The sequence below is a fragment of the Cinclus cinclus genome, chromosome 1 (genome assembly GCF_963662255.1).
Source record: "Cinclus cinclus chromosome 1, bCinCin1.1, whole genome shotgun sequence".
NCBI lineage: Eukaryota > Metazoa > Chordata > Aves > Passeriformes > Cinclidae > Cinclus > Cinclus cinclus.
Window position 1 is genome coordinate 46,192,615 of NC_085046.1, and position 72,089 is coordinate 46,264,703.

The following is a 72,089-nucleotide window of genomic DNA, read 5'->3' on the forward strand; positions in this document are numbered from 1 at the left end:
ATAGGGAATGAAATCCTGCCCCCATTACAGTCAATAAATTTTCATTTGACTTCAGTTGGGCAGGACTTTTATTCCTGGAATCATTCCCATGCTTCCCAGGGTCCACAGGAAGGTGAGAGGGATATGGAGCAGAAACATTGTGAGGTGGCAAGACCTCTTCACTGGACATGTGTGGCTTCTGTGAACTTAATCCCATTAGCCTCAAATCTGTGCAACAGGTTTCGTAGGTAGGACTGTGAGGGCAAAGAAGTGGAAGTGAGGAATGGACATACCTATTCATCTCATTCTTGTGGAAATCTGGCACAAGCTGCCTTCATCCCCTTGCTTGGCACCTGCCTGTGATTCTGCATTAGTGGGGAACCCAATGGATTTCTGCTGCAAAGGAATTAAGCAATCAGAGAGCAGTACAAGGAGGGATGAGCCCACTGAGAGAGAGTTGGTCTGACTGGAAAAATCAAGCTGTGGATTTTGACAGATAAATCTGCATCATCTGTAACACAAAATTCATCAGAGAGAATTTCGATGAGGAGTTGGTTTTTATATTGAGACAGCCTACTGCTATGTTATTTCAGATATGAATCACACTTCATTTGTAGTGGAAAGCACTTTTCTTTCATTTAATATTTTTTTGTAAATGAAGTTGTCAAAATCCAGTTTCATTCTCCAGAAAGGGTCTGGAGAATTTTCTCTGAAACAGTATCAGGGGCATTTCTGCATGCCAGATATTGGTGTTCTCAGAGCAGGGACAGGGACAGGACTGAAAAGATTATACAGTTTATTTATCTGAATTTGTTTCATGAAGGAAGGTCACGTATGAGCAGTCTTTATGTCTCATGTTGACCATGCCTAAATCAGCCCACCTGTTTCAAACTCGTTTCTGGAGTCACGTAAAAGTTGCCTACTTTGACCTTTTCCTGATGCAAGTATCAGCAGTAAAACTACTGGTTTGAATTCTGAGCCTAACCATATCCCCTGCAACTCCAGTTAAGTTAATGAAGCTGCAGAAGGAACAAGATAAAATAAACAGAATTTCCCCACAGGCTTTAGTGTATATCATCCTAGGATCTTCATGCAACTCTAACAGAAGTCAAACAACTGAAAACTTTCTTCCAAACCTCCTTTGTAATTATTGTTTCTGTAGAGTCATATGTACTTGAAGAATTACATTCTTGTAGGGTCAGTATCACCTAATTTCCTGAAAATTGGGGGGTTTATATCAAAACCAGTTGTAAGTAGGCACAACCTTGCAACATGCAGTTTTCCTGTGAATCTGATAGCCTACAGCGAAATCTAATAATAGGGTACACTAAGACAAATTCAGTGTCTGATTCTGAGCCATTTAAATACTGCAGCATATTTTACTGCAGGGCCTGTTATATTAACTTATGGAACTTCCTGTAGCAGGTCTGAATTGTAAATAAAGTTTCACTTTTATTTACATACAGAGCACAGAAGTTGCAAGTTGGCCCCAGTCATTTTTCATCAGCAGGTCCAACAGTGATTAATGGGAAATTAGGGTGATATTGCAGATAACTTGGTTGAAAAGGTGATTGAAATGGCCAGCTTGAGAAGATTTTGAATTCAGCTACTAGAAAATACATATGATGATCTTTTTTTTTGTGGGATGCATGTGCCTTGCCTTTCACTTTGCAGAGATGCAGTATACTGCACTCTGCTTTTTACCATATGACCCTGACACAGAATGGTCAAAAGTAGAGGACAGTAGTGGGAAAGAAGTCTGGTTTGTGTTCCAGCTATACAGAGATCTGTAATATATGATATTATATATGCTAGTTATTTTTTGTCAGTAGATGTGTTATCACCTATAGCTTGGATGCAACTCGACAGAGAAACTCTGTGTCTACTTATTACTTACAGTGGAATCCCAGCTCTTGCCACACAGAAAACCAACATCACATTGGTACTGTTTCCACTAGTGCAAAGAATTCATGCTAGCTCTCTGCAGACAAGATCATTATTTTCTTAGGCCTCTATAGCTCCTCCATTGCATCAGACACAACATACTAGAAAAAGAGGACAGTACTTTGAATGAGAGCCCCCAAATACTAACTGAAAAAAAGTCAGATAGGAATTTTAAAAAAATTTAGTGTGAAGTTCTGTACTGATATTTTCCTAAGGAAATTCCACCATTCTAGTGGGACATGAAAAAAATAGTAGTACAACCCTCATTTTCCTGGCCAAGGAACTTGTATAATAACAGCCATGACTAAACCCAACAAAATCAGAATAAGTGGAAAGATACTCCAATGCCACTCATACCAGTCCATTAATTATAGTTTGATCCAGAGATTCTATAGACTGCCCTAACCTGAAAATTGGGTTAATTTGGCACAGCTGGAAACAGGTCTTCAGTGGCATGCACAGTAGCAAAGCATTGCTTTAAAATTTGGAATCTTGGGTTTCTAAGTTTAAGTAACAGATTTTTCCAAAACAAAATTTCTTTTCCTTATGCCTTAACCAACAGTTAAATTGCTCCTCCTCAGATAGAGGACAAACTTTGTTTTACACCGAAGGACAGAATACATTATTACTATTACAGTCCTGTAACACAGTTCTTTTTTTTGGAACCGTTAAGTGAAGATGAAAGAGAGAAAGAAAGAGAGAAAGAGAGAAAGAGAGAAAGAGAGAAAGAGAGAAAGAAAGAAAGAAAGAAAGAAAGAAAGAAAGAAAGAAAGAAAGAAAGAGAGAAAGAGAGAAAGAGAGAAAGAGAGAAAGAGAGAAAGAGAGAAAGAGAGAAAGAGAGAGAGAAAGAGGAAGGAAGGAAGGAAGGAAGGAAGGAAGGAAGGAAGGAAGGAAGGAAGGAAGGAAGGAAGGAAGGAAGGAAGGAAGGAAGGAAGGAAGGAAGGAAGGAAGGAAGGAAGGAAGGAAGGAAGGAAGGAAGGAAGGAAGGAAAGAAGGAAGGAAGGAAAAGAAAGACTTGTTAGTAATGTTCTCTTTGTGATTATAGTAGCAACTAAAAAATAATGGTTTTGGTGGTTGTATGCCAGTCTTAAAAAGGATTGTGGTCTTCTCCACTTTGTCCTGCTTTCAGGAAATGTATACTGAGATAGCCTAAAACATGCTCAAAGGTATACAATTTTCTATACAATACATTTTTCTGTTTAGATGCTCATCAGTCACAAGAAGAGATGAAGATGAGTAAGTATTGCCTTTTTTAGAATTCATCTAGTATATGACAAAAGATCTATATATAATTAGTTTTTACACTGCTGTTTAAAGATAATTTCTTTCCACTAGGTGTAATGCACCTTTGGAACAAGCTGCACGAGACCAAAGATCCTAGGGACTTCAGGATCCATTCTGGCTGTATTACACATAGATCTGTGAGCAGTTCCAAGCCACATGCTCTCTTCTTGTGATCCCTCAGAAGAGGAATCTATATCCACAATGCATTTTCTTAGCTGGTTTGTTATCACTTCAGCACTCCTGCCACAGGCCTTTCAGGAAGGTCCCTTGTATTTTTAATAGCAAACTTGCACAATTAAAATCTTGTGTTCCTCTTGTCTTCTGTTTCTCATACAAATGGTGTCATCACTGCAGAAGAGTGACGCAGTCCTTGGATAGCTGCATAAGGACCCTGCTGGAAATAATGGTGGTATCTTGGCATGTGGAAGGATGGGAAAGTGGGGCCACTACCTTGCATGGAGCTGGCTATAGCAGAGGATGTAAGAGGCATTCCCAGGCGGCTGTATGGAGGCAGAGATCCTTGGATTGGATGAGGAATGGGTGTAGCTATGGATGCAGTGCTGGTACCCAGGGCACTCAAAGACTGTGGATGCTGAAATCCTGGGAAACTGGTTGAAGAGGAAACCCAGGAACTGAGGGACAGGTTATCAGATGTTGTAAAAGCTGACCCTGCAAGCAAAGAGAAAGAATACGTAACATTAGCACTGTGACACACAAAGCTGGTAAAATAGCAAAAATGGCGAAAATTAGTCTTTTACAGCAAGCCCAGTTTCAATGACCTATTGTAATTGGAAATACTTTCCAAATACTTCTGTCTTTAAAATATTATTTGCTGCTGTCCTTTATTGCTACATCTTAGACAAATTTCCATTTTCAGAAGCTGGTTGCTGTGGTTTCAGCAGTGAAATCAGCTTTGCACACTGAACATTTTAGATATGAAGCATCTTGTAATGCTGCCACTAAAAACTGAAATATCTACTCTGACATGAAAGCTCACTATATTACATCCCTGTTTTGAAGACATACTTGTAGATTTTTACATCAGATCCTTAGTAGAACTGTTGTATCAGTTTTATTCTAAAATTTCAGTGTGACAAAAATGCAGAAAAATGTAATTTGCACTATAAGTTTTACTTTTTTAATCTCAGTGAAACTTGTCAATACAACATCTTTCCAGTCAAGCTGATTCTTTCCATAATATAGAACAAAAAATCATAAAAACATAAATGTCAAAGTATTTGTGTTTCTAACTGTGTGAAGTACTCTAATAAACAATACCAGTGCTAATTCATAGTCAGATGTGCAGAACTTACTCTGAAGGTAATTATCTACTTTTGATCAAATGGAAGTGTTCTGTTTGTCATTTTGTTTTGGGTTTGCTTAATCTGAAAAGTTTCAGAAACTATTTCCAATAATCTTCCAATTCTAAAATGTTTTCTTCCTGAAGATTGAGGAATCATTTAAAAAATGAAAAATGGTTTCTTAAAATTAGAACTAATTACTTATTTCATGTTGATAGTAAAATTTTAGGGAAACAATAATTTGCTTGGATAATTACACATGGTCATTTTCAAATAGTCTGATGACTGCGTTGCCCTTCATCTGTACTTCCGATATGCATCTGGTCATCATGACATGACAGATTTCTAGAAACGGGGAATACAACAAAATGCTATAAATTAACTCCTTGTATTCCTCTTTAAACAATAATTAACTCTTGTCTCTTATGTATGTTCTTATTTTACCAACTTTCTTACTTTAGAAAATAAATTTGTTGGCAAAAGTATTTGACAAAATACATTTTCAATTCAGTATTGCAAAACATTCTGAGACAACAAATTTTGTAACAGGTACTAATTTCATAAATCTGATTCAAGAAGGGAGGTTCATCCAAACTGTAGAATGAAAACATATGAAGACTTCTATCCATCAAGGAAAACTTACTGAAATAAAGTAAAGTAACCAATCATAGTCACGTACTCAAACCAAATCTATAAGCAAAACCCAACAGAAATAAAATGTGCATATTGTTGCAGATTTTTTTAATCATAAATCTCTTATGGGATATATTCTCAAATCATGAATTATTTTTCCTCTGCTTAATTAAACAAGTAAAACAGTCTTGTAACAGGAAAAAGAAATTGTGCCACTTTAGCAGTGGAAATAAACTTGAACCAAATCTTGGTCCTACCACTGAACCAAATCCTAACTGCTAGTAAATTAGGATCCAGAGCCAAACTCTAAGGATGACACATTACTCACAGACCACAGCAAAACCCTTGACAAATCAGAGATACGGTATCTGAGCATTACTGCACTACAGGTAAAGCAGGGTGCAAATCTGGATTTGCCTGGAGGTTTGCATTTGGCTCTTTTCCAGGTAGCTACTATGAATGCTGTGTGTGGATGTAGACACAGAGAAATTATGCATTAAAGAGTTTCCACTGAATTTATGTATTTCCTATTTGTTAATTCCTTTGGAATTAGACATCTGGTACTGTAGTTTAGCTGCTTCCATCTTTCAATGGCTGAAACTGGCTGAGCAGAGAATGCTCTGGTAAAGTGCTGAAGTAATTACCAAGTCTATCACTGCTATTTATTTCTTTGTTTCTCTCTCATAAATGACTGTGAAATGATTGTGGAGTTTGAACACTTCTCCTATGAGGAAAGGCTTAGAGAATTGGGCTTGTGGAGTCTTAAGAAGAGCAGACTTTTGGGACACCTAATTGCAGCTTGTCAGTGCTTAAAGCAGACCTATGAGAAAGGTGGGAACAAATTTTTTTAGCATGATCTGTCACTAGAGAAGTATGGGCTTGAAACTAAAAGTGGATAGATTTAGACTAGATGTAAAAAAGAAATTTTTTACCATGAGGGTGGTGAAACACAGGCACAGGTTGCCCAGAGAGGAGCTGGATGTCCCATCTGAGGAAATATGCAAGCTCAAGTTGGATGCGGCTCTAAGCATCCTGACCTAGTTGAAGATGTCCTTTCTCATTGAAGGGGGTATGTACTACGTGACCTTTAAAGGTCCCTTCCAACACTAACTATTCAATATTTTCACGAGGAACTTCCTTAAGCATCCTTTCCTGCTCTGGCTGTTGTGGTCTCTAATTGCAGTTTAGTGCTTCCAAAAGTCTCACATACCACTTTTGCCACCACCAAGGGAATTAGTAGTTCTGAGGCAATCAAGGTTTCAAAGAGCTTATGACATGCACTACCCAGCAATGCATATGTATTTGGCTCTCAACTCTTATTTTCATGGGGGAACATCCATCAGTTTTGCATGCAAGGTAATTTTTAAAATTCATCAGCAGAAATTAAAGTGTCTATGGAATTTCAATAAGAACATCGTTTCTCTCCTTGTACCTTGGAAGACTTTTCCTCATTTAAGGACACTAGACCTAAAGAGAGAGCAAAGGCAGTACCAGTTACTCACGTGTAAGAACAGTATGATTTACCTTCTGTGCTCGTCTCTGGCTGCCCAGAGCACTCACATCCCATGTAGCATACGGCTCCCAGATTAGTAAAAAGTTCTTTGCCATGATTCACAATTTTCCTCACTTACTCATTTGCCATATTGTGAGCAAATGCAGAACTGCACCCTTTTATTACACATAAAATCAATTGTAATACAGTAGTATATCCCCCACGACACCTTCCTAAGGACTTTCTTCTGAAGAGATTTAATGGCCAGCTCTCATACTGAGGTTCACCTGGTTCATTTTGTCACTCCCAATGGAGGACATCATACTAGGGAGAAATTTTATTCTTGAAGAGAAGGTGCTTTGCTCTGAGCAGTTCCAGCAATGGAAAATTTAATACTGTCTTCAACAATAGCTGGCCTAGGATCTAAGTTGACATGAAGCAAGGTAATTCTCCAGAACTTTGTGAAAGGATGGCATCATACCAGGTAAAGACTTGCTTCAGAAACTCAATAATCTAAGGACCTACTCTTAGAATAGACATGTAAAAACAAGACCACCTAATCACATTTTGCTGAAGAGCAACTCATGATTAAAAATAATTGTGTTTGCCCTGCACAAGTCCAAAGAGCTCATGAACAGAAATAATGCTCTTATCTTAGCAGCACTATATGAAGTTAGAGGACAAGACAAGGACACGCTCAGTTGGAAGACAGCTAGAACTGCTTTACTCAAGTGGCTGTGGCATATCAGGCAGGTCATGAAGTCAACATGCAAAGTATAATGCTACACAAGTTTATGCTAGTCAGCAATCCTACAGGAAGGGTTTGAGATCTATTTCCAGTGGTAAACTATGACAGATGGAATTTCTCCAGTAACTATCCCCACAAAGAACAAGTCTGTCTTGCTGCTACTTTGGCTACTGCTAACGCAGACAAATTGTTTGATAAAGCATTTAGGGCTAATTGCTTCAGCACCTTTAAGAGACTAACAGATAACAATTAAACATCAATTTTTCAGGGATCTACCAAATTTTACTCCTGAGGAGGTAAAGCAGGTTAACCACAGGCTGGTTGAAGATGGTTGAAACTAAATCCTCAGTTCACAGAAGGCTGGAGGGGCAGGAAGTGGCACATCTACATGGTACTTTACAAGTGCTGTGGAGCCCAGCTAATAAGTCCTGCCAAGAGATGGGGAGTGCTAGCTTGTTCTCAGCACCATAGTAGTTAAAGTTTTCTGGTTTGCAGACATCTTGAAGAGAGAGCAGAACTAATACTCTTCTGATGGCAAAGATTATATGGCCATCTCTAGAACTGCCTCCTGAATTGAAGCACCCATACCAGTGCCATGGCATATCAGATGTTCCAAAGACCCAAAAAGTAACAAGTATTCTTCTTCATTATATGACTTCATGACATAGAGACATACCGAGAAATGCTTTAGAGTACTACAGTACTGCCTGTGGTCCTGCTTTTCTCAAGGATAACTGAGCCACCACAGTTTACATCATGAGCATGTTTTCCTACCTCTGCTTTGTGTTGCTTGGCTGTCATCTCCAAGATCATCTTCTCCTCCATAGGTCCGAATGGGGGATCGGGCATAAGAATGCTTTTGGATAAGGCTCTCCACACTTTCTCTGTAAAAGGAAACAACCTAGTGTATCAATACCATCCTAAACAGCATCCTAATTTGTTAAGGTAAATATAGTGCCTTTTCCTGTCCAGATCACACAGGCTGTCCAAAGCTACTTAACAAAAGACTTACATCATAGTATGACATTGGAAATGCCAGATTTGGCCTGCATTTTTAAAATATTGTGAATCTCCATTTACCAGCTTCCTCAGCAGAGTGAACTTTCTACTGTGTTTCCTGGATGTGGTCTCAGACAGTGAAGATCAGACCAGCACTCTTCAGAAATTTGAAAATGCAAACTCTGCAGTTAGTTGTGCTGAGTGATGAGTCTGGGTTCAAAGAGACACCTGTAGTCCAGCTCCTTTCAAACAAGATTTTGCATCACACATGACCACCTCATTTGCTGCTCTCCCCCTTTTCTGAAAGTGGGGGCAAAGATGACCACAGTGTGTGTGTGTCCAGAGACAATTCAGTTCTGAGTGTGCTCTTTCAGCATCAGAGTCGAGGGCAGTTCATAGCAGGAAGTCCGCAGATACTACTGATCTCGTGCCATGTCTATTCTGGGAAGTTAGATGTGTCTGCGAGGCCCCTGCCTCACTGGTAGCACAAAGCATTGAACTCACCCAAACCATTTTTAAATAGAAGGAAAGCATATCTGCATGATAAGCCATAGTAGTTCATAAGGAAGATTCAACCTTTCGCATTCCAAGCGCATTTCCATATAAGTAGGTGGCATTATACCAAATATGAAAATTACCTAGGCATATTTCCAAAATGGCTTTGGCCTTCTGTTCCTGTTTAAAAAATCTAAGTAGCAACAGTTGTTTAAATTTTCTAGTCAATTAAGATTTTGTCTGAATTTACCGTTTGTCCATTCATACTTGGTAATACCCTTCGCTTTGAGAGTGCACCTGTTCCCGAAATTCCAAGGAAAAATATTTTTCAAGCAACATGATAAATCACAATGGCACATGTTTTTCTTTCCTACAGAATGTCCATTATGGTCATTTTGTCCTTGGTCTATCACTGGCATCATTACTTATGCTAGTCTCTCAGAAAAAAATAAATAAAAAGAGGATCTTATCAAAGTGATTTACTTGTGTCAGGATTGGAAGTGGACTGAAAGCAATGGCAGTTCCTACATAGAGGATGATATAATTGGATTACTGCCTTTTAAGTGATTGAAAACAGTAGGCATATTAGGGCTATCTTGAAGAAGATTTTCCAAAGAAAAAGACAGATGGCATTGTTTACATTATGCGCTGAATGCCTCTTGAAACATAAGACTTTCTTCAGAATGTGAAATGCAAAGAATTTTACTTGACCAAAAGGACTATTTCATATGAGTTCAGTATAACAGAATAACAAATTAAACCAGTGTTGACTGACTGATTTAAATATTGGTATATAAACACATTCATAATAAAAAATTACTAGTCTATCAAGGTCTAAAAAAATTTAATACAAGTGATTGTCTGTACTGTCTCTATTTCTAGTAAGGGTCTGCTTACAATGGCAGAGATTACAGCATGTAGTAATATCCTGATGCAACAGAAACAATGCATGCTGTAGTTTTAGCGCAGTGGGCCAATTTCACCTCTAAAACATTGGATCCAATGGCGGCCTGGGGATAAACTCACCCCAATAAATTTACATTTGAATTACCTACAGGGATTTAAAACTAAATCAAATGCCCACAATTATTGCAGATTAAATTCTTTCCAGATGGGTTTGTATGCTACACAGAGAACTCTATTATTCTATATGGGTTTCTTCTTTTAAAAGAAGAAGAGAGATGACTTCTTAGTGAACCCTGAATCTGCAAAGTTTGAAACCAGGGAACTATGTGGTATATTTATTTATTTATTTTATGATGTAGTGTTGCAGATAATATGCAAAAGGTTTTGGAAGATTAATCTCATTCATCAGCACAAGAGGCAAAGTTTTTTATGACAGAGGGAATGTGGAAACTTGGATCAGGGAAAGTAATTAATCTTACAGAAACAGTTCCTTTTGTGCAGCCGAGATTTAATATTCAAGACTGTATGAGCTTATCTTGACTAACCACATTGGTTGTTTATGCTCTGATCACAAAACACATACTGAATTTTCATTTTAGAGGTTGAGGTTGTGACTCTCATCATGACTGCAAAGCACTGAGATTCGCACCAGAATTTAAGCACCTGCCCTCACAGTCTTCAGGTGGACCCTCTTCTTTCCACATACAACACATGCTGCATATAAACCTCCAAGCAGACCTACAAAATGCAAAAGGTTGAGTGCACCTAAGTGTAAAAGTGCAAAAGAAAACAGGAAAATAATAATAAAATAAGTTTTCTCCACTCATAAATAGTATCTCTGAGTTGTCCTCCAAGCGCTGTTTCTTCCACTTAGAAAAACAAGAGCAGAAGTCTGCACTTAGATTTCTTTCCTTCCCCTTGTGTTTCAAAGGAAAAGGGTGTGGAGGCCTCTGCACCATGCTGCAATATTCCATCCTCAAAGAACATCACTTGGAGTCTGAATAGAGAAGAGAGAAGTTGCAACTCATTTAATCTACAAAAAAATTTGTAGTTTCCCACATAGGTTGGAAAGAGGAGACTAACCTCCTCCACCCTTTAAAGACAGAGGTGCCTTACTCCAATGCAGATACATAGCAGGAAGCAAAACTTTAATAAGACTTTAATGCCTGTGAAATCTAGTTCAAAATGCAGGAGCAAAGCTGGCAATCTGGAACACAGATTCCTTCTTATATCCTTGTTTCCTCTGGGTACAAAAGGACTTAAATCTAAAAATCTTTCTGAAAATTCTTTTTATGGAAGTATGAACCCTTTAGGTTATCCCAAATATGATGCTCTGGAGAGTGGATTAATAAAATACTTTTTTTCAATTCCCAAAGTATTACACTAACAATACTAAAAGGGAAATACATTTTTAACTGTGGCTTTATAGTTCTGTATGCATCAGATATTTCTATGTGGTTCAAAGGATTTATGGAAATAATTTTATAAATTAGTATTTGCCACTTTATGATTCTATGCTCAGTTTCAAAACATAGCAAGTGAAGAGTATGGTGGAGGTTTTTTTAAGGCTGTCTTTGCATATTTTTCGGCACTGTTCCACAGTGAAGAGTCTGAAGAACAAAGTGATTTCCACTTACTCAATAGTCAACTTCGGTCCTTCTGATTGTTTGTGATTAGACTTGTTATCTAATAGTGGGACCTAACAATTTTTACCTGTTGTGTGACCTTTAATGTGTCTTAGAACTCCACAGTTTCTTCGATTAGCAAGGAATTAGCATTGAACTGTGTTCTGAGAGAGCTCACAAGCTGCCAATTGAATAAAGGAAATATGTTTTCTTTCTGTCAAATATTTTTTGTGTGGTTTACCAACAAGTTTCAATCTTCCACGCTATTCTTCAACTTGGAAAAAGTTCCAAGCTATGATTTCAATCTTGGAAATACCCAGAGAAGGGGAAAAAGCATTAACATACAATATATTACTATGATTGAGCTGTGCAATGTGTACAACTGGATAATAGTAGAAGGAGGAGAAGATCAAGTTAGGGACTGGAGCTGCTTCAGAAAAAGGATCCATGTGCCAAATGGGAAGGAAAAAACTAAGCTCATATTGGCAAGCACACCCACAGAGAAGATGTTGAGGAAGGACAAACGTGAAGAGAGATAATAGGGAAAGGAGCTCAGACTGATCCCAATAATCTGTGTTCCAGCCGAAGCACACTTTGAGCCCAGCCCTGTTAACGAACCTTATTATGAATAAAGCACTTGTCTCCTTTGTCGAAGAAATAAAACAGCAAAATTTGAACCTGAAATCAAAGCATGTGAAAGGCTGAGAAAATTCATCAATTAGAAAGGGTTTAGGGCACACAAGGAACATCTTGCTGTTCTGCAGATTCTAACCTCTTGATTAAACATTTCACTCTTGCCTCTGCTGGCAACTCATTCCAAAACTAAACTTCTGCCTAGGGATGCTTTAAGTCTTACAGTTTCAAGCTGAGTCTTTGATCCTTTATAGTTAACGTGCCCTGTATGTACAGAGCAGCCTCGGAGGACCAACAAAAGATGGGAAAATCTTTATGTAACTGACAAATGATTCACTAACACTTCACAGACCAAACCCAAGATTTGCTATGGATTTGAGCTAGAAGAAGGCAGAAAACAAAGTAGCTGAGGCTTTGTGTGAGGGTGCTCACTTTCTTCTGCTGTCGACCCAGATTATAGAAATTCTCTCAGGAGATGATAAAGTCCCAGTTTACCCTGAGCAGGATCTTTAATCAAGATGAAAGAACAGGGCTTCTTTGTAGGTGGGATCAGGCATCTCTGATGTAATTTTTTTCTGCTCCTTTTGCAATTACTCTGCTTCAGCTGTGCATGCACGGCAGCCTGATGAGCACCATGACCCTGATTCTGTATTTGGTAGAAAGGAGATAGAGATGGGAAACCTACCTTCTCCCTTTGGGACAAGAATACTTAATATATTTAGTGTCAGTGAAGGTGTCAAAAAAGCTGATTCAGAAGTAGCTGGCTGGAACCAGGTCATCCAGTATCTATGTTATATCTATACCATGGCTATAAAGAGGATGAAATTTGATCTAAGGGTCAGCCATCCCTTCCAAGTGGGAGCCAGGTTCAAACTTCTTTGAAGACAACACACTAAAGTCAAACTGTAGTGAGAAAAGGAAGTAGCTGAGCCAGGCACCCTGAACTTATTGTCTTCTGCACGAGTTACTGTTCCAGGGATGATTACAAGAGGCAAATAATTCAGAGCAGAGCTGAGAAACCTCTTAGTATTAACCTCCTTTTCTTTTTACCCCATGCTATCCAAGTGCTAGGCCTGCAGAAGGGTAAGGATATTCCCAGAATCTGCTCCCTGGTCCTGGTGTCATGGGGTTTGCTTTTTTCCACTTTTTTTTCTTGTTCTTCGCAGGGAAAGGCAATGTCAATTGAAAAAAAAAAAAAAGAGAGAGAGAAGGAAAACAATAAAATAGTGAAACTGACAACCATGTTTTACTTGGCCTTTCAGACCAACACAAAGAAAAATACAGCACAGGATATAAAGGGTATGAATTATCAGTTTGCAGCCTGAATGACTTCTTTAGTTCTGCATTTCAAAGGTTTCCCTTTTTTTGTAGCTGCCAGTTAGTATGTTTGGAAGAAAGCCTAGATAACAGAAGATGTCAGAAGCGAGGTGAGGTGAAGACAGATGGAATAAATGGGCTGAGAAGGCACAAAAATAAGCTTGTCAGAAGTCACACTGTAGTAGAACGTTTTTGTAAGGGGAAAGATGACTAATTTGTCCAAGACACAAGTGCTAAAAACAAGTCTGTTAAAAAACAAAATGAAACAAAACAAAAAAACCCCACCCAATGAATAAAACTCCCCCTAAAAAAACAAGAAAAGCCACTCACCTCCCAAAAAACCAAAACGACATAGCAGGAAGAAAAAATACATTTCTGTAACAGCAGCTACAAGTGACAACTTGTCAGAACCACTGTTCAGATATCACTTAGCCTTTGTGCTCCTGTGGCTTTTATTTGCTATTTTACATATGCACAAACATACAGAGATATTAGTTTTCTATATGTACTCTTACTGGTAGATGAATATTAAAGGCTGACCACAGGAACATAGTTCAGGTTGTGGACAGTCCATGGTATGGACCAAATCCTTGAGCAGAACAAAGTAATTCTGTTCCATTGCTTAGATTAAAACAGAACCAGCCAGGGAAAAAACAAGGTCTACGGGCTACAGTGGCTCATGTGACCTGGCCCAAAAGCTAACCCACAGCCCCAAAACACTTTCACACAAAGACGAAACTGCTGGGCAAGTGCTGGATGGATGCATTACTGCAAGAATATATACAAGAAAGAAGGAAAATGAGTCTTAAATTATAAAAAATATAGGGTTTGATGACAGTAGAAGAACACATGTACCTTACAATTATGTTTACTGTCATGCTCTCAGTAAAAGTCCAGCACTTGTGGATGAGCTGTAATATGCATGGATGTGAAAAAGCCTAGATGAAGCCATGGCATGGGAAAAGAAATGACATTTATGAAGAAGGGGCATGAAGCTATCAATAGACTCACCCTACTTATCTCAATTGCAAATAAAAATGAGAAATTTCTCTTACATAGCCAACCCCATGGAGCTCCACTTCACCCAGTGGAGTAACCATTTCTTTCTAACTGCAACTAAATGATGAGAGGTGAGTACAGAAAAGTCCTGTGAAATTTTTGGGAGAAGTCCCTGGAAAACTTTCTCTAGGGTGGAAACCATGGATCTAATTTGATATCATCCCCACCTGTTATGTACACACTACGTCTGCATGAGGTGAGTGGAAACAACTAGAATAATATACTATTTATGCTATTTTGCATAAATAAGAAGATGGATAACAGAAAACCTAAGTGGAAAATGAGCCAGAGTGTGAGTGCTTAAAAAATTGGGAACTAAAGAGGATTTAAGTGGCATAGGGGACTTTCTGCTGGGTGAAAAGGAACAGTTGCCTGGCTAACAACAAGCAGATCCAGATGAACCAAATTTGAAGGGAATAATTCAGGTGTTTAAACATAGACAGGTAGTACTTTCAAGATTTGCTAAGGCATCCAAGCCACCTGCAGTGTTCTGGAAAGGATGATGCAGAAAATACATCCACCCATCTAGAGCAGCAGCTAAAGGCTGGGGTAACCTCAGCAGCATTTGGAATAGCACTATACCAGGAGTTTAGCTGCCTAAATATATATCCCTATATTTAGGGATATTTCTCCCTAAATTCAGGACTTCTTTTCTTCTCTGAACTTAAACATCAGAGATGATATCTCATAGCTGGTTGCCAACATTCACAGACTGACAGCTAGCTGAGAATAAAAGATCAGCTGGCAATTTGACTTACTGGAGAACTATGACAAAGTCCAGCTTAACCATGAACGTGAGGGTAGGTCATAGAGCATGCATATATTTCTGGCTGTTGGTAGGGGGCTTTCAAGAGTCTAGGAAGTTCTTCTAGAGCAGCAGTAGGCAATAGGAGTGGGAAAGAAGGCAGCTCTGTGGGGTGAGCAGGGAAAGGATGGGACAGAGGATGGCTGCACTCAGCCCATCACTGAGCACATGGCTTTGACTGATCCTTCAGCAGGGAAGTGCCCTTATCCAGACATTAGCATGAACTTTGCTTAGAGCCTTGTAAGCCAGCATGATGTATTTCCACATCTGAGATGAAGCTCCTCAGGGGAAAAGCTGGAATTTTATTACTATGTAAATGCAGTTGAGATTCTGCTCTCTAACTTCCCCATCCCCCCATCCTTCCCTTCTCTGCCTAAAAACTGCTTGGGTGTGCAACCACACTTTTCCATATTTCCTCTTGAAGTATCCCAGAAACATTATTTGACTTATGCAGATGGGTATACTCATTTAACTCTCTCCTTAATAGTTAAAAATTCATACCCCAAACTTGCCCAACACATATTTGGCTCCAGCTCCTGAAATTACCTTTTCCATTGGATTTTTTGAATGGTATGTAATTATGATGGTTTTATCTATCTATTTATTTTTAACAGGCTAATTCTTCACAACAAATCAAAACATAAATTCAGATTCAGAATGAAAAAAATTTCATCTGTTGGTTTCTGTCTCTGCATCCTTTATGCCTCTGAAAGCTTTTCGTCAGCAGAAATGCCTTAATACCCGATCTGGCATCCCATAGTCAACACCACAGTATGCTAAGCTCCACATTCTGGTAATTGCTGCTAAATGTTCATTTTTTTTCATTCACAACCACTTTGGGAGCCTTTTTATAGTAGAGGAGATGCAAATACCACATAAAGAGATCAAAAGGTGAGTCAGAAACTTATCTAAATCACAGTAGCCCCAGATGAAGTCTGCCCCATTGCTATAAATAGATTACCACAAGTAATGTAGGGAAAGGGTTGATTGTAAAAGGAACATTGCACCCTACAAAAATTTCAGTATATACCAAATCCACCAAAGATTTTTTTCAATAGTTAAAAACCTTGCCTACAGGTATGAGTACAAGGAAACCATTCTATGGTATTTAGGCAGGAACAAAAGAAAACACAGAGCACTTGAAAAGTTTTGCTGTTTCCTACCTTCTCCACTGCTGTGCAAATTTCACTATCTTTACATACATTATTTCAGCTTAACACATGCAATGCCAGCAGATTTAATCCTAAAGGCATTTGCAGCTTGAATTTCTTATATAAGGATCATAAATCTAGAATAGGAAGCCTGAAATCGTTAAAGTCACATATTTATAAAATCATATTCAATTAGGTTAAAAAAGTGCAATTTCTGTCATCATGTCATAAAAATATGTGTTTTTCTCTCAGATCTACTATAAAGAAAAGCTCCCTATATTGTTACAGATAGAGGCTGTTTTCAATCAGTTACAAGAAGCAATCCAATTACTGGATGGTTTAGTGCAGTAACTGACTCCAGACTAATTTAATTTCTTTAGGTCTCTAAAGATCAATTGATCTGATTTGTTTCCCTCCCCAAAGGCTGTTTAGGAAAAAGCAGGCTTAAATACTTGGAAATGAAATACAAAGCTCTGTGTGCTTTCACACTACTTAGGCCATTTGGAAAAGCTGGAACTCAGGATAAATGAGTGCTGTCTTGGCCCCAACATCATGGGTTGCTTTACTGGAGGCCATTAGGATCGCCATGCCACACTGTAGATTACACACGCATGTGATGAGTGCACGCCTGCTGAGGGAGCAGTGCAGGGAAAGTATTTTCACAGCTTCTAGAGAACTATTCAATTTTCAAGAGCTGTGCAAGTGTGTTTTGGCCTTCACAGTTTTTCCCCTGGAAAATAAGTATTTTTCTCTGGCAGTGATCTTATTGTTTCCAATTAGACTGAGCAAGAGTCATGCTATACTATTCAAGATTCACCTATTTGCAATTAAAGTTGCAATGGACATAAGATATTAAATACTTCCTGCTGCCATATCTCACTTTGCTATTTCCTTTGCTTTGATTCGGATTTATTTAGGCAATTTTGCTGGTGCTAAGATGAAATCTATAGAACCAGTAGGCACTTAAGAGAATTATAACCTTATGTGTGTGAATATTTTAATAGCAGAATCAAATAAACCCCTTGATATTTCTGCACCAGTTTTGTAACTTAGGCAATTCTCAAACAATCTCTTACCAGCCCACTTGCATGTTACACTTTTGTCATCTCATGACTTGATATGTTGTGAAGCATGTTTTGAATTTTTTAAAACTACTGTTAATAGTAATCAGGGCTAAGCTTTCCAATTTAAGTCAAAATCAGACCTGACCCAAACTTGGGCTCTCAAATTCAGAGTTTTAATGTAAGTTTAATACTTTTCACATTCTGTTTCTTGTATTTTTTGTCAGCTTCACATTTGTCTGCCTTATCTTTCATGGCAAGATTTGTACCTGAGCTTTGCTGCCTGTATCAGGCTCCATTCTTATACTTATAAATAAACAAAAGGGCACTGCAGCTTATGCTCAGCATTTCTGACTCCATGCCATGTGCTGTTATAATAAGATGTCCTCTGGAAAAATTCCCTTCATATCCAGCACCATGATAGTCAGTTCATCCAGCACAGAAGTAACTAAGTTTTTCTCCCAGCTTATCTGTTCAGACTCTTTCCGCCCTTGTAAAGCTGCATCATTAAATGTCTCCTGTATGTAAAAAAAGGAAACCTCTGACAGGTCCTTCCTTGACTATTTATTGCATACTAACCTGAGCTTTGGATGCTGTTTACCTCAATATTCTGTCAATACAACAGGCTATGCTATTTTGTTAAATTTACCCCTTTGTTTGTTTTAATTTTCAACGAAGGCTTTCACTTAAGAAACAATTTTCAACAACTTTGTAAGTGTGCACTGCAGCCTACAAGCTTTCTTCCCCCAAATTACTTTTCTTTTACCCATTTACAACAGATCACTTATGATCTAGTCACTAGTAAGATGCAAAGGATACCACAATTTCCCATCCACGGGCCTGCTTAGATAGATGTACAGCACTTTTTGAAGTGCTGTAAAGACTCTCTCTAGCTCTGTGGCTATGACTTCATTGAACAGTTTTCCCCCTGTATGCACCTGTGAAAAATGATTCACAGATACATCTGGATATCTCCACATAGAAGCCTGGAGGGTTTTGACCTCTCCAAACTTCCTTTCATGATTGTGTGCTCATAGGAAAAATTGGATGTGCTGAATCCGTCTCCATCGAGTTCTCTTCCAGCTTTTAAAGGACACAAGCAGCTTCATTTGCCAAGTTGACATGATACCATAAAAATGTGACATGCTGGAAAGCTACCAAGGGATTGAAGTTTATTTCCTAACTCAGCTGTGGGTTAATTCTTCTCTCTCTATGGCAGCAGTTGCTTGTAATGAGCTGTACACACACAAAACAGTTTCCAGATAAAGCTTTCCCCTGATGCAGCTTCTAATACAACTTTGGTGAAACAAAAATGGCATCTTTGTTGTCAGAGTGGGAGTTATGGGAGTCATCTGATGGCAGTAATTGCTAATTTGAGTCTGGGACTGCTGATACGAATTTTGGGAGCTGTCCTCTCTCTTTTCCACTATGTTGAGCAGTGGGGAGCTGTAAAGATGTTTTTCACAGGACCACAGCCCTTGTTTCCCATTGACCCAAGTCACAGCTCTCAACAGGATTAAATTGCATGATAAGAAAAAAGCTTTTCATTCTGAAGTGGTAAAACTGACTCTCTTCCACCATCAAGAAGCCCCCTGAGGAAGATGAATATATTGGCCCCACCTGGAACAGATGTCAAAACTCAAAACAGCTCTTTTTTCATAAAGTTTATGAGTATTTTTAAACGATGTGGAAGAGTCTTACTATATGCAGCAAGATAACATTAAAATGCACAGGTTCTCAGTAGTTGAAAGGATGCTTTTCCTACAAACCCTCTCTTCTCTTTATCTTATCTGCATGGAAAGTAAACAGAAAGTCCCCATTACCTCTCAATATCAGTGAGTCTGGAAGAGTCACGGAATCCTTTAGCAAAAGGGTTGCTGTCAATTTTCAGCTTGGTTATCTGGGAACACAGAAAAGAGCAACATTACACGAATAAGTGTTAGGGTACTGAAGCGTACAAAGTGTTGACCAATCCATCCCCTGTGACTTCACTGCTAGTTTTATCCCCGTGCCCAGTGTGTGTGCATGCCCTGTGTGTCTGCTGCTCCTGAGATATTGCAAAACTGAGGAGGCAAACCAGGGTGCACTTCACATATGGCAGTGGAAAGACCAAAGGGCATGGCAGGCTCAGCCCTCCAGTTGCCCGGACCAGGAGGGGCCCACCCATGACAGCATTACAGCTTCCAAAGGTTGTTTTATCCACAAATAGCACAAATCACCTTGCTAACAGCTGAGCCTGCTTGGTGGAGCTGCTCATCAACCAATACAAACTCAACCGACCTGAAGCCGTGGCTTCACATCATTATCACCTTTTTTTTTCCTGGGATGGAAATGTTCTCAGCAAGGCCTACCAGCCTCCACATAGGGGCAATTTAACTGGTTTTATATGAAAAGAAACTGAGGAAGGGAAGGAAAATGTAACACCACTGAAACTATCATAGCCTTGAAAAACCACAGATCATGAATAAAAACTTTCTTCCCTTATTCAAAGGTAGCCATAAACCTGCCCAGTCATTTAGTCATCCCTTCCATTTTGACAAAGCAATCCATTGACAAGGAATCCCTCCTGCCCCAAAACATCTGAACTCCCCTTTGTGGTGAAACTTTTCAGGCTTTCAATACTTTTTTGAGGACCAGGAAAAAGAAATGCACCATTGTTCTTGTGAAATTTTCTATCTTATCCAACAAATTTAGATTTGGTGAATAAAACCTGAGACAATGTTGTAATATTTGGATTTTCTAGCCATACTTCTTCCAAGAGCTAAAAATAAAATTGTAAGTGGGAATTAGAGCTTGACAAGAGAAAACACAGGACCCATCCTGCAGGACAATGAATGCCACCAACTCTGTCTTAAGCCAATGAAAATCAACAGCTCTCAACATTTCATATTAAGGAGCTTTGTCAGCCTGACTTCCCTCCAAAAAAAGCCTGTATTGAAGAGGCTATAAGCTCATTCTTAATAACTGGGACTCAAGACTCAGGAAGAAAAAAAGGGGATCTTTTCCAAATTCTGAAACAATGGAACACTCTCATCAAATAAATACATTCCAAAATGGGGTGGCTTCTCCCTCAAAAAAAAAAAAAAGGACAAATACATATTTATATAAAATATTTAAAAAATAAAGAGGACAACAGGACTCAACTTATAATTCTGAGAAAGAGGTTTTCTAGGGAAAATACAGAGAGGAAGGGACATGCTGGCAAAGGGAAATTCTGAGTTTTTAATTAACAGTCTGCCAGTGGTCAAATGCCATGGACGTGAGTGCTGGGGGAGGGTTTGAGGCTGTCTCATTGCTCAGGTACAACTGGTGGAAACAAACTTGAAGCCTTGTCACAAGGACCTTGAAAAACCTCAGAAAGTTAGTTATAGGCTAGTTCTACTTCCAAGACATCCATAAGCCCTCAGCTCATGGTGATGTTGCATGGTGGCAAGTTAGTGCCTCACACCCAGTGAAGATTCTTATGGCAGCATTTTGAAAACCACCTTGAAAAAAGACAAGCTCTAACTAGCTCCATTGACTGAGATCACTGACACGCCAAGCCAACTGCACTACAGAGCAATAAGGATGCCTATTCATCTCTTGAGCATATTTTCACCAATCAAACTTCCATCTTCCCAATATTAAAGTTTTGATATGACATCACAGGAGAAATTTTAGTATCCAGCAAAGCCAGATGAGGCTCACAATCATTTATGGCCATATTTCTCCTGAGAGACTGTCTCACAAACAATCAGAAAACATCTGCTAGAAAGCATTTTAAAATTAAATCTGACCTACAATTCAACTCTGTGGCAGTGGTTTGACTGTTTAAATAAATGCATGCCCTTTAAATCTTAAATTATGAGATAGTTTGTTGAAAGTGTAATGTATTTAGCTTTTATCTAATGACCTCCAGAAATGTAATCAATCCCTCCTTAAAACAGTTCTGAAAGAAATGGCAAAATGAAAAAAGGCTCCATTTTCATAGTCATAAATAAAATGACAACATCAGCCTCTAGGGGTTCCAGAGATGTTCCATTGAGAAATTTTCCAGGACTCAGTGTATGTGCTTTGAGAAGGTTAGTTTAGAAGCATCTCTAGTGTAATTATTGTAGGTAGACACAAATCCATCCTACAGAAATAAATTCTGGGTTTAGCTGTTTTTGTGCCTGTTATGATTTTGCTTTTGGTTTCTAAAGAAAATTACATGGAAAAATCTAACTGCCTGTCCAAACATTGTTTTCTTGAGATTGCCAGGTGCTGAGTGCAATTTCTACAGCATTCAGATACAAATCTTTGCCTAAATCAATACCTTAAAGCAGGATGTGGGCTCTGTCCTAAGGACTGACTTAATATTACTAATATTATCTTCAGAGCTTTCTTGGCATCCTATGCATTTGTTTCCTTTTATTCATAGCATTTCAAAATTGCTTTTGTTTTACACTGGGAAATGCCTACTTCTTTAAATAATACAGCAGGTACATTAACTCTGTGATGCTGCCTGCCCAAATATTTGGACATTGCCTATATTTTTCTTAATTCTTTGTTCTTTAGGGAACTGAGGAGCAAAATAGGTGAGTTTTTTTAGAGTACCATAGTCAATAAGCTCTTAAAGGACACTCACACTGAAGGCAACAACATATTTCCACTGACTTAAATATTAAAGTCCAATCCACCATCAAGTGGAGCCTCTGTTCTCTGATTGTTTATAGACTTCCTAAAATTACTCATTAGCAACCCATTGTTATGATCTCCTCCATTTTGTATATATTATTCACTGACATGCAAATTGAAATTCAAACATCTGGATGTAATCTGGGTAGCCTCTGAAAGGCTTATCTCTGAGTGATTTTCCCTATGCTTGAACCTTACAGCTTAATTAGTCAACTTTTTAAGCCCATGAAACCATCATGTGCAAACCAGAATCTCTCTCAACTCATAGCTTGTGGCATGAAAGATCACTGCAAATAAGAACAGTTCTTTAATGCGCTATAATTAGAAAATGATTAAATGTTAATATGTAAGACAAAAGAGAGCCTCTTACTTGCCATTTTTACTCTTCATGAATAATCCTTACTGCTCTTTGAAGTCTGTACTGCTACTATATATTCAGGAATTACTCATGAATGTGAATAAGATTCACATGGAAAGGTAGGTTAAGGCCAAAATTTTCCTAGTTTAGACTGAGCAGAAGGAAGTTTTGAGCAGGGTGGGATCTAGTTACATCTGTTGAAATTAGCAACACTACTCACCAGTTGATTCTGGTAAGCAGTAACAGCAGTAAAAACTGTCTCTGGAAAGATGAATGTTCGGAACTCTTCTGATTTCAGATTTAGCAAGGAAGCTGTGTGATCCTTCTTCTTAATGATGTGGACCCTTGGCTGATACTTGTGCATGGAGTTCAAAATGATCTGCAAGGAAGAATGACAGAGCACTGTCCTGAGAGGAAGGTTGAGAGGGCCATCAAAGGCTATAAAATCTTTGAGTTTTATGGGGGGGGGGGGGGGGGAAGGAGGGGGAGGGAAAGAGCTAATTAACACTGCAGGGGAAGTGCCTGAAATTTAACCAGACAGGGGTTAGTTTTCAGAGCAAACTCTCCAGTTCCTTTTAACAGTTCCAGGAAATGAAGGTGAAAAACAGGCATCCCAGGAGCTAGCCTCCTCTCACTCCTACACCACTGGTAAGCATGCATTTCTTGAGGTGTAAATACCTGTTCCTACAGATGAGGTGTTTTACATACAGAATTAGTCATGGCCAGAGTGTGCCCTGGTTGGCAAGTGTGAATATGTAACTCCTGAAAGCTAATGGGCAAGAATTCCCACTTGCAAAAATGCACAGGTGCAGAATGAAAACACTCACAAATCCCTCAGAAAAAAAATTATGGAAAAAAATTAGACTCATCCAAAAACCTACCAACAGCATAAACTGTCTGACCAAAAGTAAAACTCCACGTAGCTTTTCACTGAAGCAAACCTTTAAAACAAACTCCTTCAGAGGTGCTCACCACCGCAGAACACCAAAAATGCACACAAGGAGGGGGAAACCAGTATGGAACTCCCAAATGACCAGGTTTTGCTCTTCTATCCTCATTAATAATTGTTTGTGAGCTCCCAAAACAATTTTAAACCTAAGGTACCAACCAATTTCAACATTCACTGGAGTAAAACCAAGAGTCCCTTTTGCTTCAGTTACCACTGGCTGGAGGCCTGTTTGGTGGCCTCTAACCACAGTATTACAATATAAGAATTAAATACAGAGCTCAGCTCACACCAGCCCTTGTTTTGGATATAATCACAGTCACAAGACAAAATTAGCAATGGTGTGGGTGGTTCTATTTTGCAGGGGCCATAATGACATTACAGTCAGCTCTGTACATCTGGAATAGCTAATGTGCCTTCCTCAGGAAGTGTTAACTTCAGCTGAAACATAGCAGGAGCAGTGCAGTATTTAATGCTAAGTCAATGAGAAAGGTTGCACATTGCATTGGAGTGGAGATCTTAGAGACAGCTCTATCATGGCTACATTTACATCAGTGTTTTTCTTTGCTATTCTTTTGGGGCCAAATATTGCCAAGACTCGCACTAGAACTTTGTGGGGAGGCACACAACAACAAGAAAGACATTGCAATGACAGTGAACCATCATCCTGAAAGTGTTGTATGTTTGCTTTAACCAGCTCAGGTCCTTTTCCAAAGCACTTCACCATTTTATACAGGAACACACACAGTAGCCATGGACTTTGCCTTTAACACACTTAGTACTTTTCCCTCTCTTTGTAATATTTTGTCTTGCCAGACTGGTTACTTGGAGTGCTCTAAACAGATGGAAAAGACATTTTAAAGCAGGGTGTGTGGATGGTGATGAGCTTACTGAGGGGTTGGCCCACAGACCTTGGTTCTTTCCATTGCCTTTCATGACCATGATATCCACACCAAGGCATTCTGAGCAGCAGTCAGGAAGAAGGAGGAAAAGGTTCAGAGCAGCTCTCATACATGATCATTCCTTTCACTCCTCTCAGAATGCAAACTGTGTTAAAGGAACTACATTTCTCAAACAAGACCATGTAATCTCTTATGAAAGTTTTCCAAAAAAATAGAGTGCACATGGATAACATCCCTTGTCATGGTACTCTACATTCCTCATTCCCACTACAGGCAAGTCTGGTCATTCATATACAGAACAAGTACTGAATGTAGCCAGGAGGTCACAGAAGACCCATGACCAAAGTAAACATCACTGTTTCCTGAGTCTGTATGTGTAGTTCTCCACCTGCACTCCCACACAATCTGCTGATGACACACAAAGACACTCTTTAATATCTGTGCAACATCTTGTGTTAGGATCATATAAAAACAGTCCAGAGCAGTTAGATCCACAGGATGTTCCTCACAGAGTAGCCTCCAAGAGTGGCCTCCAAGCAGTCCCCTCCTGTATGGTGTGCCAGCTCAATGAAAATCCAGCTGGCATGTCCCAAGAGATACATCAGGTGACCATATACTCATGGCACCTCTCTTCCACACACTTGCTGGTGGCCACAGGCCCCCAGCCACCCCATCCACCATTGTGCTAACAGCCTGAGTCAAGATAGCTCCTTACAGGATCCTGATTGCTGTAAGGTCAGGCAGGTTTGTAGACATCTGGCTCCCACTGGCTATAGACCAGTCCCCAGAGGCAATCTGGATGCCAGCTGCAAAATTTCAAGGTGGTTTTGAATTTGGGAACTGTGCTGTGAATGCCACTTTTATATTAACCAAATAATAGCATTACCATATAAAGTTTTCTTTCTGAAAGCACAGAGGTTCCTAACTTCTGCCTGGTTGAATAAAAAAACCTGGGCATAACTCCTTGTGGCTATTCCACACCCCCTACTTTCACAGTTATTTATTATGCATGTTCACAGCTTTGAGTTTGCTTTTGCATAGATTCATGTATTTGAGTAAGTGCCAAAAAACAATTACAATAATGCATACATTCATGGCTCACCTCACCGTAAACAAGAAATGATGGCACTCCAATGAAGGGCAATGAAAAGTTCTAAAGAAAGCACTCTGTGTGAAAAATACCACTAAAAAACCACGGGGGGAAATGTCACATTCATAAATATTTCACAGTCAGAAAAATGCCAATTACTTGCTAGGCTGTAAAAATCTAGAGATAGGAGCCATTTCCTTCCTCTTGTAAGGATATCTGAAAGTGTTTCCATGGAGTGAGCTGTATGCCATGCACACAGAGATAAGACTTGTGCCTGAGGCTTCAGGAGAATATATGCATTACTCTGGGGTTACACATGCTGCTGAAGGTACATGATCAGAAATGCTTTCCAACTCCAAAGGTCTCAGAATAAGAGAAGAAAAACATATGCTAGAACAAACAAATGTCTCTCTTCTCCACAGATTCCTTTTCAGGAAGTGAACCACCCTACAAATAAACCACAATTGCCTTAACACCCAAAACTGCCTTCTAGATGGTGAAGAAAGCAAGCGACTAGAACAAACTGCAATCAGGTTGGATCCATTTTTCCTACCTGTAACTAGTATTTACAGGTGTCTTTTGGGTCATCCAAACTTCCTCAGGAATCAACATGCCTTATCAAACATAATTAAAAAGTGAGGACTGGCTCTTTCAAACTGAAGGGAGATCTTTCAGAAGGTGTTTCAAGTCTCTTCTTCTCTTCATGTACAGGAGTGCAGAAATGTCAGGGGGCATGAACAGTGAGCCCTCCTTAAAGGCTCCAGAGGACTGATTTCCTCCTTAATTCTACTGATCATCCAAATAATGGCATTAGTATAATTTTAATAAGGCAGCACATAAAACCTGACATCTGAATTTGGAACATAAACTCCCACAAAATATTAAAAAGAGAGTGCTCTTTGAAGGGGTAACACCTGTCACTCAAATCTCAACACAGGATCAAGCCTTCAAGGCTTATCCTTAACTGAACACACAAAACTTTCCAGTATCACTGGCTGTCCAGAACTTTTGTGTATAGAATGCAATTAACCTCTGCTTCTCTGGAAATTAATGGGAAGGCTGCATCTCAAACACTGTGGATCTTTTTCTCCTACCGCCTGTATTTGAGATGATTACATCTTCCTGCTCTGCCACATGTCTCTGTTCCCGACAGCTCCTCAGACCTACGTCTTCCCACTCCTCTGGACTTCTGGGAACTGCAGCTCTCCTAACTAGTTTGCAATATACTGCTGCAAGCCCTTTATTAGAGACACACATGGCCTCTGTTATGATGAAAAATGCTTCTTTTTAAGAGCTCACGTATACTGCTCTATCATCACTCAGTGATAGAGCCCACAAATCTTCAGCTTTGTCCTTCTACAGATTATGAAATAAAAGAGAGGAAAAAGGCAAAACCATTCTCCACTAGTCCTGAAGGGAACAATGGTGGGAACTGGGTTCAAGAACAATATACCCACAGCTGGATCTCTACAAAAGAACAACACAGAGGCATCTATCTGGGCTTTCTTTTATTTGTTTGGAGTTTTCAGCTATTTTTGATGCTGTTATTTCCAGGATGTATTTTTAAATGATCATGGCCGTGTTTCAATTCTCAGTTCTTGAAATGAGTGAAAATTCTCTTTTGGATGAGAAACATTTGCACAGAACACAGCTGAGGCAAATGGTCACTGTCGCCCACAGTCTGGTAACGAATACCACAATGGGGATTTCTGATACACTGTATTCTACAGTTATTCAGCTGAAGGAATAAGTTGCCCTTACACACGCTTTAGAATTCAAAATCATTCCTCTCTTCCCAACCTCATTTACTAACACTGCCTTTATGCTTATTCTTCTGAACTGAACTCCCTTGTTCTCAACCAAAAAATTCTTTCAAATCTGTCCCCTTGCTCCTTCTGCCTTCCCTGAGAGAATCACCAAGCCCAGAGGCAGCAATTTCAGCTTGCTCTTTACATTTTGGAAGCCCTACCTAGTCACTCCTGCACTTTACAGGCACTCTAAGGAGAGGACAGGGCAGATGATACCTATTCTTACCACCTACCTCTAGGCAGTCAGGTAACTAAAGGATTTGTCCCCACTGATGGAGCACAGCAGGATCCCTTGGCAAGCAGTTCTGAATCCTACTTACCATCTTCCAGCCTCAGGATTTGTGACAACAAACTGGCACCAATCAGCGCTGGGTCCTGTCTCCTTCAGAGGCCCAAGCCCACCCTGTGGCACCTTAACCTGCAGTTAGTTATTTCAAGGGCAATTGAGGCACACTTATATTTTATAATTTATAGACCATGCTTTGGTGTCAGGTCAGTATTTTCTTCTGACTCTGAGCCCATGCTGCGATGAGCCTGGAAGTGAAAGAGCTTTTACTGACAGACCCAACCCTAATGGGTGGCCTGAAGTGGCCTGTAGGGACCTTCCAAGCACACATATAAAAGCACATGGGTTTTCTGACCACGACATGTGGCAGAGCATACTGCCAAGTTACAGCAAAATGCAAAAAGAAGCACAACAAAATGCTCATCTCCCTTGTTATATCTCTTGTTCTGATGCTTAACTCCACCCTGAACTTGTCCCTGATGGATGTTTTGCCTCTAATGGAAGTAGGTGCATGATTTGAACCATTGATCCAGGGTATACCTTATGAAACATTACAGAAAATCTTGACTTTTAAAGTTATGTGTTCCTCAACAACAAAGGAACCCACAAGGACTCTTAAACACGTTAAACCAGCACATTCAAGCTTCACACAACATCTTCCACCACTGTGGTACGAAGGGCTGGCTAAAAGAGGTGTAATATAGAGGCCATGGCAGCCTTTCCCCATAACAGTCTCTCTTCCATTTCGCCCTGTGGCACAAGCACTCAAATTCCTTGGTAACTTCCCTTTCCCACCCCCAGAGCTACTCACATGGCCATGCTGATCCAACTCGTTGTTGGTGAGTTTGACTTTTTCAAAGGACACCATCTGCTTCAGCAGTTGCTCTCCTGTGAATGGGGAGTCAGGGTGCACATACAACCTAAAAAATACAGGAAAAATGCCTGCTCAAAATTAAAATCTCACCTCTGGGCTTGTGTGTGGGCATCACTTCTGAATGAAATTAAAGTGCACGTATCATTTTACTTTTGGGATATGCAGTGATTTCACAGGCATGGACTCCCTGAGATCTTGGGGTAGTACAAATCTGCTACTAGAACATGATACCATCTCCTCCCAATTAATGAATTCCTGAAATAAAGCTATTCATGAAGGACTGTAAAGCAGATGACATATTTAACTCACTGGAAAATAATTGAGAATCCCGTGTCTGAGTCCTAGACTGCTCCTTAACCACACCTATTATTTTATCCCGCTATCTAAAATGGAGACACAAATATTCCCTGTTGTGTCTTTTCCCAAATGAAAAATTGATCATGTCTTTCCCCACAGCTGTACTAACAAGCACTTAAAATAACAATGACTACAACTCCAAGAGAAAAAACATGGTGTCACTACAGAGATAATGGGGGAATGTAGATAAAAATGCATTTTTCTTTGCATGTAACATTAAGCCGTGATAATGATTTTAACCTGTACTCAATCACACATTCACTGTGGTGACATCTGTTTTTAAGAGGTTGAAGGCTGCAGTCCAGCACAGTGGTCTGACATGAAAAATTTGTTTCAGCTCTGTTATTAACAATCCTACACTTGGGAAATTAAGCAAAAGAAGGTGAAACACGAAGGCATGCAGACACAATAAAATATACATGAAGACTACCCTAATTACAAGTCTCATGCTATTTAAGAGCAATGATTTTATAGGAATAATGTATTGCTGAAAATTATTAACTCAACTGTTCTTTTGTGATGGCAAATTTAGAGCTAGACTAAATCTTCATTTAGCGCAAAACAGCCCTATTATGCTGCTGCCTGCATTGGTTATCACTCACTGAGGGCCTGATTTTCATTTTGGGTGGTGTCTTTGGCCACACAAATTACTTTCTTCCATTAGGTGGGTGGGGCAGCAGTGAGCTGACAGGTTAGATAAACATTTGTCCTTGCTGTTGAGCTACGATTTTAGAATGGAAAAACCACTAAACGGTGGGGTGAAACTCCAATAGAGCACGTTGATCCCTAATTAGGAAATGCCCATACTAAAGACACTGGGGTGAACAGCCCTGTTGCTCAAAGAGGAAGGAGATTTGATCCTGCATTCTGTTTTTACCAGCAGAATCCCCAAGAGACAGCAAAACTCAAGTTTTACCAGCACAGTTCACCTCAGATGTGCAGAATGTTTTCCTTACATTGATCCAAAGTGCAGCTTGGCTGTTCTACCTACGTCCATTGGAGGGATGCTGAGCCAAGATTCCTGTCACAATAAATATTCCTAGCATGCAGGCATCCTCACTGCTATCAACTCTGCTCATTGCACTGCCAAGCTCATAAAAATGGTGATGTATCTGAAATCCTAAGAGCTCGAATCATGTTATGTCAAAAGAATCTTAGCTCTCATGAAAACTAACCTTGCCTTCCTCTAAAAAACTGGAAAGTTCAATATTCAGAGCTCTGAATTAGGGAAGGCAAAAGAGAGTCCCAAACATGTCCGGCAACTTTTCAGCCAGCCTTTTGATGTATCTTTTGTTTTTTTCTTTTGGGAGCCTGACTCCTAATTTTGAGTGTCTGGATAGCTAATAATATTTACTGTGATCACAGAGTGTCAGACTCAGCAAGGTTTGGGACCAAGAAGCTAAAGTATTTCAAATATATGTGGGGAATGAGTGAAGACCTCCCTGTGCTGAAAAGCTGAGCACAGTTGTTTTATACCATCAATTGTTAATGTTTGGCAGTGCTTTAAGACTACCAAGTGCCTGTAAGCAGAGTGCTAAGAGGAAAGTCTCTGAAGGATGGGACACTTTTCAGTTACTGAAAAGCAGTAATAGACCTACACCCCAACAATCCCACTGCAACTTGGGGTTCCACCTGGTGAGCCACACCTATTTCCCACACTTCTCCCACAGCCCAAGCTTGTAAACCTCAATGAAGAGGGTTTAACACTTAACACAGTGATTTCTGAAACAGAAGTTGTTAACAAGACCACAAGTGCACACAAGAAAACAGGTCAGTGAGATAAATATGCAGAGCACACAAGGCTCTCCCAGAAGTTTGTCTTGCCTAAGGCCAGCCAGATGTGACGGGCTCCTTGCTTTGATTCACAAAGGATTTAGGAGCCATATTTGTGAATTTGCTCCACAGTATCTCTTTAATGATATACACAGTTTGGGTACTGCTTCTTTCTTGTGTATTTTGAAATGCAACACTGCACTCCCTCTATCTAGTTTAACAGATGGTCAGGTCCCACAACCCCGTGCACGCTACTTTTATTTACCATAATGTCTCAAATATTTTTCCAAATATAATATCTTTTAAAGGTTTCCTGCCTAGAGTTCTCCGTAAGTCTGTAAACACTAAGTTCATTATACAAATGATTGTGGACAAATACAGTATGAAAAAAATATAGTAACAAACTTTTGAGGGAAAGAAATGATGCAAAAAAAGGAAGAGCAAATAGAGGTACATTCTGAAACTAACTGAACTGATGTTTCACACAGTCTTAATGTGAAAGACAAATATAAAATATCACATAGGAACACTGTCCCCAGATACCACTTTAGAAGATTTACAAAAGACTTTCTGAAAAACGTTTTTATTTAAGTGTTTGTTGCAACATAAACGTGTTCATTGCCACACAAACTTGCCTTCAACACTGACAGCAGGAAGACAAGAATAAAACTGGTTTTAATAGAAAGCTCCCTGAAGGGCTCATCTTTCAAACAGAATCATAGAATACTTATTAATTTTGAAAAAAAAAAAAAAAAAAGAAAAAAACAAAACAAAAAAACTGCCATAGTGGTGAAAGTTGTTTTTGTAATGGAAAGAGTAAAACCATCAAACTGGTTCAATCTGGCAATGTCTTACACCCAGTCACAATGCAACTCCTGAATTATTCCCCTGATGTCACTGTGCCTGGGCAGATGCAGGCATTGATGTGTCTGGGGAATAAGTACCTTGCTACCAATGCCCAAATGCTAAACACACACATACACCTCTCACTGATGCTCCTCAAGCAGGGAGGGCTAAAAGACTGTGTTTGGAGGACAAGAAATCATAACTTTGTTAATGGTGAGAGGAGAACTACTTTTATTCTCTTCAAGCAAGACTGAGGCCTCCCACCTGAAAAGATGCATTAACATCCTAGAAGAAGCACTGATAATGCAAACACTGGCACATTGTATCTCTTGACATCTTTTTTCTCGCCAAAGAGATGTATAAGGAAGACAAAGCGCATAAATGTATATGTAAGTACTGTCCACACAAAGAAAAAGCTATTTCTGCCTGTACTCTGATCAATAGTCTGTTTAAGCATCCTGAAAATGAAGCAGGAATGGTGTACATTCACACATTGAGGCAAAGCATCCTGAAAATGGAGCAGCACAAATAGGCATTTGCACATAGAGACACTGATCTGCTGAGGATTCCCAAAAGTTACAACAGTAAATAAAAATAAATATTAAACTTCAAGAAGGTTTTATCCAATACTCAGTAAGGCAATTGCTTATTATTCCAGTCTCTAGTCTTATGTTTTAGTATTTCCTTGTTGAACAAGGCTATGCCAGAGAGAGTGTGATTTAGAAATCTATATAAAGGTATCCCAAAAAGGACGTGAACAGAAAAATAAAAACAGGGAAACCCTGCCTTAAAACTGTTTCTGTTCTTCTGTTATTTTTTCTTTTGATGCTGACTCCTATGGAGCAGCATCTGAATTTTTTCTTTGGTTTTTGATCACTGTCCATTACAATATGTCAAATGAAGCCCTCATATGTTAACCACACTGCAAGAAGTAGCTGTTGGCCATGAAAACAAAGAAGACATAACTCCTAGGTTGCTGCCTTTAATCACAGCTTCTCTGCTTGCACTTTTTATTTGTTTACTTCCCTGAACAGCCTTCCAGAGATCGCCAGTCACCAAGATTTCACTTCAACTATTTATATAAGGAAATCACACAGAATTTGATGCCTATACTCAGACACCAAAAAAATTTGTTTCCATTTCTTGTGTTTCACTTATAATTTCTGTCTCTGTAATAAGCAAGTTCTTAACCCTGGGCTAAGCCACCTGGAGCAGATCTGTGTCCCTGCACAGAACCCTCCACAAAAAAAGTTTCTTTGACGCCAGAGAGGCATCTGCATTACTTCCATATCTCCAGCTCTGACTCAGCAAAGCCTTTTGACATGCGCTGCAGTTTTACTGGACTTGGGGACTGAAGTAGGTACAGAAGTGCTGGGCTGAATACGATGAAGTGTAGGTTTCCTCTGAAGTGCCCTCCCACTGTACAGCCCAGCGCTGCAGCCTCAGGTGCTCAGTGCTTAAAGGAATCCATCATTAATTACATTAATGGAATGAGTTTAGGAATTAAATTTCTAAAGCATTTGTTTCTGTTGAGAAAAGGGGATTTATTTCAGAGAATTTATTCCACAGAGGGCTTTTTTTTCCCCAATGACTCAGAATATGTCATGATTTCTTAAAAAGAAAAGTAACTGTGCCAAGGAACTGATCAGTACTTTGCCTGCTGCCTAAGAGATTATTAAAATCAAGAATAAAATCATGGGTTATCAAATGCTGGATATGTTACAGAAATAATATCATTTCAAGCATAAACATCAATGAGCTATTTATTTCTACACTTTTGCTTGGCTGGTGGTGCCTGGATTGTTTGGATTGCTTTGCTGGGGGCAAATCCAAGAGAAAAAATAATTTTTTTAAAGTTTTCTTATCTGAATCACAACACTTCATTTAAAAAAATTGAAAAACAATATGTGTAAAATAACTCTTAACCAAATTCTGCATGTCTTGGAATATTCCACATAAATCAAACCTCAAACAGAGATTTGAGGCCAGATTCTGCAACACAAAAATTGTAATCAGAGTTTTGCAACCAACTTTATTAGATGTGGACTCAAAAACTCAGAGCACTATTTGCAAACAGAAGGAAAAGATTGATACAAGATATTTCTTGAAGGGAAAATAAAAAGTGAAGAGAAATAAAAGACCAGCAATAAAATTTACAAACCTTGCAGGGAGAAGAGGGTCAGCTTTTCCAGCCACTAACCAGGAAGACCTGTGGTAGGCATATCTATATCTTTTATTGTCCACAGGAACTATATCCATTAACACAATATACTTGGCCTCAGGATCCACTCCGGAGAAGGAAACCCTGATCGTAGGAAACATTCTCCTGAAAAAAGGCAAATCATAAAATAATTATTTGGGCAGAGAACACAAATAAGAGAGCATCTGAAAAGCTGCTAAAAGTAAGAATTATATTTAAATCCCCTGAGAAAACTTAAAGCGTCTGTTGATTTTGCTTCCACATGATAGGAGTTAAATCTTGTGCTTCTCTAATAAGGAGACAAAAAGCAGCTTGAAATCAAAACAATATTCGGGAAGCAAAAAGAAATGTAGGGTAAAAGTGAAAAAATTAAAAGAGAAATATTTTATTTGTTTGTTAGTTAAAAGTACACAATGATTGCAGAAAATAGTTGTAGCTAAGGTACATAGATAATTAGAAATTTGTATTTTCTTTTAATTATTATTTTAATTATTTTTAAATGTAAAATTATCCTGTAGACCAAAAATAAAATTAAATAACATTTGTTTAAAATGACTGAACTTCTAAGTAAAATTTTTAAACAAAGTTTAAAATTTTGAACTTTAAATAGCATGTTTTATACTTACCTAAAAAAAACCAAAAAAAACCAAAAAACATACCGATAGAGCTCATCAGTTGGGAAAATAAATCTTCAGGCAACTACATTAATAAAAAGTAACTTCGAGGACTAAAAAAGTCGAAAAGATATTTGGCTTCTCTGGACTGCGTTTGACTGACCCAAACCCCACAAGCTTTACTGAAGAAATGGCATCATTTGTGGTAAGAAGAAAGCCTGGAATTCTTTTCCGCATTTTTGCAACCGAGAGAAAATAACAAACCAAACCAAGCTCTGACAGAATCACTTCCCCACGACCCCACGTTTCCCACCGTCTGTACCAACCCAGCCCCTCAAAATCAGAGGGCGATTTTAGTCACAAACCCGATTGTTAGGGAAACAACACCTCTTCCCTGCCGCCAGGACGCCCCGGATGGATTTCAGCCGGCCCCGCCACAGCGCACCTCGCTGCCGGCCCCGGCCGCTTCTCCCTGCGTCCCAGCGGGGCTGAGCGCACCGCACCACTGGACTGGGCCCACCGAGGGGCTGTGGCAAATATGGGGCTTCACCCTCCTCTTCCTCCCCTTAAGTCAGCCGTGCTGTTCTCCCAATACAAAAAAAAACAACAAACAAACAAACAAAAAAAAAAACCTGCGGGGTTTTGGTAACTTTGTCCTTTTTTCTCCCCGTCCAAAGCCGCTTTTTGAAAGATGCCCAAAGGGAAACCCCGGAGCTGCCCAGCCTTACCTCCCGGATTTGGTGATGATCATCTCGGTACCCAGTTCATGAAACTTGTCCCAGAGCTCTTTGGTCTCCAGGCTGCAGGAGATTTTGGCCATCTCCTCGCTGGGGATGATGGGGGTGGTGGGGATGAGGGGCTCGGTGCACAGGGAAGAAGGGCTGCTGCTAAAATCCCCGTGAGGGTCCAGGCTGGATAAATCACTCAAAGGCTGAGCGCAGGAGGATTTCTCAACGAATTGTTCTGCAGGGTTTGAGGGAAAAGAGAGAGAGAGAGGATTCAGCCAGTGCAACGCGACCACCGAGACAAACTATAAAAAAATTTACATACACATACACACACATATATCTATATGAAAGGCATTTATCGTTCAACTGCCCCCGCTCTGTCCCAGCACACCCGCGGACCCACCTAGACCCGGCCGATTCTTTAGGTGTCCGCTCAGCATTTGAGGGCAGCGATAGTCATTTTCGGGGACGAGCTTCGGGAAGAGCTCGGGGCGGTGCCACTCCCCCGAGGCGACCAGAAGAGACGCCCGGGGGCTGCGGGAGCAGCACGGCCCCGGCCTCGCCGTCGCCCGACTGTGATCCGCTCCACGGGGCACGGCGGGGCAGAGCCAGCCCTGCGCGATGCTCCTCCGCTAACCGAGAGGTTCCACGGGAAGGTCACTAATTCTCATTAAAACGGGAGCGTTGGGCGCCGAGGGGCTGCTGAGGGCCAGGGTCACGCTGGGGGAGCACAAGAGGCTGCTCCTGGATTGCGCAGCTGGCAGAGAGCGCAACGCAGAAGGAATCCGAGCGCGGCCGCTCAGGCTCCGCGTTTCCTTCGCGAGGAAGCTAACCTCAATACTAATTAAACAGTGAGCACGGGCTCACCCTACCGGAAAGCTAGGTCTGCCTTTCTCCCAGCCGGTTTGCTGACACTGGACCCTCTTCTTTGGAGAAACAGGCTCCGGGGAAGCTGCGTGCGGCCGCGCAACCTACGCGGGTGCAGTAGCTGCTGCCGACACTGCTCCCGCCCGCGTTGCCGCCCACCACCGCAAGCCCCGGGAGGCTTCGGGGGCTTCAGCAGCTCCGTTGGGAGTTTCCGCCGGAGGCGAGGCCAGGAGGGAACTGGGCTGCGAAGGCTCTGACCGGCCCCGCGATGCGGTGACGGATCCACCGCCCGGCGCCGAAGAACCGGAGGAGCACGAAGGCGCCCTACCCTTCCATGGAAAGGTTTTGCGGAAAACTCTGGTTAATAAAAACGGAGTCACGGGCAGTCGTTTCCCTTCTATTTTTAGTTGAACGGCATGAGGGAAGGGGTTAAAATTTCTTGAAAAATTAAATAATCGTTTTCAGGGAAAAAAAAACAAGAACAAAACAAAAGCAAAACAAAAAACCAAGCCAAACAAACAAAAAAACCCCCAAAAACAACAAAAAACCCTGAAAACAAAGCCCACTAACACTAAGTTTAACACAGAGCCATGGAAATACTCCAAGGGAATACTCGGCCTACATTAGCGCCAAGACTTAAAACCGGCGCTATGTTTTAGTTATGGCGCTATGTTAAAGTTCACAATGAATCCCTAGACTATGTGAAATTTTTTGAGACAGTTGATTAGGTGCAGCAGACACTGAGGAGCTGCCTTTTCTAAATTCTTTTGAGTGTAATCCTGTTCATCGGCGCCCTGAAATCTTAACACATTACTTTGTAGTTTTCAGCGAACTTCTGGACACACGCAAGGATGACAAACCGCAGAAACTTGCGGGGGGGTTGGGGGGGGGGATAAGGAGGGGAATATGTTAATGCTTTTTAAAAGCTTTCAGGATTCTCAATCGAAACAACCGAATAGAAGTGAAATCTCTCATCCGAAAATCGCAAGCACTTACAAAAAACTCCTCCCGGTCTCTGTTGAGCAAAACAGCCTACATAAGCCTACATCGAGGAACTGTGGAGTAACGGATTTTTAGTTCGACGCACACCACCTTTTTTTTACTACGCTTTTTAAGCCTAGGCACGACAACAGGGAGTCTGTAATTTGACTTCAGAACCAGGGTGAATTTGCAATAAAAATTTAAGAAATTCATTTCACGTCAGCGAAGATAAACTGAACTACCTTCAAGTGTGGGATTAGTCTACAAATGGCGAAGTGGATGAATAAGAGGCATTACACTAAAATTGGAGGAATTTATGCTATAAACAGCCTCACCTAAAAACGACTGTGGGTGATGAAAGCACTCAGCCTTCAAGCTTAGGTGGTGCTGCTTTGCAGGGAAACCTTCGGGCAGGGGGGACGCACCGCTGCCCGGCTCGGCTGCCGGAGCGCTGAGAAGGGTGAGTCAGGGTGGACGGGGACAGACGGACGGGAGCTCAGCACCCCACAGACACCGGCGGACACCCCCGTCCCCACTCACCCAGAGGCTTGATGGTGCTCTCGGGGGACTCCTTATCCTTAGAGCCGCCGCTCGACATGAGGGCGGCGATGGAGAAGGCGTTGGCCCGGGAGGAGAGCTGTGGCTTGGGGGGCGGCGTGTACTCCATGGCCACTGTGCGGGGACACAGCTCGGTTCGGCGTGGCGCTGCCCGGACGGGGCGGGCGGGACGACTGGCCGGGAGTGGAGGAGCTGGGATACCGAGAGCAATCTGCTCCCGAAACCGCGCGTTCCTCCGCCTTAACGCTGGGCCACGGAGATCCTATCGGCCGGCGGCCAATCGGCGCCGGGACACGTCAAGGGCCCCTGCCCGGCCCGGCCCGGCCGCGGGGGAGGGGGCGGAGGCGGGCAGCAGCAGGAGGAGGAGGAGGAGGAGGAGAAGGAGAAGGAGAAGGAGAAGGAGAAGGAGAAGGAGAAGGAGAAGGAGAAGGAGAAGGAGAAGGAGAAGGAGAAGGAGAAGGAGAAGGAGAAGGAGAAGGAGAAGAGCTCTGCCTTTCCGCAGGGTGGGAAGGGGGAGGCCGGCTCTCGGGACAGCTCCCCGCAGCCGGTCCTCTTTTGGGCACCCCAGTCCCGCTCCCCGCTGGGGCCCCGGCTGCGGTTCGGGTAGCCCCCTCCGCTCCTCTGAGCCCCGGGGGCGGGAGGTGGGGGCAGGCCTCGCGGCCGGGGATGCTTCCGAGAAGGTCCCCTAGGCTATTTGATTTGCCGAGGCAAGAAACAGCGGAGAGGCGCTTGAAATGAAGAAATGTAATTGTGGATTTTTATGGTGCGTGTGTGTGAGTGTCGATTTTCTCTTTTACATTAAAATATTAAAAGACCACAGCTTTCAAAGCAGCCGTTATCGTCGTTGTGTGCCTAATGTTGGGACAGAATATTCCTTAAGGCTGATCGTGCCCTTGGTTTTCCTGTACCGGATTCCAAATATTGTCATCCCCTTGAGATGTACTCGCTCTCACCGACTCCAGGTGAGACCCTTGAAGCATTCTTGTCTCAGCCAAATCAGTGCGTAGGCATCTAATTGTACAGTTTTCTTCAAATCCATTTCATCGGCAGCGCCGAAATAGATGGTATTAATCAAGCACATAAGACAGAGAAAGTCGGGACGGACTGCTTAGTCCAAGGCAGTGATTTAAGTAAGTTGCTCACCTATACTCTTTCATACATACGACGTAAACATACTGTCATAAATAAAATAAATAAAGAAAAACAGTGCGTTTAATTAAATACCTTTAAATAAAAATATCACTGAAAATATTAACTCGCTAGAACGACTCACAAGAGGACGTGCAACTTTGTCACTGAAGTTCCACCTTTTAAACCAAGACCAGAATCCAAGGACTTTCATTATTCAGGCTTGTGCCAAGAGTCATACATACCCCGTGTCACTCCCGTTCCTACTGCACTTAATTAATTATTATGAGGAATGAATTATTTAGGTCACCCTTCCCAGCCAGTGGAGTGGGGAAGACGAAAAAATGCTTCATCGCTGAGACCATTGAGAACCAACTGCAGTTTGCCCTTTTGTCACCTGAATTTGCTGATAGATACAATATCTATCGCAAACGGGACGTGTATACTTAGAAGCGCCCAAAGCGACTGGCAGAGGATTTCGGCGTGGCCCACAGCGGTCTGGGGGCCCGGTCTCACCTCAGATATTAGCGGGAGGAGAGAGGCGAAAGGAGAGAGCCCAGCCAGCCCCGCGGCCGGCGAGCCGGGAGGTCAACTCGTGAAGCATCATCTCTTGCTTGACACAGGGAAACAGAGACGAGAGGTTCTGCCGACATCAATCTTAAAAAAACAAACAAAAAGTCCCCCCAACACTTTACCACTTTATCCCGAGGGACATCCCTCCAACCACGGGTCCGGTTTCCCTGCGCGACTGCCCCGCTCCTGGAACGCCTCCCGATGTGCGAGGGGCGGCGGGATGCGGGTCTCAAGCTCCCGGCCCTGCACTCCCTTGACCCTACTGAAAAGAAAGGTCCGGCCTGCCTGAAAAGAAAGACAAAGAGGAAGTTATTCTCTTCACCGTTCCTCTGGTGGTAACAGGGATGTCTAAATCTCCTTTGGTTTCCTACCTACTGTATGCGCCGCACAAGTAAGGATAATAAAACCCACAAGCTTAAAATAAAACAAAACAAAATAAAATACAACCAACCAACCAAACAAACAAACAAACAAATAAAAACCTCTAACAACCGAACAACCAAAACCCCAAAAAACAACCTCTCTTTATCCCTCGCTATTTCCGTCCCCTAGCAGTGAGGTCGTAACATACCTGTCCCTAGCAGGGGCTGCCCCCGGTCCATCGGGACTGAAGGGAGAGGGGCAGTGGGTCGCTGTGGATATTTCTGTGTGTCCGTCTGCGAAACACCGGCTGAACCGCGGCAGCTGAGACAGCTCCCGACCGATTTCTGCTCTCCCTCTCGGCAGGATTTCCAGTCCCGCGGGGAGACCGGTCATTGCCTTGGCCCGGGGGGGGAGGAGGACTCGGCCGCGGCGAAGGGAAGTGATGCGCAGTGAGCGGGGCACGGCGCTCCCGGGCGCGGACGGGAGCGGAGCAGCGGGTAAGGGGAAATCGAGGCCACGGCGCGGCCGTGGAGCTGGGACGGAGCTGCCGGTCACCTCCGGGCAGGATATTTTCCAGAGGAACTGGCTTTGGGGGCTTGCGGGTCTCTGCTCATACCTTGAAGGTAAAAAAAGAATCCAGGAGCTCAGTTTTATTTTATTTTGAACGGGTCCGTCCACACGGGATGGGTTTTCTTTTGCTTGATTAAACCATGCAATTTTTCGCTCTACCCCACGAGAATCTATATATTTTTAGGGTTTTTTTTCCCCTTCGCTCCGCCTCCGACAAGGAAATGATCCTTGTCTAGACGCCCAGAGCACCCCTTCCTTTCCCGTGGGCAGGGGAATGGATCTCAACTCCGGCCGCCAAATCCTCGCTACGGCTCCCTCCCCCGCCAGGGCCGAACTGGGGAGACGCAGGGATCAGGCAGCTCGAGTGCGGAAAGGGTGAAAGCTCGGCTTTCCTGGGCTACTTTGCCGTCCCTGCCCATAGCCTTCTACGGCGACGGGCCGGTTTCCAGAGACCAGGGGATGGCAAGGGAACACACCACTACCCTAACGTTCTTGATGCCTCTGCTTTTCCAACCAAGTGGATGTATTTAAAAACATCGGCTTGCTCTTCCCTCTTCCCAGGGGAGGTTAACCGGAGCTTCCAGTTCCCGCCGCACCCAGGCACAGAGCGGCTGTCACAACGTACCGACCCCCTCCCGAGAGCAGAGTTACCAACCCTGCTGCTCCCCAACAGGGCGGTTGCCTCGTTTGAACCCGTTTCAATTAAATCCTTCGTCATTGCTTAACCGTGTATGAAGAACACACAATCTACACTGCAGTTTGTTTTTAATCTAGCAAATCCATATGTTTGTCGCTGGTGCCAGCCTGCTGTGGCATTTTATTAGGCTTCATTATTCTTTCAAAATACTTTTTTACCCACATTCCTTTGTCTGAAAAGCGTTTTACTCTCTTGTGCACCCGCAAAAAACAGCATGCGATAGTCGTTGCACACCTCATCGTGCTCTTTCGGTTCCCGGCTTTAATCAGGATTAGGTCTCAGTTTCGCCGTCAGGTTTCAAACAGAGAGCTTGCAGTTCGCCTCCAAAACACCTCTCTGATCCCTTGAAAAACCAAGGAGAAAATTCGATCCCGTGAAAACGTGAGCACTGCTTCTTCCCGGCCCTTTCTTCACCTAAACAAAATCACGACGGGAACGACAAACGAGGGACAGATAACCCGTAGAAATTCGCCGAGCTACCTAGGGTCCAGAGGTATGGTTTCAGGTGCGCCTTTGCTTGTATGACAAGAGCTCGGACGCTGTGCGTTTCTGCGCGGCTGTACAGGCCCGCTGGCGGGCGGGGTGTGCGTACAGGGTCGCACACCGGGCGGGGAACCACGCTCAGGTTTTAAGCAACTCTTTCCCTTAGTGATAAGGGACCGTTGCCCTTTTATTTCTTTTTCTTTTCTTTTTCTTTTTTTTTTTTTTTTTTTTTTTTTGTCCCCGCAAAAGCCCCCACGCCGCACACTTCACGCCGCAGAGACAAAACCATGCTGCGGCACCAGCGGGGCTGCGCCCCTAAAACGGGCCCGGCACCTAGCCGAACTGAAACCCTCTCTTCTGCCTGCTGTCCCTTGGGAAAACCTGGCATTTGCTTCTTCTTCCAAATGCCTCCTGGCATTTGCATCCTTCTTCCTCCATTACTGCCCCGTCTCCCCTCCGGATACGTAGCCGGTGCGAAGGGCAAGGACCACGTTTCCCTTTAGTTAGGAGCCTAGGAGTGCGGGGTGCCGCTGCCGAGACACTCCCTGCCGCCGTCCCACCCTGACCGCAGCTGGCCCCGTGCTGCCCAGAGTGTATGTCTGACCCTCCAGCCCTCACACCCTCTCCAACGTAACCTACAGCTCTGCTTTGGGATTGAGTTTAGTCATGCCTCGAAAAAGAAAAGTTAAAATCTTTTGCTCTTTCTTATTTTTCATCCTTGTTAGATGAAAACTGTTTGTCCAGCATAAAGAATGGTGTTTATTCGCTCGGGCAGGGTCACCAGCTCGCCAGTTCATGCCTTGCGAACGCACCGCTACTTTTACAAAGCTCTGTCTCTGCTTCTCTGCAATCTCACGATATTATCAACCCTGTTTTCAGGAGCTCTTTTGTCTTCCGCTGCACGTAATTCTACTGCTCTGTCAGCCGGATTCCCCCTCTCTTTGCGCTCCCCGGTTTCGGATCAGCCCCCGTTCCTAGTGCTCTTGCTGTGGCGGGGACATCTCTCCTCTGCCGCCGCTCCACGCTCTCCTTCACGGAAAGACCCGCGCAAGCAAGGCAGAAGCCAAGGTACCCAAGATCCAATTTCACAACAAAAACATCTCAAAGTCACCCACAGAGAGAACGTGGCATATTGGAGCAAAATGTGAGGCATTTTAAACCTATTAAGCATCTCCAGATGCAAATCCAATGGTGGAAAGAGAAAAGACTCTATTAAGACCCGAGGGCTGACAATTAGATTATAGTCCAATTGCCAGTGGATAATGTGCTAAAAGCTTTCCCATTTAGTGTAACTCCTCGCTGAAAATTATTCACACTTTGCAGGCTGCCGCGCTCCTGAACTGGAGACGTCTTTGTCCGCGGAGAGCGCGAACAGCGGGTACAGCTCAACACAGACGTACGGACAGATGCACACGCAGAAGGTGTGCAGCCAGAAAGATCATTAAACATCCTTCCCGACCCAGAGCCGTGTGGCAAATCTATGGTACAAGCTGACGAGCGCACGCACAGCCGCTGCAAAGGCGCCAGGATAAGCGCATCCATAGGCGTACAGGCTATCTATTCCAACGTGCCATACTGTGTGCGTATAGCGTGTTTTGTGTACAGCGTAGCTTGGAAAATCATCTAGTTCTCACACATCGCCGCATCAGCTGGACACAGTTACATTTTAATCTCCTTTCACGTGCAGAAAATACACTATTTTCCGTATAAGCCTAAAGTTTGTATTTAATGACAGCGATGACATTTTCATTAAAAATAAGTATCCGATTTTGGGTAGTCGACAGATTATTTTTTTCGATTTAAAACTGTCAGTGAAACCTGACGAAATTTTCACTAAGGGCTTGAACTCCTAACGTTCTGCAGCTATAATTTGAAGCACCACAAAGCAATACACGACTTCGGATGTGATTTAATTCCAATATTGCAAAATCTTCATCATGGGGTGAGTGGATTCGCAGCCGCCGGTGCCGTGCCTGTCCCAGGAGGGGGGGAAGCGGGGGGGGCGTGGGAACTGTAAGCCTCCCTCCCAGCGGCAGGGACAGCCTCTTGCACCCCCGGGAAGACGATGCTCCACGGCGGCCGGCCAGCATCACACCCTGCCCCATGAGAGTCTGTCCTGGACCGGAGGGTGGTGGAGGGCAAGGTGGTTGGGCTTCCCACGGCTGGATGAACAAGGCAGAGGCAGCAAGGCCTTTCTGACTATATTCATTGAGGGAACTTCTGCCTTCTTTTATGTCACACTTACCAAAAAATCATGAGCTTCTGTAGTATTTTAAAGATATATACATATAGATAATTAACACACAAGGTTGTCTTGCTCATCTTTCCCAACATCACCTTAATTGAAAACTAAAGCAAAACAAGTCATGCCCCCCAAACACCCAGAACTGCCACGACCTATGCAATCAATAGTCAGAATCATAATGAAAAGCCACATCTTTAATGCTCTGATTTTGCACAACCATTTTATGCTCGATTCAAAAATCAAAGTCCACAGAATCCCTTCTGCCTGTTTTGCAGAGTTAGGGAAAATACTAATTAACTGGCAGAATTAAGCAGAAAGGCTGGCATGTTAGAGAGAAAGAAAAGTTTAGAAAGGCTCATTCACAGATCTTAAAAAAGACAACAGAGAACACAGGATAGTCTGTCCAACTTCTTCACGGGAGACAACTATGTTTCAATGGCTTGGAACAGAATATGTCAGGTTTCTTTACACAAAAAGTATTATTCTTTACTTACAAAGCATTTCAGAACATTTCAAAGTTTTATAAACTGCAAAATGTGACTTGTTTACTTAGCAGATGGGAATGTTACTCAAGATGAACCAAATGTGCCTGTGTGTACAATTTTCTATACACATACACATACATATATCTGCAGTACCATACACTTAAACTTGCCCAGTGGTGCTTTTCTTAGTTACCTTCCATGGAACAATACAAGAAACTCATGATCTGCCACAGTCTAAGATTTTCTGTAAGCTGAAACCACTGCTTTGAACCAAAATTTTAGTGGAAAGCAAGGTTTCTTTATTTCAGTGATCATTTTAAAGACATAAAAATTCATGCCAATGATATGGAAGGATTTGCCGGATCATCGGAAAAAATCTCTTCTAGTTCCTACTTTTCAAAGCCTCACTGAAGTTAAGATATCCTGACAGACATATGTACGTCTGTCTATTTGTCTGTCCTTGAGATAGGATAGAGCTCCTTCTTGATTTTCACCTTGATGGTGGAAGTCAAGATGCAGTTCCTGGCAGACTGCAAGGAAGTGATCTTCTCTCCTTTGATCGGGTACACCAGTCTACCTGAAATTTTGGTCTTGCAGTCTTCAGGAAAGCTGCCACTCACATTGTTTGTTGGTTAAAGTAAATCTCTGGCTAGTGTGTGACTTGATTGTACAGTTGAACAACTTGAAAAATATTTTTCAACTCCCGAAACAATATTTATTTCTTATTCTTTTCTTGTATCTGTGAGAGATATTTTAAGTGAACCTCTTCTATTTTAATTTTCTTTCAGGCCTTTTTGTCTTTTTACAAATTTAATATTTAATTTTCATTAAAAAGTAATAAATCAGAACTTTTGAGCCTTATTAAGAAACTGGGTTTTAAATAGCTGATTTATTTGCTGTTTGTTGGAAACTTCCTGGTAAAGGAATACTAATAAACAATAAATTGGCAACTTAGAAGTATTTAGAACAATTTCAGCTAAACAAAAAGAGTGTCAAGAACCACTTTTTTGGTTAAAAAATCATCAGACTTTACAAAGCACTAAAGATGATCATGTGCACATTTATGAGAAAGGGCAAATTTTTATCTTGACTTTTGCATCCCTTGGATTGGTAAGAGAGTTTCAGGATTGCCTGTAATGGCAACATGAAAATAAGAATAGTGGGAAGTGCTGGGAAGAATAGAAACCTCAACAACTAAAAAAATAGTTTCTGGAAAACGTTAAAACTTTTATTTTATTATTTTTTATTAATAGAAAAGTCTGGTTTTGGGTCTCCAGTTCAAGATGTCTTGGGTGTTACTTACTTCATCTAGATTTATAGTTCCTTGCATATTTTTGTTCTTGTTGTGTCCAAAATTCTGTCCCAAAATATCCAAAGCTAAGGACCTAAAATTAGAGACTGCCTTTGAAACTGCTGATCTCTGCATATTTTCCCTCTGTGAACATGCAGAAGTAGAATACGCCCAAAGACAATGAGTAAAGGAAATGAATTTTGCCTTGAGGGCCATCGGTAGAAAGCATTAAAAGAAGGCTATCAGCTCCTTCCCAAAACCTTCAGTAGTTGTGCTTTTTCCATTTTTGCTCAGTGATGTATCTGTAATTTGCATCATCTCCTGGTAGGCATAAATAAAAATGGTAGTTAAATAAAAAGGGGGAAAAAAAAGAAAATTAAAAGATAGAAAACAAGGAGAAGTAAGGTGAATATAAAACAAAGAAGGTTTTGTTTCTGGCCTAGTGAGCTTGGAAAGTGAGAAGAAGCACTATGGTTTACAACTCTTCCAGCTCATGCAGAGCTTTTAACAGAGTGTGTTTTACAATCTGGGAGCAGCGCTGCTGTCAGTGAAGAGCTGCTCCACCACCCTTCTGCTGCCTGAAGTCCCACAGCCATGACCACAGAAACCCAGCAGGTGAAGAGAGGGTCCTACTGCTGGACCCATCAGGCACGGCAAATGCCAAATATTTCTGGCTTCCTTCCACATGGTAAGGATGGAGGGAGAAGCATTCCCACACTGTGGCATGGTGAAAGGAATTGCTTTTGCTTATTTTAACAGTATGAAGAATAGGACTGGGGGTGCTCTGGCATAAAAAGGACTCTTTTTTTAAGCCTGCAGTTTCTAAAGTATTTGGGATTAAGGCTTGAAAAACGTATTTCAGTACCTGTAATATACCACTGATTTATATGGCAACAGCTAAGATCACAGAGGGAAACTAAGCTTATTTGAAATAATGTGGTCGTAAATAATACTGGGGGAAAACAGTTCACAAGTTTGTGTAACTCCCAGCATACACTTTGCTGGAAGGCTGACACTGAGAAGGTTTTCATTTCAGCAGTATGAAGACAACCCTACAAGGTAAGCACTTCCTGCCTGCACGGGTTTGCAGGAGAAGCCAGCTTACTTCCACTAGTTATATCAAAGCCAGGAAACCAATCAACCTGGAATTTGCACCATAAAAAGTGGCTACAAGTCAAGTAGGTTGCCATCAGTTTTCAGGTGATTAGAGGTGAAATTATGGCTCCTTTAAAGTTAACAGTTCATTTAGCACAGATCAGAGAAGAGCTAGAACCAATTTTTCAGTTCAACCTTACTAGAAAACTTTAGCTGGTTTTAGAGCTTAATTTATTGTTGATCATAGTACAGTATTCTTTTAAGTTGAACTTAAAACCTTCACCGATAATGAATGCAGCAATGAAAATACAAATCAACTAGATTTCTGGGTGATACAGAAACTAGAATTGCCCTATGACATACATGAGATTATAACAGTTTATATTTAATATGAGTGAGTGTGTTGTTTTTGCTGATGAAGAACATTTATGGTCGTGTAGTGCTCAAATCTGACAGTTTAAAATATAGTTAGACAAGAGTAAGTCGTGTTAACCTCAAGAATTCTTGCAGGATACAAAGTTGGGCTGGATTTTTCAAGATACAGGAAAGGTTACCAAAATTTGACAGAATTGTTACTGCTGTTACTATGAAACACAAATGAACTTAACTACTTGGGTAATACTTTGCTGCTTGTGCTGGAGAAATAAACAAGAAATGCAATCATAGATATTGTTCATGAATGGGTATAAGTCATGTACATTGGGTATCTCAAGGATAAAAAACAAGGGGAATTAAAAAAATGTGAGAACAGCTCATTTCCAACAAAAAAGAGACAACACTTACTATCTATCACACATCTTATTTTTTTTCCATAGCAGAAAAATCAGTTTTCTTGGGCTTTTATTAAGATGATCTTTGATTACACAAGGGCTGAACTATATTTTCATTCCAGTGTACTCTTTTGGCCCAGCATTAGGGACATAAATGGGGAGCTTTAAAGAAAATATAGAATCATTTAGGTTGGAAAAGACCTCCAAAATCATCAAGTCCAACCTTTGACTGATCACCACCTTGTTAACTAAGCCATAGCACTATGTTCCATTTCCAGTAATTTCTTAAACACTTTCCAGTATGGTGACTCCACTACCTCACAGTCCATTCCATTGCTTGACAACCCCTTTCATGAAAAAAATTCCTCCCGATGCCCAAACTGAACGTCTTCTGGTGCAGCTTGATGCAGTGTCCTCTTGTCCTGTCACTAGTTGCCTGGGAGAAGAGGCTGACCCCTACCTTGCTAAAACCTCTTGTTGGACAGTCGGAGAGAGTGATAAAGTCACCCCTGAGCATCCACTTCTCTCATTATTTACTCTCTATAGACTCTGCACCAGCTTTGTTTCCCTTCTCTGGACATGCTCCAGCACTCAAGGCTTTTTCTTGTAGTGAGGGGCACAGAACTGGACACAATACTCAAGGTGTGGCCTCACCAGTGGTGAGTAGAGGGAAAATCACTTCTCTGGTCCTGATGGTCACACTGGTTTTTATACAAGCCAGGAAACTGGGCACTTTGCTGGCTTATGTTCAGCTGGCTGTTGACCAGCACCCCCAGTTCCTTTTCTGATGAGCAGCTTTCCAGCCATTCCTCCCCAGATTTGCAGTGCTACATGGGTTTTTGTTATGAACCAAGTGCAGGACCCAGAACTTTGCACTATGGAGCCTCAGCCCACTGATCCAGTCTATTTGGATTCCTCTGCAGAAGTTTCCTACCCTCCAGCAGATCAACACTCTTGCCAAACTTAGCATTATCTGTGAACTTATGGAGGGTGCACTCAGCCCCCTTGTCTGGATCATCAATAGAGATATTAAACATGACTGGCCCCAATACTAGGCCTTAGGGAACCCCACCAGTGACTGCTGGGCAGAAGAGATTCCTCTTGTGCGAGGCGACTATCAGTGGTTAAAGACAGCTCACTCCTCCTCCATTCATCACTGCCCCGAGTCTGCCTGCTAGGATACTGCAAGGACTTTGGAACAAGATTTGGCCTTTCTCTCTAGCCATAGTTACCCAATATACCCAAATCCTGCCACATCATAGTTGATGATTAGTAGCCAAGGCAGTTACAGTAGAGGTTGATTAGCCTCCTTGTCTTTGTCCATAACTACTGCTGAGGACTGGGGGCAAAACTTATTTTGCCTCCATGGTAGTCTCTTAAATTTAAGGTTAAACGTTTTGTCTTTTTCTCTTTAAGAGATATTTTTGTGATGAAAATCAGCCTGAAGTCATAGGTTTTAATTCCATCTGTACATGGGTTTCAAAGTAAAAAAAAACAAACAGGTAATGGTCAAATAAAAAATACATTTCATTAACTGAAACATTTTTCCAATAATGGAAATTATTATTTTAAACAGGTTAAAATAGTATATCTCAAGTTAAGAAATATATTTTACATTGTCACTTTTTGGCAAATTAAGGATTTGATCAAGAGCTTAGGTCTCACAAGCTCAAAGTGAGTGGATTCTCTTTAAAAGTCTATGGCACCACCCCTTTTATATACCTGAGTTCACATCCCTCTTTCTGTTACAAGAACTCTTGAGCAAGTATGGAGCACAGAAACGTGTAATGCATCTTTCAATTTCAAAGACAGCAAACAAAGTACAGTATAAGAATTTTAATATTTTTTTCTTTCTAACACCAGCAATGCTTTGGGTGCCAGTTCCAAGACAAACTTTATCTCTCAGGTTTGAAACACTTGGATGTAAATGATCATGTGGAAAGTGATAGTCACGTTTATATAGAGTACAAAATACTAAAACTATTAACTCTGATTAGCATTTAATTCTAAAAAGCATTCTAAAAAGGCCTAGAATAAATGAGAATTGAGGAGAAAATTCCCTTTAGCCTGCTAGAATAAATTATGTGGATTCACTAAGCAGACAGTGAAACCAAGGCTGGTACTGTAAAAGACAGATAATGGTGTAAAATAAGGCTACAGGATGGACAAGAGTGAAAAAGCTGGGACATAATTTAGTGAGTACTTTAAAACGGGTGTTTTATGTCAAAAAGGGAAACCCAAGGTTAATTCTAGCAAAATAAACAGACTTATAGGCATATTGGATATTTGGTACTGAAAAAAACCTAAGACCAAAGGTTTAAGAGTGAGAGAGAAAAAAATTTAGTGCTAAGTTCCAGGGATAGAAATGCTAGGAAAAGCACAGCTAAACTTTCACAACCGTAATGACAGCTTTGTACCTCAGGTGATGCCTCCACCCTTCCTTGGCAATGCCACAATTGATCTTGATCAGTACAATATGGTAACTAGAACACAAGGTCTTAGACTCTAGCCCACAGCTGCAACTGCTCTACGTTCCTGCTTTGCCTTGCCCAAACCCAAGTGGAGTGATAACCTGCTGCAGAAAAAGCATCAGAATCTGCTGATTAAAAGCATCACCTAGAGAGATGTCATCAGTACTGCCAATAAAACAGGGCACTTGGGAAGACACCTTGATTTGTAGACTCTCTCTGAGCTTTCACAAAGAATATAGAGTATATTTTTAAACCCAACCTTTCTACCCACCAACAGCTAATGACATAATCCTATTAAATTAGGTCAGTTTTCAGAGAGGTTTTAAAATATTTCTGTTAGCAAAGCAACCAGTAGTTGACCCTCAGTTCAGTTTCAAAGGGTTGCATGCCTTTTGCACTGATGTGTTCCTAGGGATTGGGAAGAGCACTTCTATGTTTAACATGCACTCACATTTCCAGTGAAAGAAAGACTGCATGAAATCTGTCACTTAATATCTGAAACCTGCATGGTTTCCTTTTCTTCAGTTTGACAGGGGAGATTATGCCCACAAATAAACATTCCCAATAGTATATTTGGGCTCTTACCACTTAGCATCTGTCAAACAACTTGCCATCAGCTTTCTAAAATTGACAGTTTCAGTAGATGTCTGCTAAATGTTGAAAAATAGTTTTGCTGACCTCTTCTTTGTTGAAGATTCAGACGCCAGCTGAGGCAGCTGTCCAGTCTGCAGTATGATATAAGAGAAGAGGAATTAACCCAACAGCAATTGAATTTGGAAATGTCTTTAGAGAAACTACCGACTGCTGCAGAAAAAGGAGTACTACTTAGTTCTGCTGTCACTAAAATGGATGACATCTGCTAATCTACAGGTCTCTAATGTGTGACCTGAACACTGGAGAAATGAATGGGTGCTGACCAGTCACAAGCACAACACAATGGTCACCATCACATTGCTGGTCTTCTCCATTAAAAACTTGGGTACATACAGTTTTGAATAACATTTTAACCTTGTTATTATCTATTATTATCTATTATCTGGATCTTGCTCTTTTGCCTTAAAATTTGTATCTGTTGTGCTTTCCATGGTGGTGATGGTGGAATTACAGGAGGAGCATGCACTTGTCCCACCAACAGTGCTGTAGGTGGTAGCAATGGTCGAATTGGAGATGCAGCCACTTAGCAGAGAGTGGGATCTCAAGTGTATCCATGTCACTTATCCTGTGTTCTTTCTGTTAACACAAATGTGCACTCTTAAAGATGCACCACGTTGAAATCCGGAGAACCAATCATCATGGAAATGAGAGGGCTTTCACAAACAATCGAGAGCCAAAAAGGGTCAGCATTTGAGTGCATCTGAAACATGTAAGGGAGAGATGCATGGGCTACAGAGGTAGAGAAGGAAGGTTGTGCATTAGAGAAAGAGAGGAAGTAAAAATCATCTTTTCTTTTTCCTTCCTTTTTTTCAACAAGTGAATTTTCAGTTTATTCACGCACTGCCTAAGTAATCTGAGTGCTATCTCATGTCATCACTAGCAGCCTACAGTTCTTGACATCTGTAATTCACTTTGGTTCTTATTTTACTATAGACCTTTTTTTTATTTTAAAGAAAAGCAGTTTCTGCTGTGAAATGCCAGCTCTTTTTCAGAACACATAAATGTTGACGTAAAGCTGAAACATGGTCACATTCAGCCCCAGACCCAGAGGAGTTAATAAACAGTGATCATTCCACAGTGTTCTTCCTGTGGTGTGTTACTGTTGTATATTCTTAAGCCACTATTTTGATGGCTCTTGGCTAACACACAGTTGCTGGTGAAATTTGCCAAGCTATCCACAGGAAACATGCCATGCACCATCTAGTAAAGATGGGGTAATTTAATCAGTTCACCATATTCCTGAACTTAGTTCTTGATATCTTAAAATAACCTCCCCTCAAAGCCATAAATCAGGAGGGAAGAACTGTAACAAACATTTGCAGCCAAATTCACAGTGAATTATATTAATAGGCTGCTTAAAACCTGGTCACATCATCTTTGTTGACTCATACAACTGACACCAGAAGCTGCAGTTCCTTGCTAGGCTCTTCACCTTGGTCCCTCAATGTGTCTGTCAAGTGGGGACATGAGACCTACTTATCACCATCTGTCTCTAGCAAGGAAGAGGCATGCCTGACCAAAGCACTGGTACTTTGAATCTCCTGGGGGGTAGGAAGGGACATGAGAGGCATAACAGAGCTGATGAAATTTTGAGGACACTGGTGCAGGCTTTTCCTGTGGAAGGAAAGACTTCATAGCTGGCTCTGCATATGGAACCCAGATTTTACAAAAGCTGGGTTCCCTTCTTAAGAAGAAAGACAGAAAACAGATTTACTATCTGTTCAGCAGATTTGATATTAATGTGCCCCACTGATACCAAATATCTTAAGACATGTTTAGGTGACATCCTTTTTGAAGGCTTGCAGTGAACCTCCAAACAAGCTTGTTTAGTCATCCACATCCTAGGGACTGGAAAAGGTATAAACTATTATATATGAGATAGTAGCACATGCAAAACAACCAAAGTTAATTTTGTCTCCTCTGGTATAATTTGAATTAACTATTTTTTTTGTTTGGTTTGCTTTGGTTTTGTTGGTTAGTCTGTTTTTATTAACAGCAGTTTATAATAAATGAAACCTGTGTATTAAAAGCAGGGGAGAACATGTCAGAGCTCACAAAACTCCATGTGTTGGGATCCAGTCCAGTTGCTGAGGCTCAAGGAGAAAGATTGCTGATACTTCTATCCCGTGCTCATATTGCTGGGAACTAGGCTATTCCTCTGTGATGGTGTGGAACAGCAGTATGTGCAAATTTAGGTACAGTTTCTCTGTTGCATGTATTGAAGGAGACATAAATATTTTGACTGGTAGTAGAAAGCAGAAGAATCTATGAAGGCTGGTCACCCATGAATTTATGTATTTTGATAAAGTTTCCTATGTCAATAATTTTCTAATAAGACAATCAAGCCATGCTGTAATTCTTCATGAATGGAGGTATGAAGTGGAATCTGGCCTCATATATTAATCTGTCTATGGTCACAAAACAAGTAGACATTGAAGTTCGTTGACATCCTCTTCTTGTTTCCAAATTAAATTGAAATTACCCAAGTAGTTTAGAAGTTTTGCTGGAAAAAGGGGTGGGAGGGGAGAGGCAGAATTGTTTCAACCTTGTTTCCTTAAGGAGAATGGTTTTGAGAAACCGGCAACAAATATAGCTCCTCATGGTAGTACCACAACAGTGAACAATATCTGTTTTGTATCACACGAAGAAAGACAGTGTTTTGGGGTAAAAAACTCTGTGAGAGACATTAAGACATCTTGCAAACTGTCTGTGTATTCAGTCTTGAAGATGAAGATCCTGCAGGTGAAGCATTAGATTAGACTTCCCTCAATTAAAAGAGAGCAACAGCAAATTGTGCAGTATCCACATCAGGTGAGCATACGAAGAAACAAGGAAGTAAAAGACCCATCAGACATGCCAAGGGGAAAAATCCTTACTGTTACTTCCCTATTGTTTCATATCCTACACTTCTGGGGAGCAGACCAGGCTGTGTTAAAAACACAATACTTCAGGAACTTTCCCTGCTTTTGCAGCTTGACCTGCATGTGGAAAAAAAAAAAAAAGAAACAAAATAAAAAAAAGAAAAAACCCAACAACATCAACAAAAACCACCACAAACCCCCCCAAAACTGGTATATGTGGGAATATTTTGCCCTTTACAGCAGTGAAGAAACCCATATAAATTATCTAATATGTCAGCAGATTGTTAGCAGCAGATGTGACCCCAGTTGGGTGGGTACTGCATCTATGCAGAAGTATAGTGGTATGGAAAGGAACATAACAAGAACGAGGCTGAGCTGCTGCACGGCTCACGTGGAGATGGGCTTTCTTTGCAGTCACCGTGATGTGTCAAGGAAGTGGAGCCTTTTGTGAGTCAGGAGCAGCAGAATCGCTAACGTTCCTTCAGAGGGACAATGCCACAATGGCTAACAGACCTGAACCAGAGCTGTAAAGGATGAAACATACACTATTATATCATCTGAAACCTTCCCATGTGAGCTATGGGAAGCCTTTACTCACTCTCTGGTTTTAAGTGGAGCTTTAGAGCATTTGGAAACTAAATCTGCTGTTTCTTTTCCTCCTCACCGAAGTCCTCAGAGCTTTGCAGAGCAACAAATGCCGTTTTACACTAAATAAGGAGAGTGAGCAGATAAGCAAAGAGTGCTTCCAACAACTATCCTGTTAATTATCCTGTTGACTTGCAGGGCTGGGGGAACTGCAGATAAAACACCAGGGAACTAATGACCAGTTCATCATATGACAGACATCTTTAATATGTAACTTGCTACTATCCCGCTGTTCTTTCTCTTCCCCCTCAGTTCCTGTCCATGGCTAAATATATGAAACACTTGACAATATGGCAATTTTTCTACATTTGTTCTCTAATGGCAGTAGATTTTGGCAGAGCTCTTTACTGCTGGTTCATTAGTGGCCGTCATGTCCAGTGCTGTGCAGTCCGTTGCATCCCTGCAGTACCAGCTACTAGATGCAGCATGAAGGAAAGATGACCAGAGCTGTAAGTTCAACAGATATTGAGTACTGCCTATACTTTTTCCACATTTCCACCAATGTTTCACCAACCATAGGAATGCAACAGTGCACCATGTAAAATTGTAACATTTCAGGGCCATATACATACAATTCTTCTTTTAGTGATCCATATCAGTAATGCATATTCACAGAGAGATGATACCTGTATTAGCCAGCTCACACTACTGAACTCTGGTGGAAGCAAAAGTCATAGAAGTCTTTATGGCTGAGCAACAGTATTAGGCAAGTATTCATATGAAATGGGCAGTGAGGTAAATACTGTATATGAGCCATGAATATTTTTACGAGGAAAGATCACAAAGCACTTATTTTCTTACTAGTACAAATACTTTTTATTTTTTAATACAGTGAGATTCTTCCTTATGTGTAAGAGAAACAAATGTCACTAAGACTAGCTAAAGCAAACATTGGTGTTTTGTTGAATATATGCAAACACTGAGGAGTACTGTACCCTCTAGAAAGCAGCAATGCAGGAGTGGGAAGGAATGCCCAGAAAATCCATGAGAAAAGGATTTTATGTTTTCACCACCCACAGACTACAGTGAAATTCATCTGAGCTGGAACCACACAGGTGGTCATCAAAACTTGCAGAAAACTCTGTCAATATTCTTCTCTTCCTGGGGAACTGGAAAGGGATCTGTGAGAAAGTGCTTTGCAAAAGTACCTGCTCTTCCTCTCCAGGTAAGCTGCAAAAGCCAGAGGACAAGGCTGGCAGCCTGGATGACTACACCATGCCAAGGACAAGGGAAGATAACAAAAACAGTCGCTAACAAAACAGCTAAATCTTCCCAGAACATTGCTCAGAGAAAGCATGCCACCAAGTGTCTATTCAAATACAAACTGCTAAAAGCAACAAATATCTGATTTCAGTTAATTAATACATGAAGCATCTGCATGAACAAAGCAGAGAGCACTTTCTGAATACTGGGGAGATGCAGCTTCACTGGAAGGCATGTGGCATTTCTTCTGAATTGGTGTACCAGAGGAATGAGCCTGCACATCCTGGTACATGAGGAAACAAAGAATTGAATTACAGAATCTCAGGTCTGGGCATTTCTGATTAGGCACAGCAGTGCTACTCAGGAGCCCATACTTGGCTCAAGCTAGGGTTGCCATGCTTCTGCATTAATAACAATAACTAAGGATGAAAAGGCCTTCTTATCGCACTTTTCAGTGGGACAGGTTAAGTTCTTTGCAAATAAATATATGACCATGATAGATAGGACAGGAATAACTACATAAACTGTTCCAGCTTTGTCCCCTGAATACCAGAAGGTAAATGGCATGAAAGGAAGTGTATGTATGTCTCCCAAGACTCAGTGCAGCATTATATGAAATATAAAGCATCTGTGTTCCTTTTTTAGTATATAAACAAAGAAGCAACCTGAATACAGATGCCTGGACTGGTACTGGTGTTCTCCTGCCATGCCAGGAATTCAAACCTGGACATGTTGCTGTCAGTCTCCTGTCAGAAACAGGCAGCCTTAGGTACCTTGTGGAGCAAAACTTCTCTGATGGCTGTTTGGCACCCCCTACAGAAGGAGCAAAGAGTTTGTATGAAAGGACAGATTTATCAGTGAAACTGAAGCATAAAGCACTTTGGAGAAATGGAAGAGAGAGAAAGAGAGAGAGAAGCAAGCTCAGTCTAGTCTGTATGGAAAACACTGCTGAGGGACTTGTTGTAACAGGTCACCATCATAAAAATGCAGCAGATGCACTGACTAAACTGTGGCAGTGGTGGAGGTGTGTTTCTTCTTTCCTTATTTATCTGCATGTAGCAGATATGAAGATGTTTCTTTACCTTGATGCAAAAGTTCTATATGTCCAAGTACCTTATTCCTTTTCCTTTCAGAAATAAGCCACAGCACTATAAAACCTACCTTATGTTCAAGAACAAAATGAAAATTCAGAATTGCTAGCATGCCACATATATTCTGCAGCCCACATCAGAAAAGTTTCAGGACATGGTAAAAGCAGTTTTATTTCATCTCATTTGCTTAACTTTCAAAGCAAATTCAACAGAATCACAGAATAAGATGAAGGGCTTTTAAACTCTAAGTGAGGAGTTTGACTCAGGAATTTAAATAACTAATCATAAAATGTATACTTCTAGTTAATTTGCCTTATTCCTTTTGTTTGCATCTCTGTCTAGACAAGCTGTTGGTCTGCATGAGCTTTGGTTATCACCTTCATCACAAGAGTGAATGAAACAGGATCTTAATTTCAAGCTGTTATCCACTATCCAAATCCTACAGCAAAATTAGCAGTAATCAAAGTTTTAATTTATGCTTATTTTGTCTTTCATATTGTAGGGGGTCAAGGCATATTTGGTTCATAAAGAAAGGAAAAAAAAACCAGTCAGATACATGGAGTGTCTCAACCACCACAGTTCTCTAAGATTAGGAGACTGTCATTCAGCTTTCAGGTCTAATTTTTCCCCTTGCTCATTTTCCCATCAAATCAAGAAGTGTTATTAAATTGAGAAGATTAGCAACATGATCAACTTTTTTTTTCCCACTTGTATTTTGCAAGGAAGGAAACATCCTGCAATCACTTGCAGAGCACATGGTCATAAGCACGCTGCAACTGGGGATATGGGTGTGCAAGTCTTAGTCCTGCAGATTAAGCCTCCTGTTGCTTAAACAAGCAGGGCTACCTGTTCTCAACCTAATTTCAGTATTATGTTAGGGAGAGAAGTCTCTTTGTATCAGATCTGACAGGCATGTGTTCCTGAGGAAGTGGAGGGTAAGCCCTCCGTTCATATGACTAATTAGACAGGCTTCATGCTGGGTTGCTCTTTTTTGATGCTGATCCCTGTACTAATTGTCAGTTTGCTCCTTGGGAAGGCAAGGTTGAGTTCAAATGCTACAGTGCCTTGTTCCCTGTTAGCTTTCCTGACCTTAAACTGATGCGAATTGACAAGGAACAGACTGGGGGAGAGAAAGCATGGTCCATTCCACTTGTGGAGAGTGTGTTTTGGAGGCACATGGAAAAAAAAAACAAAACCCAGAAACAGGATGACAATTAACAGGAGGCATTCAGATAAAAGTGGCAGTCGTACCTGTGAAGCAAGAGCACTAAGAGTTTAAGGAGAAAAATGCAGCAGGATCATGATCACTGTCACTTCTAGCTGAGATTGTCCACCTCCCTTAGGAAAGTGTAGACGGTTTAATTTTTAACCAGATCTCCAATCAGATTTTTTGCTCTGCTTTTATTCTGGTTAGATCTGCAACTGTTTAAAACCAAGCTTCCACAGCTGAGCCAGGCTCGCTTTCCAACAGCTGCCTTTTTTTTTTTTTAATTTTTGCTGAGGCTGTTTTAGCTCTGGTGAGGCTTTCATGGAAGGAGAGGAGGAGGGGGGATGAAAAGGGGAGCATTTAATCAAATCTGACATACAGGAGCTCAATCCTGCAAGGTACTGAGCTCATTGACCCCAGTCCAGCAAAACAATATACATAGGACTTCAAAGGGGATACTCACATGCTTAAAGTTAAGCAGATGTCTAAGTGGTGTATTGGATTTGGGCCAGGGAAAGCAGGGCCTTCCAAAAAGCTCAGGCGCTCCAGTGCTCTCAGGTCTGCAAACCACTACCTTTATTGACTCAGCTCTACATGTAACTCCAGAGCAGGTGTTACAATTATAGCAGGGGCTGAGATGAAAGGGGCCTAAGGGCTTGACTGCAAAGACAGGAGAAAACTGGCAATTTTCTGGGCAGTAGTTCCTGTTCTTTTTGCAAAACAACTTCTCTATTATGCTATTTCTGATTTGGGATGAAATGAGGCAGCCAAATGCTCCATTCCCCATTTAAGTCCTAAAATTTTAATTTACAATCAAGGTATGACAACTCCACAAAAGAGGGATGAAAGATTTCAGTTGCGTTGTTTGGGTTTTTCCCCTATCCTTTTTGAGACTTTTAATTTTAGTAAAATGGTTCAAGGACTGGAAAGGCACAGCTTTCTGATTTTGAGGGAAGACTGCTTGGAAATCACTGAATGTCTATGAACCTCCTCAGAGCCTGAAAAAGTGGGCATTGTGAAATTTAAACAGACTTTCTACCCCACTGAGCATAGAAATCCAAGGGAAACAGGAGTTTCCATCTAACTGAGGGCTCTCTTGGTCTGACTTCAGACATGATGGTCTCAAGAGGACTTCAACATATCTTGGAGTGAACAAGATCTGATTCTATGATGTTAACAGCATGAAGAAAAGAAACTCCCAGCAATATCCTCTACCAGAAATCTCTGTGTGAACTATACTGGATAAAGTAGTGATTACCAAGTGCTCTGCTCCTATCATCCAACATCCTTCAAATAAGTGTGTTCTACACAGGTACATAGGCACACACCTATATATCTTCCAGTTCTTCTGGAATCTTCTGCATATCTTCTTCTCCTCAGTAGAATTTGGACAATAAGAAAGCCTATTTTTAGACACAGCGCAGATATGTTCCTGTCCACCTTAGTGCATGGAAGCATAAGCTAGTGGGAGGGATACTGGTAGAATGTTTCAACCTCCAAATAAATTAATTCTTCTGAAGTTCAACTGGCTGGACAAGAACTATGCAAACATTGAAGATCTATGAAATTCCAGCCATTGAAATGTCTTTGAGATATGCTAAGAACATGTATTAATCAGTACAGAATGCAAAACATCAGCTTTCTCTTAAAAGTCACTGCTAAATTACAAGGGCTTTACACAGCACTTGCAATGTGATTTTCAAATTTTCTTTCAAGATCTGACATTTAAAAAAAAAATCTGCTTAAGATCTGATTCCCTTTTCAGTGAGACTGTCCAAGCAAGTGAGAGACAGCACTCCACAAACAAGTGGGAGAAGACAGCAAAAGGAGAGACCAGAGAAGCAAAGCATTGTCATAGATACAACCCAATCTTAAATCTCTGACACAGGTAGGAGCTAATGTATATTTAAAAAAAAATAAAAATCAATGAATACACCCCCCTCCCCCTCACCAAACCCTACTTAACATTTGTTTAGATAAGTTGAAAATAATTTTGCACTGCAGTTTTAATAGTCTACCAGTGTGGATAAGACTATTCCAGTACTGCTTTCTTGTAGTACATCAAGAGAAAAATGTCACCCCAGTCTTTCAACTTCTGGAAGCTCAAGGTAAAAGCAGACTTTTTAAAACTTGCTACAAGCATATGTATTAAGGGCTACCATATATTAGATTATACAATCCTCTGCTACTTTCTTTAGCTCCACTGTGGATGATTGTCTGTTCTGGAATAAAAGGAATAGAACAGGCGAAAATTCACCTCAGGCATCTTTTATTCATGACACAGGAAGTAACAAAACATCCTCAGTTTCATACTGTGATAGCACAGGTTCTCTGTTTTAGCACGTCAGCAGCAAAACAGCTTTCCTGTCACTGAGTGCATCTGCAGTAAAGCCTTATTTTCATTTAAATGATGGCTTTTCAACCTTGTGTGGTCTAGACTTTGTCTATATGGGGAAGACTATCTCCTCAACACCTTTCACCACATTCATATCAGACTTGCAGGAAATTTTCCTGCAGAACCTTATCAATAGGTGTGTTAAGCAATACATGTTAGAAAACTCTTTTAAAAAGAAGGCATGCAAAAGAGAAATCACAAAGCGTCATACCTGGTGTACCTATTCCCTCTGAGCACAAAGTCTTTGAAAACCTAAGCAATGGGCTCCCCTGTTCAGCCATGACATTTGTTCCTACATGTCCTCATTAATTGCTTTCTAAGAAAAGAGGGGACCAGAAGAATGCTACAAAGCACCGTCCTACATTAAGTTTGCATTCAGATCAAAGTCTTTATTCTAAATTCTGTCATAGATTTGCCATTACAAAGCCTTGGAACAGGTGTTATGTTTTGGTCCTTCAATTTTCCTTTCAAATAAAAAATAATGGTTTCTCTTAGGTTTCTGATGTGTTAGAGGAGTCAGTGGTAATCTCCTTCCCATCTCTGAAAGAACTCATTAGTAGTGTCCTATTCCTGCATGTCTGGATAATGGTTCAACATCATGGATTGAGTAATATAGATAACTTGGGCATAGCCCCAGTTCTAAAATCTCCTGTTGCATCAAGTCATCAGAAACACAAATGCAAAAAGACAGAGATGCTGTCCTCCTGTCCTAGAGTTCCTACATCTGTAATGAAAACTGTCCATGTACCAGAGTTCCAGATAACAGTTATAACAAAAGCACCAGAGTACAGATGGCATAGTATTCCTCCCCTCCCGCCTTCTCTTTCACATATAGAAAATTAAATAATACAAAGGGACATAAAGCAAAATTGTAACACAACTTTGATAACAGTTTAGGTCCCATCATTAGGGCTGCATCAAAACATAACTAACAGTTGAAGTTTCCTAGAGATTGTTGTGGAAGGAGTCTATTTCAGCATCATTCCTGTGCCATGTAGGCTGTCTAAACCACAAAAGAACAGCAGGGTATCTTTGCTGAAGTTCAAGGTGCTTGTAAATGTCTTTTTAAATGAGTCTCATGAAAACAGCACCCTTGATATTGCAGAGGTTACCAGCCCAGTGTTTGGTTTGTCGACATAACAGTGATTATTCAACAATAACAAGCTTAGCTGCAACAATGAAGCCTGAGTATTGGGGTGTTAGAGTTTCCAACCTAAAATTTTCAACCTCAGCCTCCCCATTCAGAGTGGAAATCACAGTGTGTGTGGCCTGCCCTCTGACTGATGTACTAGGTCACTGAAAGCAAAAATGTAGCTCTTGCTGAAATAAAAGTTTAGACTAAACAGCATGTGATATTGTCAGGTCTTGAGCATGTGAAGGAAGCTTTCATCACCAAATAGCATTTTACCAGATGTTCATGAGTATGCACACTCAAAATCACAATCTCTTGTCTCTTAGGAAGAAAATCACAGCATTTTCCTTTGTTTATTAGAATAGGGTCCTATTTGGACTAGGTTTATAGGAATATTTCAACATTTAACAACTCTCGTTGTAGAACACTGGGAGTGAGTATTTGAAAACCTAGTTCATCAGCTGTAATTGCTGTGGGAGACAGAGGGAGAGCCTAGGAGAGCTCAACAAACATTGTGCTACCAACAGTTTTATTCAAAGGCTACCAATGGATAAGGCTACCAATGAAATGGATAAGGTGAGAAAAGGGGGACTTTGGGTAGATGGTGGTGAAATGTCATAGTCTGTTGGGGAAGGAACAGAAAACTCTGTGTGGGAACAGTTTGGGAATGGGGAAGGAGCTTGAAGAATGGGAATGATATGCTGGAAAAGTGTCAAAGAACTTGGAAGCACTGGGGTACTTGAACTCTAGGACAGAAGGATTGAGAAATAGAAGATTATGTTCCCATCATCCAGCCTCTCATGTTAAATCAGAAGAAGATGGGATTATCTTTAGCTAGAGATAAGCAGACTCATTAGGAGTCCAGGACAAACAGAACTCCATCTAATTTTTTCATGAACTGGACTATCAGGATTCTCCCTTTCTAACAAGCTGGAAGTGTCCTAGCCTTTCCAATGTCTCTTGGCCATAGGGTAGATCTGTCAGAATTTTCTAAGCAGTTTTGGATATATTTCATGTTGTGCTCTCTCTTATACAAAAGCTTCTTTCCAATAGGCAAGAAATTCTTACATGTCATAAGTTACCAGATTGAGGTGATGCATTTGTTCCAGTTGTAGCCGAACAACAGTTTGCAAAATAACCCAAACCAAATAACATTTCCTGAACTAAATACTCCAAGAAAACCAAAGTCAAGATGTTCTCAACAAACACCCCTCACTCCTGATAACTGCAAACTGAAATCTGGGTTGTGAGTAGCTTCCTATGTTTTAATCCTTTCAAAATGGTGCTTTAATCCTTTCAAAATGGTGTAAAAGCAGTGAATAGATTATTTGCATATGAATCTTGACAAAGGTTTTCTACAGGTCAACTTTTTTTTTAATGAAAGGTTCTAATAAATATTGGACCATTTCATATCAAGGAGCAATGAATTAATCCTGAACACGATGCTGATACCATTAAAATAATTTATTTTTGGAGTACTTTAGGGGTCTTATTTAGTTTTCTCTGTTTCTTTTGGTCCCCATATTTCACTAACACAAAACTATTGTGACAATGGAAAAGTCAGTCCCCACTCTCCTGTTATGATATGCTTAAGGCCCTTAAGACCTCCTGAACATCTCTATATAGGAAAAGGTGAAGTAGTTCACTGAAGTACAAAATCACTTATTCCATAGGATCCAAGAACAATTTAAGTTAGAAAATACCTCTGACAAGTCCTCCACTAAGCCATGCCTCACATCCCTAGGTCCACCCTGGGTCTCCTGGGACATGCATGCTGGAAAGAGCTGACAGAGGGGGTTTAGCATGATCTGTGCTAACAGCTGTGGGTTAACTTGGGCTATGCACAGCTTTGGAGGTGGCACTGGAGCAACTGGAGGGAGCCCTAGGGCAGGACTAGCAAAGGGAGCTCAGACAGGCAGAGCTTGGGTCACTGTTCACCTTAAAAACCAACACCACAGGGTTGTTTCAGATCTCTGTACCACATGACAACTGGTCCAAACAAGCTACTGAAAAAACTTAATTTCAGCTACAACTCACCACATACCCCCCGAATATGCCACTGCCTTACAGAAAAATAGGTATTCATTCAATGTTATTCATGTTGGGGCCCAAGTAAGGGACAAGTGGAATAATTCACTCTGAGGTAGCTAAGATATTTCACCTTTGTAAATGAAAAACTATATTTCATTAGTTCTTCCCCCCTCTCCTCACCCATAAATGAAGTTCTGGGTAATAGTTTATTTGCTCCTATGATCTACAACAGTTTAACCTCCAGCCTTATTGAATCAGACCTCTCACAGTTATAAAGTAATGTCCTAAGGTAAATGACACCATCTCCCTGACACAATTTTTCATAAGTGTGAAATATTAACACAAAGATAAATTTCAAACCATGTATTAGGAAGAATAGCACATCAACTGAAAAAGGACTGAAATAACAGCAATGTTATGGAGAACAATCCAGACAACATGTCATGGAAGAAGGTGTAGCTACAATTTGACTTTTGGCACATATAAAGACAGGTAAAACTAAGTCCTACAAAAAAAACTCATCAGAGAAGCATAAAGAAATGTTTTCTTCAGTAAAATAGGAATTTTAAATAAAATTCAAGAGTAACTGTACCTAAAAATGGTGGATGTTGCACCACAAACTGGTGAGATGATGGTATTTGCCACTCACAAAGCACTTGAAGGTGCAGCTAATGAAATTACTCTGCAGCAGCCCTAAAGGAAAGGAAGTACTTTTTCATTCAAATAGTTGATTTCTGGGACTTGTTGCCACAGAAAGCTGTGAAGGTCAGGAGCATAAAAAGAGATTCAGAGAAGAATTAGGCAAACCTGTAGAGGAAAAATCCATCTCTCAGTGTGAATTCAAGACATAGAAGTCCTTATATCACTAAGGTTTTTAAGCTGTAAAAATATGAGAGAAAAGGGATCCCTCTCTATTTGTTCAGCTAGCTTGTAGGAAAACAACTATGAGAGTATTGGCTTGTATGGATCTTTTTGTCTGGTTCACTGTAGCAGCACTTATGGAAATGAAAAAGAAAAAGTAAAAAACTTTTATACACTTTGTTCACCAACATATTTTTTTCAATTTCTTTATTCCCACCTGTTTCCACATGATGCTGTTTTCAACATGAAAGCCTGTTGGTAGGGCTCTCCTGCCTATGTGAATAATTAGTAAATATTTGAAAAACAGTTACAGAAGAGATTGTAAGAAAAAAAAATAATCTTTAAAACTAGGGACATAGTGTAATTCTATGCTACGTCAGTTCAGTATTCTAGAGTCTGTGTTCTTTACTGCCTCTTAATAATCAAGTTTAAAAATACTTTAATGCTAATAGTAGTTTTGTGTTTTAAAAATTTTATACTAAGATTTAGCAACTAAGAAAATCAGCTCAAACCCCAAACGTAATCTATTTTTAAGACTATCCTCAGAAATATTTCTTTCACCCAAAAACATATCCTAAAAAATGTGCAAAAAGGACTATGGCAGATGAGTAGGTTGGAGGAGACCAATATCCTGACTAGAAAGCAGACACCTCACATAGTGCATGATTTTATCACTGTAATAATAATAAAAAAATATAATTCATTATTTTTCCAGTTAATGACATTTTTCTTCCTAAACCTCCATGCTACACTCAGTCTCCAATTAGTTAAACAGAACTATTTTAAAACATGCAGCATGAAGTTTTAAAAGGCATTTTTCAGGAGCACCAGACAGCCTGTTAACCACATCTGTAGAAGCTGTAACATTGCTGCTTGCAAGCATCTCAGGTCAAAAAAAAGACAATTTTAGTAAGGGAGAACCAACATAGCACCAACTTGAAAAAATGGCGTAATAAGGAAGGGTTACCTGTGTACAGCTGTCCTTGGAGATGCTCTGTAGGTACAGTTTACTATTGCATACAGGAAGCACGAATGTAGAAGTAGATGACTGCTCACAAAAAAATTAGACATTTTATGGAATTTTTAGCACTACACTGATACACCCTTCTCTATTATTTCAGGAACATCCTCTTCAGTCACCACTGCAAGTTCCAGCAAACAAGTGGCATCTTTCCATGGCCCTTTAATCTTTGGCACCATTAACCCCACAGACAATACAGATGTTTTTCAGTCCTAAGACCTCCAGATGGACAGGAGCAAATCAGTCTACTCACTTGCTAACCAGGAAATAGACATATCACAACTTCTCTACTCTTCCCAGCTGGTTGTAGCAACACAAACACCTGCCCAAGGGTACCTAGAATGAAACCATAAGCACTTGAGAGCCCTTAACAAATTTCTTACCCCAGATATGCTTTCCTATGCAGGGAAGCATGTCTTTGTATGCAGATGTTGTAGCTCCACACCTGCTAGAGGGATGCTAGGTACTGATTTTAAGTGCCATGTAGACACTACTAGTGAGTACTGAGAGAGAACTTCACCATGTTGACTTATCTAGAGGAATACTGTAACTCTTATTCTGCATCTTCATTGGTGATAGAAAAAACAGCCTCACTGACACCTAGAACTGAACTACTCAATTAGCAAGCTGTGGTCTGGATTAAGATCAGCCAATGGTGGCAATTTTGTTGGCTGGAAGGCTTATCAGTAGTCCCCACATCTTAGTAGAAATGGAGACTGTGCTCCTCACAGCTTTCCTGGTGTCTTAGTGGGCTGTTGTGAAGCCATCACATGCAATAACTGTCCTGGGACCTGGGTATTTCTTCTGGCCAACCACGGCTCAGCAAATATTAATTTAGTAGCTGTGCCCTCAAGCATTGTGTTTCAGGATTAAACAATCCCAGAGATAAGAAGCTATTTTGTAATCACCTCAAACAATGAGTTTATATAACACAATATGATACATTACACCTTCTTGGCAATGAGTTCAGCATCAGTTCTTCTCACTTCAGTAAATTCAATCTTTTTGAAGGCCTGTCTAGAGCTGGATAAGAGAGGTATTTCTCATTCTTGCCTCCGTATGCTTCCTTGGGGTTTTTTTGGTGTTTTAACAAAAAGTCTCTACAAATAAGATCAGTGATTTTTGAAAGAAAAAGCTATGAGAAATGAGAAGCCCACAAAACCAAACTGATCAAAGAACTGCACATCAGTATCTGTTACTTTGAAAAGATATTTTCAAAACATTACAGAAGTTGGTTTTATTACTCTGCCAACTCTAGAGCAGCACATAAAACAGCATGTTGGTTAATTACAATTTGAACAGTATTTGAGGTGGGATCAATATGTTAGAAGATTAGGAGCAATCCTCCTAGTAAGGGACAATATAGACTCCTCTCCACCATAGCATAGGTTGCTGCCCATTTTCTTTAAGAGAGCCAGTTACTGTTAGAGAAAAAAATTAGAGTTTTTTTAGAAAAACTAAATCAAGGCCTTAATGAACTGATAATGATTTGTTTCTTTATGGTAAACAAGAACTTCTGTTCTCTGAGAGTGGGTTCCAAAATCTGCTGAAGATTATGGAACCTCCCTATTGATTTAAATGAGCTTTGGATCTTCTCTAATTTCCTCCTCACAGTTTTATCTTATTTGTAAGGGGCCAGATGCTGGGTCTGTATCTGCTCAAATCTATATTTTGCTAATGGAGCTCAGGTTTCTGTAGAGAGAAATGTAACTGAATTCCCTTAATCCCCACTGCTGGGTGGCTCTAAAAGAGAGACTTAGTCCATCCTGCGGTGGTGAGATAAGAATCATATTTTAAACCAAACTACTTTAAATGAAATTAAATAGCTGTCAGTGTTAATTGAGGACACTTGTCCCTGAAACAAACAAAGAAAAAAATCTGATTTTATTTTTTTCCTTCTAAAAGAACTGCACTTATGTCTCCAAATAGTGAGCTAAGAATGACCTCCAGAAAAAACTGAGGAAATAAAGGTATTTGTGCAAACTGCTTTTAGGGAGAGAGGGAGTCTTCTCTAAGTTTCTGTATAATTTATTTTTCACTCACCCTTCGATTAAATAATAAATAATGTATACTTGGACCTTTTAATAATAACTTCTCTTATTATTAAATAATAACTGTTAGATATAATGTAATATAATATAATATAATGGCTGTTTGTAAGCCAAATAGTATCTTACATGCGTAATATTATACCTGAATGTAAAACAATAATTATAAAAGCAGTACAGGAAAAAAAAATACTGCTGTGTGCTCTGCCACAAATGATCTCATGCATATGACATGGCATTTCACATCCTAGACAATAGTCTGAGCTGAAGCAGGGTCACAGAGCAGCAAAGGAGCTGTTCTGTGGTTTTATCTATAGGTGGTATTATAGGCCACTCTATTTTTTGATGTCCCTTTTTAAAAATGTCATATAGATTAATAAATAAATAAATATGAAGAAAATAGGGGAAAAATCAGTTTAGTTTTTATCATAATTTTAAAATTCCTCAAAATATATGTTCTCTAAAAAGTCTAGGAACCTCTTGTGTTGTTGCTTTTATTTCGAAAAGTTTCTCTCTCTCTCCAAAGTCCACACAAAGTCCTTAACCCTGGTTTGGTATTCAGGGTCTGAACTGCACTAATTTGACAATCTTCACAGGAAGAGACATTATCCTTTAGCAGACCAGCAAATATAAATTGAAAAAATTATAAGTTTTTAGGTTAATTTGTTCAGACAAGGCACAAGATACCACTTCTACTTACTAAAATAATGAACATGCAACCATCTCTAAAATTTCATGAGATTTTCCTTTTAGTCATGTTGAAGTAATTCCTAAATTACCTCCTTTGAGTATACATACCAATAAAACTCCATCACTCAAATATTTTCAAGAAGCTATCCAGAAAAATCCTAGCATGGCAACAGGGAATTCACTCAGAGAAACACAGGGAAGTATAAAACATCTTTTGGGACCTATTCTTTGTGTCTGATCAAAGCTGCAGGCTGTAATTGCAGAAATACTACATGAAAATTGTCTCATCTGATATCTTTAAGATCATAAAAGTAATCCCCAGAATGATGCTTTTCTCTTAGATTATCCCTTTCTGCTTAGCTAGCCAGTGAAATGCATCCTGCTGTACATGTTGCACTCTGGCTGGCAGGACAAACCAGGAGGCAGGGGGTCAAGACCTGCACTTTAGCACTAGGAAAGCTCAAAACTTTTTATATAGCTGTTAATTGAACTAAAGTCTTCTCTAGCTGCTAAACTTTTACACCTATCAAAAATGATCAAGAGTCAAAGATTTATAAAAGGGAAAAACTGAATGGACAAATTGTCTATGACTAAATAGAAGCATAAATTAATCTTCAAGCAAAATTCAGTGAAATAGAAAAACACCCTAAACCCCAAATTATCCTTCTCCTTTATATTTAAAGGAATCAGATCCATTTGGTCCACTGGTACTTTGGGGAACAGGAGAACTACATTTTGTTTTCACACATGGAATGAAATGCACAATGTGCTATGTAAAGGATGAATACTCAGAGGGGTTTTTCTTTCTCCAGCATGGTCTCTGCTTTTTTGTCTCTACTTTTCCCACCTCTTTTTGCCAATCCCCAGTGCTTTTATTCAGAAAAACACAGCATAAATAAATAAGACCACCAGCAAGAATGTGAAATATAAGCAGAGGAATCTTGTCATATTTCTTTAGTTTGGCCACATATAGAACCTGCTTAAAAACTAATACATGGCACATTACACATTAGTCTTTACTAACACCCTCCTCCCACTTTTAGTTTTTCCATTTGTTTTTTTCAATTCTGGGCTTTTATCACCATAATGGTTTGATAAAAGTCCATCATAGCTGTGTGACACTGCAAAAAGGATTGTACTCTCAAGAACATTTTCACCATTTCTGAAGTATCCAATTTTTCTCTCACTTGTACGGAAGAATACTTGTCCCTTGGGGTGTTTTCAAGTCTACTTGAGTGCTGTGGTGTTTACATTTATACATTTATTCCAACTGTGTCATTAAGATAATATTTAATGGATGGAATTTCCCCCCACCTGAGTGGGGTTAAGGTTACATGAAGTCCTGCTGCCTGAGAACCAGCAATGAATATTGAAGTTGTTGATATTGATTCATACAGAATCACAGAATCACAAAATAACTAGGTTGGAAGAGACCTCCAAAATCATCAAGTGCAACCCATATCCTAACACCTCAACTAGACCATGGCACCAAGTGCCACATCCAGTCTTTTTTTAAATACATCCGGGGTGGTGACTCCACTGCCTCCTCAGGCAAAGCATTCCAATACTTTATTATTCTTTCTGTGAAAAACTTTTTTCCTAATATCCAACCTGTATTTCCCTTGGCGCAGCTTGAGACTGTGTCCTCTTCTGTGAGTTGCTGCCTGGTGAGAGACCTAATTACAACCACTTTTCAGGAAGTTGTAGAGAGTGATAAGGTCACCTCTGAGTCTCCTTTTCTTGAGGCTGAACAACCCCAGCTCCCTCAGTCATTCCTCATAGGGCTTGTGTTCGAAGCCCCTCACCAGCCTTTTTGCCCTTCTCTGGATGAGCTCAAGCGTCTCAATATCCTTCCTAAACTGAGGGGCCAGAACTGGTCACAGCACTCAAGGTGTGACTTCACCAGTGCTGAGTATAAGGGAAGAATGACCTCCCTCATCCTGCTGGCCACATGGTTTCTGATACAGGCCAGGATGCCAGTGGCCTTCTTGGCCACCAGGGCACACAACTGGCTCATGTTCAGTCGACTGTCAACCAGTACCCCCAGGTCCCTTTCTGCCTGGGCACTGTCCAGCCACATTGTCCCCAGCTTATAATATTGCAAGGGAACAGTGATTACTGTTATATACATACATATACACACACACACGCACACACACACATATATACGCACATATATATATATATATATATATTCTCTTATATATATAACAGAAGTTATTGTGGCAAAAATGCAGGACTCGGCACTTGGACTTATTACATCTCATCCCACTGGGCTTTGCCCATCCATCCAACCATTCCAGGTCTCTCTGTAGAGCCCTCCTACCTTCCCACAGATCATCACACACTCCCAGCTTAGTGTCATCTGCAAATTTACTAATGAAAGACTCAGTACCCTCATCCATGTCATCAATAAAAATATTGAACAGGACTGGCCCCAGCACAGCCCTGTTCTGGCCCTGGGGGACACCACTGGTGACTGGCCATCAGCTGGATGCAGCACTGTTCACCACCACTCTCTGGGCCTGGCCATCCAGACAGTTCTTAACCCAGCAGAGAATGCTCCTGTCCAATCTGTGGGCTGCAGCTTTTCCAGGAGTATGCTGTGGGAGACAGTATCAAAGGCCTTGCTGAAGTCCAAATAGGCAACATCCACAGCCTTTCCCGCATCCTCCAGGTGGGTCACTTGGTCATAAAAGGAGATCAGATTGGCCAAATATGACCTACCTCTCCTAAACTCATGCTGGTTGATACCGTGGCCATCCTGTAAATGCTGCGTGATGACACTCAGTATAAACTGTTCCATAACCTTACCTGGTACTGAGGTCAGGCTAACTGGCCTATAATTACTAGGCTCCTTCTTCCCACCCTTTTGATAAATGTGTGTCACATTGGCCAGCTTCCACTGAGTCAGGACTGTTGGTAAATGGAGAGCAGCTTCACAAACTCATCTGCCAGCTCCCTCATCACCCTGAGATGGATTCCATCTGGTCCCATAGATTTATGAATATCCAAGCATCTCAGCAGTTCTCTGACTGCCTCCTCTTCAATAACAAGGGGACCATTCTGCTCCCTAACACCATCTACCATCCCAGGAGGAGAGTTTTCCTGAGGACAAACGTATTCCCACTAAAGACTGAGACAAAGAAGGCATTAAACACCTCTGCTTTTTCCTCATCTGCAGTTACTAAGTTCCTTCCCTCATCCAACAGAGAACAAATGTTGGTCTTATCCTTCCTTTTACCATTAATGTATCTGTAGAAACAATTTTTATTGTCCTTTACAGAAGGTGCCATTTTAAGTTAATACTTAGCTTTGGCCTTCCTAATTTTTTTCCTACACGTCCTAGCAGCTCCCTTAAATACTTTCTGAGACACCTGACCCTCCTTCCAAAGATGATACATCCTCTTTTCATTCCTAAATTCCTTCAAAACATTGTTGCCCATCCAGGCTGGATGTTTGCTTCATTGATTCATTTTTCAACACACAGGAACAGTCTGCTCCTGTGCCCTCAAGACCTCTGTTTTGAAGCACATCCACCTATCCCGAACTCCTTTGTTTTTAAGGGCTGCTTCCCAAGGAACTCTCTGAATAAGTCTCCTAAACAGGCCAAAGAAATCCAGTGTAAAAGTATTATTGATATTCCTCCTGATGTCACCAAATATCGAAAATTCTATAATTTCTTGATCACTGTGTCCCAAGCGGCTTTCAACCACCACATCTCCCACCAGCCCATCTCTATTTACAAACAACAGATCTAACATAGTCTCTTCCCCCCATGGGCTCACTCACCAGCTGTGACAAAGAGCTATCCTACACATACTCTAAAAACTTCCTGGACTGCCTTTTTTCCTGCTGTATTAGGTACCCAGCAGACGTCTGGTAGGTTAGAATCACCTACAGTAACAAGGGTTTCTACAAGAATAGTCACCTACAAGAACAGTGATTCATATTGCTGAGGAATATTAATGCCCAAATGATTTATAGTACTGAGTTTCTCTCAGTACTATAAATCTCAGAACTGATTCTCCAGGGTTTAGGACTGCAAACAGCTGCCCACAAGTTTGAAGGGTGAGCTCAGGGCCCTGGGTGGATTGCTTCATCCTAGGGGTCGGGCCATGAGAAGTCTCTGCCAGTGTCAACTTCCCTCCTGATCTACACTGAAGCTATACACCTTAGTGTCTGCCTGAGCTGTGTGTCTGGTGCTCAGTCTCATATATGACCATCCCTGACCCCTGGATGAGTGGTCCTGGCTTAGCTGTGGACCAGCTTTACCACCATGGGCTCCTTTAGTGACCTGGGCTCCTCTTATCTCAGCCTGGTGACCATCCCCAGACATGTTCTGCTTGCAGTTGTTGACTACCATGGGATACATCCCAAAAGATTCAGCACTGTGGACTTAGAAGTAATTTTATGATCAGTAATGAGCCACAGAACTCAACCTGTCCATTGTGGAGATGACTTCTTCAAGCATAAGTCTCCAGCCCAACAGGAGACCCAAATTCTGCAAAGAGCATGGAAATATTTGTTTAATGGTCAACATGGTGGGGGATGCTGTGTTCATACCTGGGCTTGATGAACTTCAAGGATTTTACCAACCTCATCAATTCTATGGTTCTTTGATTTCAAGACTTAACTGCATTCTAAGATCTTAATTTTGGTTTCACCTAAAACCTTCACCCTGGAAAATCTGAGGGTTGAAACCCTCAGGAACCCCAGTGTATATGGAGCTTTCAGATTTCTATTGGCTCAGAAACAAATGCTGAGCAAGACACTGTTGGGGAGGAGGTTTTGCCAAAAAAA

The 72,089-nt window shown here is 40.9% G+C and overlaps 1 protein-coding gene across 1 annotated transcript; it reads right to left on the reverse strand.

Moving 5' to 3' along the window:
• Positions 1-3,535: 3,535 nt before the first annotated feature.
• Positions 3,536-37,385, reverse strand: TBX20 (T-box transcription factor 20). Its single transcript, XM_062497246.1, has 8 exons — positions 37,259-37,385; positions 34,871-35,105; positions 33,490-33,654; positions 28,290-28,398; positions 22,667-22,825; positions 19,256-19,332; positions 8,156-8,265; positions 3,536-3,876 (listed from the first exon to the last, which is right to left on the reverse strand). Exons 1-8 carry the CDS (start codon positions 37,383-37,385, stop codon positions 3,536-3,538), a joined length of 1,323 nt encoding a protein of 440 aa, XP_062353230.1.
• Between the last annotated feature and the right edge of the window lie 34,704 nt (positions 37,386-72,089).

What these genes read in the sequence shown, in the direction of transcription:
- TBX20 (XM_062497246.1), bottom strand. Translation starts at nt 37,385, where the DNA reads ATGGAGTACACGCCGCCCCCCAAGCCACAGCTCTCCTCCCGGGCCAAC. An exon ending in GACCCTCTTCTCCCTGCAAG is followed by an intron (nt 28,399 to 33,489) that starts GTTTGTAAATTT and finishes TGTATTTTTTAG; the next exon opens with GTTGTATGTGCACCCTGACT. An exon ending in AGTTGGATCAGCATGGCCAT is followed by an intron (nt 22,826 to 28,289) that starts GTGAGTAGCTCT and finishes TCTTCCTTGCAG; the next exon opens with ATCATTTTGAACTCCATGCA.